This window comes from Nothobranchius furzeri, chromosome 5, assembly GCF_043380555.1.
Source record: "Nothobranchius furzeri strain GRZ-AD chromosome 5, NfurGRZ-RIMD1, whole genome shotgun sequence".
NCBI classification, from domain to species: Eukaryota; Metazoa; Chordata; class Actinopteri; order Cyprinodontiformes; family Nothobranchiidae; genus Nothobranchius; species Nothobranchius furzeri.
Window position 1 is genome coordinate 34,503,370 of NC_091745.1, and position 71,458 is coordinate 34,574,827.

General features: G+C 43.2%; 3 protein-coding genes and 1 long non-coding RNA gene across 8 annotated transcripts; 3 read left to right on the forward strand and 1 right to left on the reverse strand.

The window, feature by feature from the left end:
* Window positions 1-13,626: 13,626 nt before the first annotated feature.
* Window positions 13,627-18,553, forward strand: LOC107378797 (nuclear receptor coactivator 7). Its single transcript, XM_015949203.3, has 7 exons — window positions 13,627-13,782; window positions 14,952-15,135; window positions 16,555-16,707; window positions 16,811-16,963; window positions 17,047-17,142; window positions 17,354-17,427; window positions 17,501-18,553. The coding sequence occupies exons 1-7, from the start codon at window positions 13,757-13,759 to the stop codon at window positions 17,637-17,639; spliced, it is 825 nt and encodes a 274-aa protein (XP_015804689.2). The 5' UTR covers window positions 13,627-13,756; the 3' UTR covers window positions 17,640-18,553.
* Window positions 18,554-22,218: 3,665 nt separating this feature from the next.
* Window positions 22,219-30,190, reverse strand: LOC107378796 (uncharacterized). The gene is made up of 3 exons (XR_011520695.1): window positions 25,534-30,190; window positions 25,258-25,426; window positions 22,219-25,185 (listed from the first exon to the last, which is right to left on the reverse strand). It is a non-coding gene; the product is annotated as an uncharacterized lncRNA (long non-coding RNA).
* On the forward strand, window positions 29,859-32,271 carry LOC139070029 (nuclear receptor coactivator 7-like). Its single transcript, XM_070551593.1, has 5 exons — window positions 29,859-30,005; window positions 30,109-30,261; window positions 30,365-30,517; window positions 30,601-30,696; window positions 30,908-32,271. Exons 1-5 carry the CDS (start codon window positions 29,937-29,939, stop codon window positions 31,052-31,054), a joined length of 618 nt encoding a protein of 205 aa, XP_070407694.1. The 5' UTR covers window positions 29,859-29,936; the 3' UTR covers window positions 31,055-32,271.
* Window positions 32,272-48,227: 15,956 nt separating this feature from the next.
* Window positions 48,228-58,392, forward strand: LOC107378794 (nuclear receptor coactivator 7). Of its 5 annotated transcripts, none has more exons than XM_054740460.2 (8): window positions 48,228-48,404; window positions 49,197-49,368; window positions 51,430-51,591; window positions 56,502-56,654; window positions 56,749-56,901; window positions 56,985-57,080; window positions 57,292-57,365; window positions 57,439-58,392. In XM_054740460.2, exons 1-8 carry the CDS (start codon window positions 48,379-48,381, stop codon window positions 57,575-57,577), a joined length of 975 nt encoding a protein of 324 aa, XP_054596435.1. In that variant the 5' UTR covers window positions 48,228-48,378; the 3' UTR covers window positions 57,578-58,392. The 5 variants fall into 5 exon arrangements, with proteins under 5 accessions (XP_054596435.1, XP_054596437.1, XP_054596436.1 ...); XM_054740462.2 differs by having other exon boundaries at window positions 48,230-48,404; window positions 51,526-51,591; XM_054740461.2 differs by having other exon boundaries at window positions 48,231-48,440.
* The last annotated feature ends 13,066 nt before the right edge of the window (window positions 58,393-71,458 follow it).

Sequence of the window (71,458 nt, forward strand, 5' to 3'; positions counted from 1 at the left end):
TAGTCATTGTTCTCTAGTGTCCCCTCAGTGTCTTAGCCTAGAGTCCCCTCTTAGTCCTCGTCCTCTAGTGTCCCCTCAGGGCCTTAGCCCAGAGTCCCCTCTTAGTCCTCGTCCTCTATTGTCCCCTCAGTATCTTAGTCGTAGTCCAGTGTCCCCTCTTAGTCGTAGTCCAGTGTCCCCTCAGTCTCCAGAGTCCCCTCGTAGTCCAGTGTCCCCTCTTAGTCGTAGTTCAGTGTCCTCTCTCCCCTTGGCCAAGTAGCCAGGGCGCATGATCAAACCGGACACTGTGACAGGACGCTCACACTGTCACATCTTCCCCCCTCTTTCCACAAGCACGTCCTCGTGCTCCCGTGCAGGGTGCCACAAACTTCACATACATGTGTGGCAGTGTGAGTGTCCTGTCACAGTGTCCCGATTGATCATGCGCCCTGGCTACTTGGCCAAGGGAATGTCCCTTTGGCTGACTGGTTAGAGCGTATGACTCTCACCCGGGAGTCTGGGGATCGAATCCCGCCCGGGCCCTCGTTTATCCACCTTGCCACACCAGGATACCTTAGGCCGCAGCTCGATGATCGACTTTGTTGTTATTTCATCTGACCTGCGGCTTCATGTCTTGGACACTCGGGTGAAGAGAGGAGCGGAGCTGTCAACTGACTACTACCTGGTGGTGAGTTGGCTCAGATGGTGGGGGAGAATGCCGGTCAGATCAGGCAGGCCCAAACGTATCGCGAGGGTCTACTGGGAACGTCTGGCAGAGTCTCCTGTCAGAAGGCGCTTCAATTCCCACCTCCGACAGAACTTCCAAAATGTTCCGGGAGAGGCGGGGGACATTGAGTCTGAATGGACCGTGTTCCATGCCTCCATTGTTGAGGCAGCCAACTGGAGCTGTGGTCGCAGGATCGTCGGTGCCTGTCGTGGTGGCAACCCCCGAACCCGCTGGTGGACACCGGAGGTTAGGGATACTGTCAAGCTGAAGAAAGAGTCCTATCAGGTCTTTTTGGCCTGTGGGACTCCAGAGGCAGCTGATGGGTACCGGCAGTCCAAGTGGAACATGGCTTGGGTGGTCACCAAGACAAAAACCCGGGCATGGGAGGAGTTCGGTGAGACCATGGAGCAAGACATCCGTATGGCTTCGAGGAGATTCTGGTCCACCATCCAGCGCCTCAGGGCGGGAAAGCAGTGCACTACCAACACTATCTATAGTGGGGATGGTGGGCTACTGACCTCTACTCGGGACGTTGTGGATCTGTGAGCAGAATACTTTGAAGACCTCCTCAATCCCAACGACACGTCTTCCAGTGAGGAAGCAGAGTCTGGGGACTTTGGGTTGGCCTCTCAAATCTCTGGTGCTGAGGTCACTGAGGTGGTTAAAAAGCTCATCTGTGGCAAGGCTCCAGGGGTGGATGAGATCCACCCAGAGTTCCTCAGGGCTCTGGATGTTGTGGGGCTGTGTTGCTGACACGGCTCTGCAATATCGCGTGGACACCGGGGCAGTCCCACTGGGTGCGTGGGAATTTGCCCAACCAGTCTACATGTGTTTTGTGTATTTTGAGAAGGTGTTTGACTGCATCCCTCGGGGGGCCCTGTGGTGGGTACTCTGGGAGTATGGGGTACCAGGCCCTCTGATACAGGCTGTTAGGTCCCTGCATGACCGGTGTCAGAGCTTGGTCCGCATTGCCGGCAGTAAGTCGGGCTCGTTCCCAGTGAGGGTTGGACTCGGCTAAGGCTGCCCTTTGTCACCGATTCTGTTCATAACCTTAATGGACAGGATTTCTAGGCACAGCCAAGGTGTGGAAGGCATCCGTTTTGGTGGCCTGAGGATCAGGTCTCTGCTTTTTGCAGATGATGTGGTCCTGTTGGCTTCATCAGAATGTGATCTTCAGCTTTCGCTGGAGCTGTTCGCAGCCGAGTGTGAAGCTGCTGGGATGAGAATCAACTCCTCTAAATCTGAAACCGTGGTCTTGATTCGGAAAAGGGTAGAATGCCTTCTCCGGGTCAGAGATTAGGCCCTGGCCCTAGTGGAGGAGTTTAAGTATCTCGGGGTCTTGTTCACGAGTGAGGGGCAACTGGAGCGTGAGATCAATAGGCGGATTGGTGCTGCATCTGAAGTAATGTGGGCGTTGTACCGGTCTGTCGTGGTGAAGAGAGAGCTGAGTCAGAAGATGAAGCTCTCGATTTACCGGTCGATCTACGTTCCTACCCTCACCTATAGTCATGAGCTTTGGGTAGTGATTGAAAGAATGAGATCGTGGATACAAGCGGCCAAAATGAGTTTTCTCCGAAGAGTGGCTTGGCTCTCCCTTAGAGATAGGGTGAAAAGCTCGGTCATCTGGGAGGGGCTCGGAGTAGAACCACTGCTAGTCCACATCGAGAGGAGCCAGTTGTGGTGGCTCGGGCTTCTGGTCAGGATGCCTCCTGGACGCCTCCTTGGTGAGGTTTTCCGGGCACGTCCAACCGGAAGGAGACCTAAAGGTAGACCCCTGGACACGGTGGAGGGACTACAGTATGTCTCTCATCTGGCCAGGGATTTCCCTGGAGGAACTGGCCCAAGTGGCTGGGGAGATGGAAGCCTGGGCCTCTCACCTTCGGCTGCTGCACCCGCAACCCAACTCCGGATAAGTGAATGAAAATGGATGGATGGATGGATGAATAAACCATCAGTAATAAGAGGGCTGAAACATTGATTTATTAAAGTTTGGAAATTGCATGAAATTACTGGGGTGTGAAGTAGCTTCAGACTTCCAAAATGTTCTAATTTTGCAAGTTTCACCAAGAGAAACTAGTTTGTGTGTCTGCAGAGAAGCTGACTACCACAGAGATGATTTAATCTGCTTAACTAAAGTGTTTTGTACAAATATGGCCAAATAATTGTGTTAAAAACCTGTTTTGGAAATTATTTTATCTAAGTGCCGCCATCATAATGTTGACCCTTTTGTCAGCCAATCACATCTAAAATGGACTGAAATGGGCCCTGTGTGTGTGTGTGTGTGTGTGTGTGTGTGTGTGTGTGTGTGTGTGTGTGTGTGTGTGTGTGTGTGTGTGTGTGTGTGTGTGTGTGTGTGTAAAAACCAGATACACACCAATTTCTGATCTCAAAGAGCAAAATAAAGATACATGAGGGGGATTTTGTCTACACTGAAACTCAACAGGAGGCGTTTCTAGCTCATAGTAATTTAGTGACCTGGAAATTAGTTTCCATCAGTTGTTTTTTTTTCCCTTAAAATGCTCCTTGACCACAACGCACCACAGAAATAGTTTTAAAGGTCATCTAAATCTATTATATCACTTATTTTTTAAATGACAACATATCTGGCAGCTTTGGTGTGTTCTTTCTGTGTTTAGTTTCAAATTCCATCTTTCAGTTCTTTCTAAAACACAGAAAAGGTATAATTACCTGCAACGTTTCATTTGCGGCTGCAAACATCATCAGGCTGACGCCGATGGTGGCGTCACTTCCTTCGTTTATCCGCGGGCAGCAGAGGACGTTGTCGCCCTCTGCTGCGATCCAACGAGTAAACTCCATCGTCCCTGTTCATGGTCCCACATCCACGTCTCCTTATCGCTATAGCTTCCTTTATCCATCTTTTGTATTTCTGTTGTTCGGTGTTTTGATCCTTGTGTTGTCCCAGTGCATTATATGGTTTTCTCTTATGCAGTGATCTGTTACGACTGACTTCTTTATTGTACTTTCTGCTTCTTCTTTTGCTGCTCTTGTGTGTCTTCGACTTTTTTCTTTCCTACACTCCTTTCTATGTTCTATTGTTCGTGTGTTGAGTTGGCGTTCAGTTTCTCCTATGTATGCTTTATTGCAGAGTTTGCATGGGATTTCGTAAACGACTCCACATTTAATTCCAGCTGGTATCTTGACTTTTGGGTGTACTAGTCTGTTTCTAACTGTTGTGCATGGTTTTGTTGGTGTGTTTATGTTGTGTTTTTTCATTGTTGCTCTTTTTTTTCCGTTATGCCTTAGATGTATGGTAGGGTTATCACTGGTTGTGGTTCTTGTCTTTCTGGGTTTCTGGTTCTTTGCTTTGGTTGTTCATCGGAGAGGGGAGAGCGGGCAGCAGAGGGCGACAACGTCCTCTGCTGCCCGCGGATAAACTAAGGAAATGACGCCACCATCGGTGTCAGCCTGATGATGTTTGCAGTTGCAAACGAAATGTTGCAGGTAATTAAACCTTTTCTGTGTTTTAAAAAGAACTGAAAGATGGAATATCTGGCAGCTTATTGAAACAAAGTGACCTTTTGCGGTAGTATTAGTTACCTCCTACTCTGTTTCCAAACTGAAAAATGAACCCACCACTCTCACACCCAAATGAAAACCATCCCACTGGGTCGTTCCGTAAAACAACCGTTGCTCCTGTGAGCTCCTGCAGCATCACAGATGAGAGAAGAAGAGGAGCTGTACTCCAGTAACATGTAAAGTCATCTGGGTCATTCACTGGCAGAAAGACACGTGTAGTTAAATGGGAGTGTGTAAAAAAAACTGCATGGTGGCAGGAGGAGCAGAGAGCTGGCCTTGGATTTTTAAATCCAGTTGGGTTTAAAGTGCAAGCAGCTGAAAGCTGATTTTGGCAAGACACCAGATTTTTAATCGGACACTTTTTCAGTAGTTAAACATTTATTAAGCTAAAGCAGACTTATAGCACAAACTGTGAAGAGCAGCAGAGAATAGGATCATTATTTGTATTAAATAAATAAATAAATAAATAAAAACATGAAGTGATGAATCACAGCTCAGGACAGTGGAGTGATTGTGTTGCCTAGCTTTAGGATAATGAACATACTAAAATCTCCTCTGTGACCATTGGAGCTGGATGACAATATTTAACGACTACTGACAAAAAGTTGATGCTGAACATGCTCGTCTTTAGATATTCATGCACAGACTATTTAAACATTTCAATATCAGGCAATGACAACCTGACTAAATGCAAAATGTGGTTTCCAGACCATGATTTCATAAATTAATCGAACCAACCGGGGCTGCATGGCAGCAACTGTTGCTCCCCATCAGAAGGTTGCAGGTTCTAAGCCTTGCATCGCGTAAGCAAGATTGTGACAAGATTGGCCGAACCAACCACCAGCATATGTCATAGTTGCTAATGAGTCTTTCACATTGCTGTGGAGGAATTTTGTCCCACTCTCTTGAACAGAACTGTTGTAATCGGTGTTGTACCTCAACAAGTTCAGAAAACGATCCTTAAAGGGTTAAAGTGAGCGCTCTCATCCTGGTGTTTGTGAACAGGTTTGCGAACGGCGCTCTCTGGCAGCTCCAGTTATCTATGGAGCTATAAAGCCGTGGCTAAAAGCATCCTGTTAGCCATAGATATTCTAAAAAGTAGACCCTGCAAATATGGCCGCCACAGCGGTTGATGCAGCGTCAACTCTTCAGTGTCTGTGCTGTTAACAACAGGCCTATGGTGCGTTCCATTTCCCTCAGAAGAAAATTCAACTAAACTGGATTTTACAGTTTTGTCTTCTAATTAACCTGTTTCCACCACAGCTGTTGTTGTTACAAGAAGCTGCCATGCTGAACCTCAAAGTCGAACTAAAACGGTCTCCATTGACACGGGCAGTGGCGGCTGGTGATTTTTTATTTTAATTTTGGTGGGGCGCATTTTTGCCAGCTGCGCTAACCACATATCACCACTAGGGGACATCAACTCTAGATGGCCACACAGTGCCTAACCCAAGGACACAACAACAGCGACAGACTGAGTGAGGATTAAACCTTCAATCAATGGGGCAGCTGTCCCGTCCCCCTGAATGCAGTAATGTGCAGAGACAACCTGGATAAAAACCACTCTCAGACTGGGACGGTGGTTCTTCTTTTAGCAGGACAACGACCCAAACCCTAACCCGACCAACAGCCAAAATGTCAAAAGAACAGCTTCAGGACAACTCTGTGAATGTCTTTGAGCGGCCGAGCCAGAGCCTGGACCTGAGTCCCATCACCCATTTCTGGAGCCATCTTAAAATGGCTGCTTTGACGCTTTCTATCCAATCTGATGGAGCTTAACAAGTCGTGCAACAAGGAATGGGAGAAACCGCCCAACGACCGGTGTGCAAAGCTTGTGGCAACATATTTGAAAATGCTTGAGGCAGGAATTACTGCCAAAGATGCATCAAGACAAAGGCTCAGTGTAAATGTGATTATTATTTTTTTATGAAGTTGCTAAAATCTAAAAATACAAGCAACGCCCTTTCTGCGTGTACTTCACAGCCCACAGACGAGTTTCACTTAGTTTTCTTTTCATTAAGGTCCTTAAAAAGTGAAAACCTGACCACACGTTTCATTTATTGTACTTATCTCAGAAAATGTGTTCTGTTAGTGACGAATGTTTCCACGGTAAACTGTTCTTTGATCTGGCATGCATCAAATTTTCCCATCGAGCAGAGCGGCACTTGGAGAGGAAGCCGCAGTTTTCTAAAACTTTTCTGTGGTTTGAAATTTGGGTCAGTTCAAACTTTACTCTCTGAGACATCACTGATTAACTCGTGGAGCGTAAGAGCTGTGCCACATTACATTTACTCACTGTCTTATCTGTGTCGCCACGTGCATTTTAAGTTTAACAAGCCAGTAGGTGAGCTGTGCTGGGCGGAAAGTTAATGGACAGCCTCACAAATACAGAATCTACAGGATTATATTGCAACGTTGCTCCCTGCAGCTTTTGTATTATCATGCACCAAACCTCCAGAAGGTTCGTGGGGAAAAAACGACTCTAAAAGAAAGAAAGAGATTTAAATGAAACCACAGAAACTTTAATCTGCACATAGTTTGGATTTCTTTAGCTGCCACTGATTACTGGCCTCAAAATCTGTTTGCTGCTAAGCGGCTTCGTACAAACGTGTGTTTTGTTCATTAAAAATCGTTGCAAATAAAAGTAAAATATGTCTGATTGTGCTTTATTGACAGTAACAGATTTGTGCCAATCTCTTGGAAACCAAATACAAAGACCATCTCAAAGTTTGCTAATGCACACACTTTGTGAGGTTTAGCAATAACCCGTAGGACTTTTGGACTACTGAAAATCGATGTCCCAGCACAATTCAGCCCACGGTTCATTTAAGACACTTTTCCGTGTCATGACATTTTTTTTAAAAGCGTGCCACATTTTATGGAATAGGACGATTTTATGGAGGCAGACGATGTGACGTTTTGAACTACTGACATATAAATGCTATCGACAGCCCTAAAGAGTTTATATTTCCAATATATTGATGCATTGATCATCTTAATTGCTTTGATTCAGATCATTTTTCTAATTCAACCCCAAAATTCTCCATTCAGATGTTTTTGTTCACAAGCCAACATGGAAAACTCAACTCCAGACAAGAATTCATTTTCCCTTCCAGCTCTGAAAAGTCCCAACCATGAAGCCAGGGCAAGTGATTTCTGCAGTGAAACGAGGCTTTCTTTAACAGCACGTTAGTGTAATAATAGGTCATGTTTGCTGTATCAGCAGTTAAAAATTCCCCTCCTTCATGGTTTGGTTGTTTCGACGCTTTCTTACAATGAAACAAGTCCCTTTAACTAACTACCTGATTGTGTAAAAGTGTGCACTAAGACCTCAGAGACTGAACTGTAAAGGTTTCTTGTTACTCGTTTATCTTACGCTTTCCTAACCAGTTGTATAAAGCATTAAAGCATCTCACACCCACAAGGATGTTTGACAATAACAGCAGTGATGAAGCACAAGCTCACGGAAACAAGCGACCAAAATGAGGGGCTCTCCTGTTAAGCCGGGCGTACACTTTATGACTTTTTCACTTTTTTGAGCCACTTTTCTCCTCGTGCGAGAATCTACAAGATCAGCGCCAGTTTCACAATGAGTGTCGTGTAGTATACAGGGGGTAACGAGAGGCTAGCAACACCACGTGACCAGCTACCGATCAGCAATTGTGAGCTCGCACAAATTTCTGGTGTGTTTGATATTTTGCTCATCCCTTGTGAGGGTATCGCACTGTTGAAGCGACGCTGCAACCCAAAAAGTACCAGAACTGCTCAAGGTGCATGTGCAAACTTGCGTCAGTACGGCTTGCCAGCTATTTCCTTATGTATTAACACGTTATTTTTTATTTTTGTCAAGAAAGTGTGTTTATGTCGCTGCATGGTGGCGCAGATGTTAACACTGTTGCCTCGCAGAACGAAGGTTGCAGGTTCGAAACTCGGCTGAGGCCTTTCTGCGTAGAGTTGCATGTTCTCCCTATGTATGCGTGGGTTTCCAGCGGGTACTCCGGTTTTCCACACAGATCACAACATGCCCTATAGGTTATAAATTGTATATATATATATGTATATATATATATTAGGGTTTGCATGACTTAATTTTTTTTAAGTCGACAGTCAAGTAATGAAAATCGAGTCGACTTCGACTAGTCGTTGATGACGTCATACACCTGAAGCGGCACGGGGGGGTTCGCTGGAGTTTTTGACAATTAAAATTGCGCCCACATTTTCTAAGTTAACACATCTCTTTTAACAACAGTAGTTTCTGCATCCTGCTTCAGTCCTCTCCCCCCTCCCCCTGTGCAGCAGCTGCAAACTCACTGATGCGCCTGCAGCCTTTCCTGCTGCTCTAAACATTAAAATAATTATTTCATTTTCTGTTCCTCACTACTGATTACCTTCAGTGGTGTTTGTTTGTTACAACCAGGTACAAAAACTAACTTGTTTTTATTTGACTATTTTTCTGTCCTCTCTATTATCTTCCTGCATCTCCTCTCAATCCTAAAGAAAAACTGCTACCTGGGTTCATTTATATTCACTTTATGAGTTACCTTTGAACTGCAGTTCTAAAAGATCTACCAACCACAAAAACAGCAGAGTGCCGCTGCTCGCCGGCCGACTACAACGGGACCGTTTTTGCTGCGGAGTTCGTGCCGGAGCGGAGCGGAGATAGTGGAATTTTGGGGGTGCGTCACCGGAGGACAAAACAGGTGATGTGCCTCGCTCCGCAGCAGCGAAATGCATCCGGCACAAATAACAGACAGAAAACATTAAAGGAAATGAGCCGACATGAACGATTGCATGTTTAATTTGTCTTTGAGGTGGTGACACCTGATTTGGCGGTGCTCAGAACGCAGATGTCTGGAGCGCGTCAACGATCAGAGCTTTGCATGCGCAAACTGGTTAAGATTAGGATGGGGGTGAGGGGAAGGTAAAATTGCAAGAGGGAAAAGGTCACAGTTTGGTTAAATGTCCGTTTTACCGCCGGTGTCAGTACTGACGCTCTGGCACAGTGCGTCGCCTCCGCCTCCCGACGCGCAGGGGCTCATCACCTGCTGTCTTTTCCGAGGACTGCATCTTGTCAGTCATTATCACGTGACAGCGACTAGTCGATGACAGGCATAAAAAGTCACTACAGAGCCGTGAAGTCGTCTAGTCGACTAGTTCATACAACCCCTAATATATATATATATATATATATATATATATATATATATATATATATATATATATATATATATATAAATATGTTTGCCTTTCCTTCTCCTAGACCACAGGAGTTAAACTCAGGTCCGTGAGGGCCGCTATCCCACGTGTTTTAGTGTTTTCCTGTTCCAACACACCTGATTTAAATCAGCAGGTGATTAACCGGCTTCTGCAGAGCCTGATGAGCTGCTGCACAGGTGAATTAGCTGTGTTGGAACAGGGAAACAACAAAACGATGCAGAATACCTACCCTTGAGGACTGGAGTTTGACACCCCGATCTAGACGTATTGCCTGTTGACATCGTGGTTCTGCGTCTCAGGTACAATAACAAGTCTGACATTTTCATAATAGGCCTTTTGGATATCCTGTCTCCCTCTTTCCATCTGTTTTTTACTGGGTGAATGGTAAAATGGTCTGTATTTATATCCATATAGTGCTTCCGAGGGTTGTACAACCCCCAAGGCGTCATTCATTCATTCACACACACATTCACACGCTGGTGGTGATGATATACGATGTAGCCACAGCTGACCTGGGACGCACCGACCGATGCAGGACTGTTGTGTGCTGGCGCCACCGGTTCCTCCGACCACCACCAGAAGACAAGGAGGATGAAGTGTCTTGCCCAAGGACACAGCGACTGTGAACCTGCAACCCTCCGGTCCCGGAGCGACCACTGAACTCCTCTGCTACCATCGACCCATTGCAACATGTGCTACAGTGTTTTTTTTGTTGTTGTTGTTTTGCTTTTATTTGTGTTTGCATGAGGCTCATGAATCTTCAGAGCTGAACATTTTATATGCAACGTTTTCAGTTTTCCATAAACAGCATTTGCTCACAATTCTAACTATCATTCATCCATTCACACACATACACCCATACATACATACATACATACAAATATTAAGAGATATAAGTACACTTTAATGCATATAATAATTTGTTTTTTTCCATGATTAGTGTAATGGGTGAATGTAATCTCACGACAGTCAGGGCATATGCAGTGTCAGGGTTTGTGCAATATAATTGATGTGTTTCCGTTATTGTTATCTATGCTGTCCTCTGTGTCCACTTTCCTTGACATTTGTTTGTGTTAGTATAATCGGATGGCTGTTTTTGTCTCTGTCACGTGACTTGTAAATACTATCTCTGTATGTTTCCACTACTTTGTGTCTAACATCAACCTGCCGGAGGGTCTGCAGATGGAAATTAGCCCAAGGCTATAATCTGGCATATTTACATTTATTGAAATGTTCATTAATATGTATTGCCCCTCTTCCTAAAAATAAATAAATAAATAAATAAATAAATGATTGAACTGGTAAAAGATAAAAAAAAACTACTTTTATTTGGGTTTTGAATTCTTTACATATGCATCTGAGTAACAAGACGATGCCGTTCTGAGCAGAATTTGTGATACCATCTTGGTAGTCTAAAGAAAAGTTATTGATCCCTGTCAGTGTGTGTGTGTCTCTCTCCCTCGTAGCGCTGACGCAGAAGCATAAACTAGACTTTAGTGATAGCTGCTAATTATTCTCTTCCATCACTCTGGAGGATATTCGTCCAACTCTTCTTTACAAAATAGGTTAAGTCATCCATGTTGGAGGGTTGTCCAACATGAACGGCCTGTTTAAGGTCAAGAGTCGGACAGCCACCTTCAGGATTTTCTGCTACAGTCCAGAATTCATGTTTTCATCAGTTCCATCAAGTCAGCGGAACTCACTCCTGGTCCTAAAGAGCCGGTATCCAGCATGTTTTAGTTTTAACCCTGCTTCAACACACCTGATTTCAATCAGCAGGCGATTAACAGGCTTCTGCAGGGCCTGATGAGCTGCTGCACAGGTGATTCAACCACTGAACCAGGGTGTTGGAGCAGAGAAACAATGAAACATGCTGGCCCTCCAGGACCTGGAGTGAGTACCACTGCATCAAGTGGTCCTGATGCATCAAAGCGGTCCCAGACCACCACACTACCACCACCACATCTGACTGTTGGTATGATGTTATTTTTCATAAATACATTTTTTCTCTAGATGTTACGGGACACGCCTACCTGGAACTTATTTTGTTTGCTCAATCCGCAGAATACATTCCCAAAAATCTTGGGGTTCATAAATGTTCTGGCATTTATTTACAGTTGTCTCCTTCTTATTATCATATCAGGAGTTGTGATCTTCAACAGCTGAGGCCCAAAGGGCTCTAGAGGAAGTTCCGAGTGGTCATGAATTAGTTTATGAACAGCAGGATGTGTGTGATCGTTTAGCCCACTTCATTATACTGCTGAAGCGACACTTCATCTCCACAGGTCTGGCAGTAATCAGGTGTGGGTGTGGCTGGTGTAAATGAGCTCTGAATAATGGGACTCATCAAGGAGAACAATCACTTGTGATGTTGTTGCTTTGATTGGCTTTTTTTTCTCCTAATAAATAAAGTTGAAACTGAATTCTGGCTTTACTCGGGTTTTCTGTCCTTTGCACTTTGATTGTGACAAAGTAATTGTAAGAAGGTGTGACAGAGTGGGTGTCCTGCCACTGTATCCCGATTGATCATGCGTCCTGGCTACTTGGCCAAGGGCATGTCCCTTTGGATGACTGGTTGGTGGGCATGACTCTCACCCGGGAGTCTGGGGATTGAATCCCACCTGGGCCCTCTTACCTCCACCCTGCCACCAAGGCAAATGCATTTTTAAAACAACTTATATTAAATTAGAATGTTCTCTTCGCATTATTACAGGAGAACTGCACTTATCACATTTATGTTGGCAACGCTAAAACATCTCAAAATGTCAGCAAACTCAGAGTGAAAAGACACAGATCTTCTTTCAAAAAAGTTCTGTCTCCGTTGGTGAAGTCTTCACCCACCAACTGTACGTGACATCTACATGTTCAGGACGTTTTTGTGTCTTTGTGTGTGTATGTACGTGCATCTTCAATTTATTGATCTGGTCTGTGTGATGGAATAAACTCAGTCTCAAATTGATCTTCTCTCCTTTTCTCTTGTGTAAGAATATCAAGGCTGACTGTTGACCTCTCAGCGGCCTTATTGTATTCCCCAGGTCAGATACAGGTGTACATACATGTGTTCAAGCCCCGATAACATTATCTCAGGCCTGAATACAATCCCAACTTATCGACTCTGACGTCTTATCAACACAACACAGTATTTTATCGATTCGTTCAAAAGGTCTCTGAATTAGCAGAGATGACTTGAACCTAAAGCTGGTTATGAAAAACAAAAAGGACTAATTAAGTTTATCTTTTGTGTCCTAACAGAATAATCCTGTGGTTGAGGGTAAAATGACAAAAATTCAAACTAAGGCTGATTGTGTCTGAGCAGCTGAAACTGATCATTGATCCGTCAAACAGTAATCAGGACTCGGTGTGTTGATTTAATCTTCAGGTTGGAAATGAAAGCTTTTGTCTAGATTCTACCAAAAGCTTCAACAGAGTATTTCTGAGCACAGCAACATCTCGTAGGTTTTTTGTTTCTGTAAATGAGGGAAATTTGATCGTCTTTGGTTCAATCTAAAGTAAATTGGAGAGGAACAGGTCAGAAAAAAGAAAGTAGGTGTGATGGTGCCATGCTGGGTGTTGCTAGAAGGTATGTTTGGTCCCAAATTAGTCCCCGATGTGAGAAAGTCTAGGAATAAGGAGCTGGTCCAGAACCAATCAGCTCTTTCAGATGGCTGTTTGCACTTTGTTATTTCAACTTTCTTCTTCATTTAAAGGATTTTTCCCTCATTTAAAATGAAACTTCTTTAGAAATTATAAAATAGAAAAGTATTTATCTCTATTCAGTCATTGTGGCTGTGAGGTGGAAGGTGCTGAGTAAAGTAAAAACTCCTGTTCTGTCCACGTTTATTCAGTGAGAGAAAATCTTCCAGACTCATCAAGTCTGATGGGACGATGAGCTCCAGCAGACGACCCGTGAGACTGAACCTCCCAGTAAAAAGGACCTGACACACTTCCAGACCTTCATCTTTCTGCCTAGTCACCTTTTTTCTGTCACTCAGCCTTTAGTTTGACACAATTACTGCAGGATCCAAACTGGAGGACAGAGACCCAGAGCAGGTCAAGTTAATATTTGACCAGTTTTAGCTGTCAAACTGCTCCACATGAGCTGGAGAATACGTGTGGGCCGTGTGGAGCTTTCAGCTGAGAGAGGGAGGGCTAACGCTCAGAGAGGCTTATCTCAGCGATTGATCCGCTCTCATAAATACAGGGATGGTAGTCTCTGAGTGGGAAATCTTTCTTCAGCACTGAGCCTGTAAGGTCACAATTAAGTTTTAGCATCAACGTTTTGATCTCCAGTCAGTCATGGGAGTCGCCTACAGCGTTGGAGAGTAAGTAAAACGATCATCTTGGCAGATTTAAATAATGTGAGTTTGGTTTTTATACAGACATGATTGTAAGTAAATCCGTTCAGATGAGCATTTAATGCTTTTATGTACCAGAAGGTGTGAGTGAAAAAAACACCAGCAGCGTATAAAATGCATTGTGTGTTGATTACGGCAAATAATACTTGCACTTATGTAGAAATAGGGTTACTCCAATCAAGGTTACAGCTGTAAATTACAAAATCAACATTTTAGTCCAAAGAAACATGTTGTTGTGTAGCTTTGAACACAGAAGAATCTGATATTCACAGAAACAAAAGCAGAACCTAAAAGTGATTTTTTAAGTGGAAAACTCCAGAAGGCAGACATTAAAGCCCAGATCTTCATCCCATGACTTAAATCATCAAAACATCTTGAACCTTTGGTGTTTCATGCACTGGCATAATAGGATGTCTTCATCCAGCCTTGTCCAGGTGGACGAAAACTTTTCTGGAACAAGACTATTCATGGATTTTCTTTGTGTCACAGCCACCCTAGCCTTTACAGTAAGTGCTGTGAGTCCGTTCCGCTGATACAGCCCAGAGGAAACAACGCTGTCTCTGCAGTTCTTTTTATTTTAGTTTTATTCTTCCTATGGAGAAAAAAAGGTGCTTTTTCACATTCAGCTGGTTAAGACCCACTAAAATGTCACAGCTGAATTAAAAGACCAATATATAAAATGCGTTTTATATAAAAAATACCATTTATGTGAGCAGCTGTTCCCACTAAAGTCTGAACTGAGAGTTTAGACGATAAATGATCTAAAGATCCAGGATGACAGATCCCCAGAGGCATGACTAGGTCACAGACCTGATGTTGAGTCAACAGAGAAATCCTCCTCTCTGCAGGAGCTGAAGAGAGAAGGACTATGCATTTGGTGTTTGCTGAGATGGTTTGAAACAGAATAAAAACAAACTGTGTGTCTAAAATAGACAAACATTCTATTTTCAAGTTTTTCACTTTTAAATTCCTCTTTTATTTCACTAAAAAGGTAGAAAAAAAGGTTCTTTAAATATTGTGATATGAAATTCTTTAATGATAATCTATAATTTTGGGCCTGTGCTTTGGCTGAATCTCCTTTTGTATTTAAAACAATAATTTATGAGTAATGGAATGTTCAATGTGTTTTCCTGCAGGGTCGATCACCTCTACACCTTCTTTGTGGAATGGTCCCCAGATATGTACGGTAAAGGCAAGAAGAAGCCTTGTAAGTCCTGCTCTCTCAAGAGGAAGAAGAACTGTCTGGTGGACAAAGACGCGGCTGCGGTGAACAAGCTCCACAAGAAGCCCGTCAACCCCCAAAATGCAGCAAAATGGAAGGTGAGTTCAAACGCTAGGGCAAAAACATCAAACGTGTCGTTGATTTGGTAAAACACACAAATTTATGGCAAGTTGTTTTAACATTTATCAAGGAGATGAGAATTCCAGATATCTATGAATCTATAGTTCCTAGTAAAAAAACAACATTGCAGAAATCCAAAGTAACTAACTGTGCAGAGGGAACATTTTGGATGTCTGAAACCGAATTATCCGTCGAACAAATGATGTCACATTTCCTGATCATGTGTATCGGGTTTGCAGCACCTCCTATCCACAAACACATTCCTCCTATCAAGTACACACCTAAATCCTTGCAAGCAAGCATTGTTTTTGTGTTCAAGTAAAGCCTTAGCAACCGATGGCCATTAGGGTCAAAAATCCTTGAGAGCAACCTCCAGCAAAATAACAACAAGCGCATCAGACTCCCTTTCGTCACTGGCGACGAGCAAAGAGGTAAATGTGTAAAACAAAGTTTATTAACGGCGAAAACTTTATAATCGCTTGTTACAAATCAGTAAATGCATTCTGTCCTCACGGCTCCCATAGGAGGAAACATGTTAGCTAATATGGCGTCGCCCAGAGACTTAGACCCACTCCATGTATTATAGACCCAATTTTTATGGTTATATGTTACAAAGCAGCCACTATTTTTCAACAACCAGTTAATTAATCATTTAATTAATTTTCAACAACATTTTGATGTAAATTTCTAGAGATTAACGGAAAAATCTACACATTGCCTTTTTAATAAATGATCTGTCAGCCATTTTGGGGTTTTGGGGACTTCATTCCCACTGTAGCACTTGTTATTATGGATATCCTTAAATATAACTTCTGCTAGTGTCAACATAGCTGTTGATACATGTCTTCATTTTCAATTTTGATTATGAGTGCAGTTAGCACTAGGATAAATTAAGTTATTACAGAGACGTCAGGTTGCTGATTAAATGTTTAAAAGGCTTGCCCTTTTCCGTTTGCCTAACATGGAACATAGCTGTTCTGGCTCAGTCAAGAGTGCAGCTAGGGTTGTGGGAGACCCCTCTATCCTAATATGGGCATCCTGTTTCCTCCTCTTCTGTAGCTTCAACCATATTATTTGAGTTCAAAACGATGGAAGGAAACCGTAATGGGCGGAGACCTAACAACATGCAGCAACGTGCTCGAGTCTCAGACCAATGAACGTCTCTGAAGTATAAAGGTAGCAGACAGGTCTTAAAGAGCAGAACTAAACTCTGACATCAGGAGCCATGAGGAAAGCACAGGAGAGCTTAAGGGTGTTTTATTTTGCCAGCGACTGTGTGGAGCCATATGTAGAGGTGAGAGGACTCCATGAGCTGTAATTATGATTTAAAAACAGGAAGAGGGAAGATCTTAAACAGAGTTTCTCACCAGTTTGTTGCATCTTGTGTCCTGTTCCAGGTCATAACGGTGAAGGACTCCAAGCGCCGCCTGAGTTTGTGTAGCTCAGTGGAATCCGAGGAAGAGGAGAACGAGGAATACCAGGAGGAGAATGAAGACTCCCCCGTCCTCAGTGATCAGAGTCAGCTGCTGGATGAATACCAGCTTCAAAAAGTAAGTTAAGCACATCTGTGTTTCTCTCTTCTAATCATTGATACCAGCAACAACATTCTTCATATCTAATGCAGGATTTAATCACAAAGTTGTTTCCCAACAGCTCGCTGCTCACATGCCGGCACGGACTGAAGGATATCCGTGGAATCTGGTCTACAGCACAGCCATCCATGGGAGCAGCCTGAAGACGCTTTACAGAAACATGGCTGACCTGGACAGCCCTGTGCTGCTGGTCATCAGAGACATGCACAACAAGGTTTGTGTCTCACGTCTGCAAGACCTTTGACCTAAAACCAGATGTCCACCAGAGACACAGACTAACAAGCTGGTGTCTTCCAGGTGTTTGGAGCTTTTTCCTCTGATCCCTTCAAAGTCAGTCAGTATTGTTACGGCACCGGAGAGACCTTCCTGTTCACCTTTCAGCCGGACTTCCAGGTGAGAATCAAATCATCCTTTAGATTTCTGCTTGTCAATCATTTACCTACACGTCCTCACGTTACCTTGTGAATAGACATAAACAATAACATCATCACGCTAAAATGTCACCTAAAAACCCACAAATGTGGTGAGATGTTTATGGAAAATGAATGTTGAAAACGTAGCTCAGCGGTTGACTTGAAATCTTCATGGTTTGTGTTTTCTGTAGCATTACAGGTGGAGCGGAGAGAACTCCTACTTTGTGAGCGGCAACATGGAATCTCTGCAGATCGGTGGAGGAGGGTGAGTTTTAGTCCCACTGAGTTATGGTCATACACGCACAGACCGGAAGTTAACATGGATGTCTGTGTTTTAGGGGCGGCTTTGCCCTGTGGCTGGATGCTGATCTGTACCATGGAGCCAGCTTTTCCTGTCCTACTTTTAATAATCCGCCTCTTTCCACACATCAAGACTTTATCGTACAAGACGTAGAGGTGTGGACGGTTCGAGGCTGAACCACGACACCAGGAACACGAGCTGTCCAATCGTGAAGCAGAACACTGGAAGCAGTTAAGCCTCTGCTTGGTCCCGATGGAGCGTTTGCTCCTGCAGACGACCCCACCTACTGGAGACAGTTTAATGGACTGGTTCTCTGACTGGGATTCCTGCTTGGTTGAACTGTGAGTGTTAAAGATGTGTAGCTGCATCAAGTCCTGAGCTTCAGGTTCCTGCTGATCAGAACTTCTGCTGTCATATTTAAGCTGCTCCTCTGTGATCATGGAGAATATTATGACTCAAAGTTCTTGGTAAAAGTTGGTGAAAGACAAGTTTGTCAACACTGAAAACACATTCCAGGGCAAACATTTGTGTTTATTGAAAAGGCAGACATGTGTGGTGTGTTCATTAATGCATCTATGATGCTAAGCTGTCTGTGTTTGATTCTGTCATGGTTGAATTGTTTTATGGTGATAACACTAGTGTGATAGGACCCCAAGGAAACTACTGAAGCCTGCGGTTGGCTGCAGGTCTGCTTGTACTCACCTTGACCTACATTGTACTTCCTCTTTTGTTTGTACCCAGTTCAACACGTTTGAATTAATAACGATGAGGTTAAGCCGTGGAAATGTTGACTGAATAATGCACAGTTTAACTCATGGAGCTACTGCCTTAATATTACATGCATGGGTGCATGTCGGGTTGCAAGCATGCATGTGGTAAATACATGGATGGTAACAGTTTTACACCTTGTTTGTACAAAATGTTAACCACTGTGTTTGAAAAACCCTTTGTGCACAATTCAGCAGCTGGGTCTGGGTGGAGGTGTGAGCTGACCAGTACCTGGTTGGGTTTTAATTTCTGACTCCATTTTGAGAGAAAAATCTATTTGAATAATTTGAATCTTTTTCATACTTAAAGAAAATTCCCTTAAGATTTGCTTATTGGTATTTTTTTCAAACAAAATTTGTGACAAGAGCACAAAAACCCTATATTATTACTGTTTGGTGTGTGTGTGTGTGTGTGTGTGTGTTTCTTTTAGTAAATCAGAATTCCTTGGCAGTGCAGGCGCTGCCACTAGTAATTTGATCTATTTTATCTATTTTTGTAAAACAGAATAAAAACATATTTTTCTATGAGAACTTGCTGAATCACAGTTTTATCTTTGACTAATCCTCGCCTTCAGCAAAAGAAGAGAGGAGTTTTAACCCTCATTATTCTTTATGATGTTCAAAGCTTAAAGGAGCAGTATGTAATGATTCTACAGTGAAGTCATCACAAAACTGTTTCATGTCTCCATAGTGTTGGAAGGAAGGTCACACTGAAACAGATTTAAATCTCAGCCAGCTGGAGGGTTGTCAGTTGTTTTCCTTTAAAACAAATTCAAGAGGGACGTATAGTTACTGTTTACGATCTGTGAGCCCGTGAGGTTGCCAAATCTGCACTAATCTAATGTTGCAGCACTGGCATTTGTAATGTAACATTTGCAGGCGAAAACTCCAGAGTTGAAAGCTAGCCAACAGGAGCGACCCAGAAGTTAGTCCTTGCAGCCCTAAGCAGCCCTGGCATCCTGTTGTTTTACTTCAATATCAGATGAAGCATGCAAGAGGCTAATGTTGAGCTAACAATGCTAACAATGAATTAGAAGCAAATAGTCAGCTGTTACGTATTCAAATGATCAATTTTGCACCGTCTAATTCACCACAGGAAAACCATTCATTTGCAGACATAAACCCACTATCCAACTGGCCTCCAAATCCAGAAACTTCTGCTAAATTCTTGTTTGCATACAAGAAGACATAAGAAAATTGTCAAGGTCTCCTGCAAAGGTCCTGTTGTCTCTGTTTAAAGCCAGACTGCTCATTCCTCACCCTGAATAAAAATCAAACCTACTTGAAGCTCCTACAGGACTTTACGACTCATAAGCTTAAATAATCATATGTGTTGAATGAACAAGATGTTTAAATCAAATGTTTGAATAATCTGTGCTAAAAGCAATGATGGCTTTAAAAAGAATACTGTTCTTACAATGATTCATTTCAGATCTCATCTACACCAGATCAGTATGTGTTTTATTTAATGAGTTAATCAATATCTACACTCATACACATTACAATAAGATACTTATTAATGGTAATATTTACTTCACATAAGTGTTTTAAAACATTCTCATTCACAAAGAGTTAAACACCTTTGTCTCTGAACAAGGCGTGGCTTCTGAGTGTAGCAGTGTGAGCGTCCTGTCACAGTGTCACAGTGTCCCAATTTATCATGCAACCTGACTACTTGGCCACGGGGATGTCCCTTTGGCTGACTGGTTAGCGCACTACTCTCACCTGGAAGTCTGGGGATCAAATCCCGCCCGGGCCCTCGTTTCTCCACCATGCCACACGAGGAATGTTTGGTAAAGCCCTCAAGACTTGGCACATTCTGATTTACCAGAATGCACCAGACTTTCTAAACAATGAGTTTATTAAAACAAGAATCACTTCCTGATTAGTTCAGTTTCTAGCTGACTCCCGATTCGGCCAAATCGGGAATGAAACAATTTTGAAACCATCTTCTCCTTTGACCTCCAGTCAAAGCCTCTCTGCAACGCTGTGGCTGATATCAGACAACCGGCTCTTCTGAGCCAAGAAAACATCAAGCTTAGACGCAAATAAGCCTTCCAGCTTCCTGCCATCACCTGGAGAGATCTCAGATTAGATGGGTCCTATCGGAGCTAATCTACAGGTTCCTGATATCAGAGGTTGACTCCACCAGCAGTGACCATCAACACCCTGGATCGCACAAGAATCTCCTCAAAAAGGGTGCGTAGACTTGGCACAGATTGCGTCGGATGGTTTTTAACAAACAACCAGTGGCGGCTGGTGAAAAATATTTTTGGTGGGGCTGTGCTATATTTTTTTTAAACAAACTTGTGCTTTCTGAGCTTTGTGCACAACTTCACTATTTCCTGAATTAAGCACAGCTCTTTTATTTCCTGTCTTACATCATTGGACAAACTGATTAATCCAGGTGTGTCTGACTATTGGCACGCTGCCTTGCGGACCAAGGTTGAAAAATACTGCATTAAATTGCACATAAAATAACATGACCATAAATGGTAAATAGGCAATGCAAGAGGCAAGTAACAAAAACATTTTGTTTAATTTCAACATTTGAGTGAACACGAAAAATTATGAGCAGGTCACTGTTACAGTAATGGTAGTAAACACTACTTAGACAAAATGCCAGAAATTTACACTGTTAGGACTTATGGAAAGTGGAAACACTTTCATAGGAAATAATGTCATCAGTATCCTCTTACAAATGTCATATTTCCCACTTTTTGGGACAATAAAACATTGCTGGTTCTCAATGAGATGTTTTTACTTCAAATGTAAAAACATCTAATTGAGAATCAGAAATGTTTTATTGTCCCAAAAGCTGGGAAATTTGTTTGCTGCAGCAGAAGTGTAACAAGTAAAATGGAATCAGATTGATGTATGTACAAATTTACTTGAAATACACATTTACATGATTAAATATGTATAATAAGTATGTGTGTTGAAATTAGTTTTTACAGTTATTGCACATTAAACAATGTACATGTTATTAAACAAATGTCCCAGTTTGTGGGACAACCAAGGATTTCTGATTCTGATTACAGAAATGTAATGTACAGCTTACCTCTGCACCCAGCTGCTGTTCTCCCTGTCCAAACATCCTCTGTTTCTTTGTTGGCTGCTGCACTGATGCGCTGCATTCCTCAGTCAGAGAATGAATGGAGTCCCCAATGAGACACAAGTTCCACATCCACCTTCTGTGGATCCCAGCCGTTTTGAATAACAAACACAGAAAGCAAAATAACGCATTAGCGTGACTGCATCCAGCTAGCCACTGCTTCCTGGTGTACCAATTTTGGGAGAAGCGCCGTGTGTACAGTTTACCCTTCTCCTTGTCCTGCTGGTTTATCTTTACATCGGGCTGATCTGGTCCAAGCTCTTTGACATTAAGTTTTTCCACCATAGTTCTCCTCTAGAACGGATACTGGAGAAGAGACCGAACTGAATTCAGTGGCTGCTGAGATCCGGTATCCATGTTGTAGGCGCACTGGCATCCATGTCTACGTCTGCGTCATGACCGTCACGAGTTACGACCAAAAACGTGCTGGAGTCGAGACTCTCCGAGTTCTACCGAACACCAACGAAAGCCTTGGCGGTAGCTCTATCGCCCATCATGCTTCTGAAACGTTCTGAAACAACGTCGACGCTGATTGGATACATTCCCATTCCTACCCTTTGATTTTCTTGTCAGCAATTGGACAACTGGTCCCGTCTTGTTTGGGCGATTGAAAAACAGCACACAGCCTCCACCGCTCGGCAGAGACCGGCAGAGATCGGCAGAGACCGGCAGAGACCAATATATATATATATATATATATATATATATATATATATATATATATATATATATATATATATATATATATATATATATATATATATATATATATGTATGATTTATTTTTGTTACAAAACACACAATTAACTTAGAATATGTGATTATTGTTAATTTTATTTATTTATTTTTTTAAATAAAAATTAAAAACACAAGGGAAACTGGGAGGGCGGCGCCCTATCGCCCTCTACTGGCCAGCCGCCACTGCAAACAACTCTCTAGTTTATAATCAAACAAGAAATTATTTTACAACCCAGACTTCACAAACTCTCTCAGATACAAAGAACGGTTTTGCTACAACATGTAGCTTCCATTACAACATTCCACACATCACATAAATCCACTTTATAAACGTATAAACTTACTGTGTATGACTTGTCTTCACCTGTCATCCAGAATCTTCTGGCGCTGATCCGTAACTAACAACAGCCATGAATGTCACAGAATGAGTGAGGGAGGGATTGTTTGTTTAGAAAAAAGCACGATAGAAACCACATTTTACCACAGGATGTCATTCTTGCATCCTTATTACATATTGCACATTTAAGAGTTAAACTGCCTACAGACATGTTTTACAAATACACAAGACAAACAATTAAAATGTCCTTAATATGATTAACTATATTAACATTGTAATTTATAAGTGAGTTTAACAGAAGCTCAAAATACGCTTTTTTTATTCTCAGTCATCAAGAGGACTGCGACAGAAGTTTAAACACAATTCAGACCTCGCTAATCTGCAAAATTCTAAAATTGGAATTAGGCTTTGAAACGTTATTTTAAAAGGTGAATTTACTCACTTTGCAACATTTTGGAGTAATCACGAGGTTTTGGTCGTTGAGAATGAAGAGATCTCAGGAGAAACTTCCACCCTCCCTAACCCACAAAGACTCACCGCTGTGTAGATAATCTAGATAAATCTGTCCTTTATGACTTTGGGAATTATTTACTGATGCCTCAGCACAACTTATATTTGATTAAAGAAGCTAACCACTAAAACGTCCTGATGTTTACTTCAAAGCACTGATTAAACAAAAGAGCTTTCAGACTCTGGTTCCAATGTTACCATGGCAGCAGCAGTAACTATGGTTTCAGAGCAGCTGAGAACATCCTTCTGTCCTACTGGACTACCAGACCTGAAAAAGCACACACATCTGGACTGGTTCATGTTCCAGGATTAGATTCTGTTCTAAAGATGAACGGAATCAGAAGAACTAATGAATCGGATGTCATCCGTCCAAACACCACACCGTACCATTTTATTTGTATAGCACAATTTTATACACAACATGAGAGCTGACCAAAGTGCTTCACAGGCAAATACAGCAACTTAAAATCACTAAAATAGCGATTAAAAAAAGTGCACAAATAGGATCCCAATTCAAAACACATTAATAGATTAAAACACTAAAAGCACAGTTTAGACAATAAAACAGAGAAACGACCCCACGAGTCAGAAATTAAAAGCTAATCCATAAAAGTGGGTGTTCATGTGAGACTGCCAAAGAGGGAGCCTGCCTTACAGTGATGGGCAATGCATTCTACAGCTGGGGGGCAGCATGGCCAAATGCTCGCTCACACCTCGATTTATAGCACATCTGTGGAATACAGAGCAGGAGGTGATCAGCTGGCCTCAGCCAGCGCGTGGGAACATAAGCAGTTCTGACAGGTATGCTGGTGCTTCACCATGTAGTGCTTTAAAAACAAAAGTCAGCAGCTTGAACGGTACACAGAATGTGACAGGGAGCCAATGAAGGCGTGCAAGGACCGGCGTGATGTGGTTACGTCTGTTTGTAGTCGTTAGGAACCTTGCAGCTGCATTCTGGACAACCTGTAGCTGGTTTAAGACCGAGTTGGGAAAGCCAGGGAGGAGCGCGTTTGCAATGTCTAATCGGGAGGTGATAAATGCATGAATAACTGATTCCAAATGCATCCGCTTCAGAATTGGTTTCAGATGAGATAGACAACGAAACTGGTAAAAACACGACCTCACTACAGAATTTACCTGAGAAACCATTGAGAGTTCAGCATCTAATTTTACCCCAAGACACACCGCTTGTGTGTAGAGGTCAAAGGATCAGTAGCAGACTGTGAGCAAGGGGGCCCTCTGCAATCAAAAATGATGGACTCAGTTTTTAGTTGATTTAAGCTAGCCGGTCCTGTATATCTTCCTTGCATGCCGACAGACCAGAGTCCGTCGGCATCCATGGAAGGCTGAAGGCTTCCATGCATGCCTTCAGCCTGTCACTCATTCTGTGACATTCAAGGCCAGACCTAATGTCTAGAATTCTGTTTATAAAAATTTCTGTAACTCTGTATAGAAAGCTACAGTACAAATTATGCCATCAGTTCCAGACAATGACAAGAATTGACTGTACTATATAGTTTAGACTGGTCGGTGCTGTGCAATGATGTTAGAAAAATAGTTATTTGGTGCAGATCTAACAGCTTTCTGACAACAGGAAAGGGCATCAACCAGGAGCTGCTGAGAGCATGGGAGTCTGTCTTTCTTCCACCTTCGCTCCAACACTCTGCACCGTTACATGGAGCTCCGGGTCTAATCATTTAGCCAAGGGTCTGAAATAATCCAATTCCTCCTAGGTCTGAGAGGGGCAACGGCATCCAGGGCGGCAGAGCAGGTTGTACTGAACAGATGCAGAAGGCCATCTACATCCATGCAAGAGGCTGAGGGGGGTGGGATGAGAGACTCAATATCCAGAGTCAACAGGAAGTCAGAGGTTATACTAGTATACGCCTAGAGTAACGAGCAACCTGCCTCTGAGCTGGAGGTAGGAGACGTGTGATGTCAAATATATTTGCTGCATGATCAGAAAACCCCACAGAGTCAACAGTCAGGTCACCAAGAGACTCTTTAGTCACAAGAGAGCATGAAGAAACTGATTAAACCTACTCAGAGATAAGACTTTACATAACATGAAGATACATCAATTTTATAAAATGTTCATTTAAAACATGACTGTCATGTTCTGAGAAAGGAGTTTAACCCAAGACATGCAGAATCAACACGACAAAGGTAAGTTGAAAGAAAACATTTATTATGCAAAACGGGAACTAAAGGTGCACCGGGACGTCCGGTGAGAGCGTAGCGGGTCAGGAGGGAGTCTGAGGAGAAGAGAGGCAGGTGAGTGCTGGGAGGTGACACAGCTTGGTGGGTTTGGATAGTTCAGGACTTACAGGAGGCGAGACCTTGTGAGCGTGGGAAAGGCAGCGAGCCGAGGTTCAGAGTCCAACTAGAGGGGTGGGAGAGCGGAGAGAGAGAACGGGTTGGTCAGTAGAAGAGGAAGAGACGGGGTCCAGAGGGATCCAGAGGTTTATGGTAGCTTTGGAGCGTTGTTGAAGGTGCCTGAAGTGACGAGAGGGAACCGTCAAAAATTTGGCGAGATATCGAGACAAATAATCACAGACAAAACAAGTGTAATCCTAGAGACGAGTACTAGTGACTGGAACTACCCAAACAGTAACAATCATCCAGCGAGGTGTGGTGTCCTCATCCTCCTTTTAGACCTGACCCCATCAGTGATGATTAGATCCAGCTGGTGCCTCTTCGTCTCTCCCACCTAAAAGAAGGCTGAAAGATTGTCTATGGACAGGTGGTTCACCTCGGCTCATGACACTAACTGCAGTAAACTGATTTTCTCCAACAGTGACAATCTCGGTTGTTTTTCTCAAAAACATATTATAGAACAGCCATTATATGGGATAAACTTCAACTTAAATTAACATTTGCAAATGTTTATATCTTCAAAGTGGTGGTGCATAATACCATTTTAAAATGCCTGAAAAAACGTAATTTTTTACTAGTAATAAAGCATTATTGTTAGAAGTTTTCCTTCGTGGATCTCCAATAGTCAACCAGTGAGAGCAATCATCCGGGGGTCCATAGTTAAAAGTGCATAAAGTATTACAAAAATGTATGAATTACAAAAGAAGAGAAATAACCGTAAAAATAAATCTATCCATCCTTCCTTCCTCCACTCACCCAGAGTCGGGTCATGGGGGCAGCAGCCTAAGCATGAAGGCCCAGAATTCCCTCTCCCCAGCTAGTTGGACCAGCTCCTCCGGGGGAATCCCAAGGCGTTCCCTGACCAGCCGAGAGACATAGTCTCTCCAGCGTGTCCTGTGTCTCCCTTTAGGTCTCCTCCCAGTTGGACGTGCCAAGAAAACCTCACCAGGGAGAAGTCCAGGAGGCATCCTGACTAGATGCCCGAGCCACTTCCACTGGCTCCTCTAGACGTGGAGGAGCAGCCGGTCTACGCTGAGCCCCTCCCGGATGACCGAGCTTCTCACCCTATCTCTTAGGGAGAGCCCAGCCACCCTGCAGAGGAAACAAATTTTGGCCGCTTGTGTCCGTGATCTTGTTCTTTTGGTCACTACTAGCATAGGCGTCATTTTAACCGGGGACGCCGGGGACATGTCCCCGGCAAAATTTGTAATTGGCAGCTGTGTCCCCCCCCCACTTTCAAAAAAGCCTGCTGATGAGGATTTTTGTTTTACCAGCTCAGATCTTATACCAGGGGTCGGCAACCTGTTCCCATCAAAGAGCCATTATTACCCGTTTCCCACAGTAAAGAAAACACCGCAGCAGCCGCGGCATTGTGGGTGGGGCCTACCCTCAGACAGCAGAGAGCTGCTCACAACAGGTGACAGCAGCCGGTACCATGGGCGTCACACCCGTGGGGGATGCAACACCCACACTTTTCCAGCTGTTTTGCTCACCTCCACTCCAGTCTGGTTTCTTCAGGTCGCACTCACTCTGTTTGCCTCATCTCCTTCTTCACCTCCCCTATTCTGACAGCCGATGTCGGGTTCAAGGAGAGCAGGAGATGGAGGGATGGAAGAGGTTGACTGAATTCATAATTTTACATCTTGACATTAGCTGTACAAAGTCTGAGTTTGATCAAGTGAAGAACACCAATCTGCAGAGGTTTATAACAGGCGTGGCGTCAGGTTTTCATTTTTGGATGGGCCACGGTAATTTTGGATGGACCTTAATAAGCAGTGACAAGTGAAGCAGGCAGGTCGCGCTAGAAAATTTAGTTTAAAAAGACGTCATAAATGTGTTCCCCCGTCATTTTTATTTATAAAATATGAAGTAAAAACTCACAATTTAATTTTCATTCATTTGTCATTAATATGTAGTCTACAACCGTGCGTTAAGTGGACCATCTTCCAGTAAAAGCAAAGCATCCGGTCCACCTCTCCAAATGCGTAAAATGTGCATCACAGCCACTAGGCGCACCGCGCGTCAGCTGATCAGCCCAGACAAGAGCAGAGCAACTAGAGAAAGAATAGAGGATAATTGTCTGGATGTGGATGGAGATTACATTTTACAGCAGTCTGATCATCATTTAAATACGTAAACCATCACCTGTCTTCTAGTCCATGCTATCAGCATTATTTTAATTGGTGTGTGTGTGTGTGTGTGTTTTCCACTTCAAACACTGGTCTAACCAACCAGACCAGCGTGTCCAGTAACACATTAATGTTACAATTAAACAGTTTCACTTCATGTAGGCTAGGAACATTTCACCTGCCGTAGCCCGACCGCTTCTGCTCCACATGAACTTTGTGCGTGACCAAGTGTCTCTACAGGTGCTTTATGAGCTGAAGAGGCGACTGGATGCATCATGCGTCTCCATATTGGAGACGGGAACAAGCGCTATTCAGCCAAACTTTCATAATTTCATAAAAATAACATTTTCCAAGTGACAGATCCCTCAGAGAGACCGGGTTTCCAGACCGCTTCAGTGGGAGGAAATCAACCAACATCCTTGAGTTTATCCGTCAAAATAAACAGTCAAATGGAAATATCTGTAACCTGTCATTTAACTCTTTTGCCTTCTTGTGAAGATTGTTGCAAAGAGAAACAACTAAACTTGATTAACCCCAGAGCCACGCGCACTGCGCTGCACTGACTGTAAATGAGGGGGAAACGATTTAATCGGATCCTTTACTTTTCAACATGGTTTAATGTAAAGTTTCATTCAGTACAAACTTTAGTTACACCAATCTAACGAGACAGAGCCTGGATTTGTATTCTGAACAGTTTAAACATGTTTAAAACGGAGACATGCGTGACACGTCTAAAATTCGCACCTGCTCCGCTATTATGGAAATTAAAATAACAAGATGAACATGAAATTATTTTAGGCACAGACAACATCCCCCACACTTTTGAAAAGCTTGCAACGCGCCTGATCGCTCATGTACGTCAAAGTTATCTTTCATAAAAAGATAATCAATAAAACGATTAAATAAAGTGGATCCAGAAGCTGTAGCCCATCTCTGCCTTCAATATTCACACTGTTGGTGGTTTTACTGAGCAGGTGCCACTTTTGTCCTACGTTTCTTTTTAAAACATGTTTAGACTGTTCAGAATACAAATCCAGGCTCTGTCACGTTTGATTGTTGTAATTAAACTTTGTAGGTGGGGAAGGTCAGAAAGCAGCTCAGAAGCGCCGATATGATTACGCACAAGCGTGACGCGTCAACCCTGTCTCACAGACCGGGTTGGACCTGTTCAGGTTTACGCAGACAATCTTTACATTTAGAATTGGCATACAGATGTAAAATTAATGCAGTAAAATATAAAGCATTTTATTTAAATATCCATTCATTATTTTACAAGCACAGAGAGCGCATCAGATGGATGGAGGAGCCGCATGCGTCTCCAGAGCTGCGGGTTGCCGACCCCTGTGCTAGCCTACTTTATTGTCCCCAGCAATTTTTAAGCCCCACTCAAGTGTATGGTTATTGTCCCCAGCAATTCTGAAAACAAACTGACGCCCTTGGTCACTACCCAAAGCTTGTGACCATAGGTGACAACGTAGATCAACCGGTAAATCAAGAGGTTTGCCTTCTGACTCAGCTCTCTCTTCACCGCTACAACGCTCGCATCACTGCAGATGCAGCACCAATCCACCTGCCAATCTCACTCTCCATCTTTCCCTCACTTATGAACAAGACCCTGAGATACTTAAACTCCTCCACTTGGAGCAGGACATCATCCCTGACCTGGAGAAGGCATTCTACCCCGTTCCTAGTCAAGACCATGCTCTCAGATTTAGAGGAGCTGATGTTTTGTTGTTTGTGTTGTGGCTGAGTGTTATGAGTGCCTGCTTCACAGCTGTAACTGGGTTTAGTGATGACATTGTTTCCAGGTTTATAGTCACAGTAGTTAAACTATCAGGTTATTTGCTTTGAGACATCCACATGTAGTCTGTTTGATCAAGAAGTGTTGAATGAAAGAAAAACAAATAACATTCAAATGAAGGGATTTAGGACAAATAGATGCACTAAACAAGACTTTCTTACTTTCTTTGTAAATTTACGGTATGAAAACCAAATAATGCTGTAAGCTTTGCTGTTTGTGCAATTACGTCAGAAAGTTTTGCAGATTTTAAATAAACTTTTACAAAAATGAGAAACGTCTTCACAATAATCAAGATAAAATACTGTTTCCTCGCTCTTGTTATGGAGCATTCCAGTAACTGGTGTTAAACGTTTTCAGTAAATGAAGTATCCTAAGGTTTTCTATATCTGGGACTTGTGTGAACCCAAAAATGCTTCTGCAGAAAACTGTGCCCTTTACAGTCACAAACATAGCAGAAGTCCTGGCATTCCTTATTGCTGTTGTGGGAAACCCATCCCTTCCCACGAATGGCTTTCCCCCTCCTCCTCTGTGACCAGTAGGAAAAGACGCACTTCCACTTAAGGGCAGAAGGAAACAGTAATGGGCGGAGACCTAACAACATGCAGCAACGTGCTCGAGTCTCAGACCAATGAACGTCTCTGAAGTATAAAGGTAGCAGACAGGTCTTAAAGAGCAGAACTAAACTCTGACATCAGGAGCCATGAGGAAAGCACAGGAGAACATAAGGGTGTTTTATTTTGCCAGCGACTGTGTGGAGCCGTATGTAGAGGTGAGAGGACTCCATGTGCTGTAATTATGATTTAAAAACAGGAAGAGGGAAGATCTTAAACAGAGTTTCTCACCAGTTTGTTGCATCTTGTGTCCTGTTCCAGGTCATAACGGTGAAGGACTCCAAGCGCCGCCTGAGTTTGTGTAGCTCAGTGGAATCTGAAGAAGAGGAGAACGAGGAATACCAGGAGGAGAATGAAGACTCCCCCGTCCTCAGTGATCAGAGTCAGCTGCTGGATGAATACCAGCTTCAAAAAGTAAGTTAAGCACATCGGTGTTTCTCTCTTCTAATCATTGATACCAGCAACAACATTCTTCATATCTAATGCAGGATTTAATCACAAAGTTGTTTCCCAACAGCTCGCTGCTCACATGCCGGCACGGACTCAAGGATATCCGTGGAATCTGGTCTACAGCACAGCCATCCATGGGAGCAGCCTGAAGACGCTTTACAGAAACATGGCTGACCTGGACAGCCCTGTGCTGCTGGTCATCAGAGACATGCACAACAAGGTTTGTGTCTCACGTCTGCAAGACCTTTGACCTAAAACCAGATGTCCACCAGAGACACAGACTAACAAGCTGGTGTCTTCCAGGTGTTTGGAGCTTTTTCCTCTGATCCCTTCAAAGTCAGTCAGTATTGTTACGGCACCGGAGAGACCTTCCTGTTCACCTTTCAGCCGGACTTCCAGGTGAGAATCAAATCATCCTTTAGATTTCTGCTTGTCAATCATTTACCTACACGTCCTCACGTTACCTTGTGAATAGACATAAACAATAACATCATCAAGCTAAAATGTCACCTAAAAACCCACAAATGTGGTGAGATGTTTATGGAAAATGAATGTTGAAAACGTAGCTCAGCGGTTGACTTGAAATCTTCATGGTTTGTGTTTTCTGTAGCATTACAGGTGGAGCGGAGAGAACTCCTACTTTGTGAGCGGCAACATGGAATCTCTGCACATCGGTGCAGGAGGGCGAGTTTTAGTCCCATTGAGTTATGGTCATACACGCACAGACCGGAAGTTAACATGGATGTCTGTGTTTTAGGGGCGGCTTTGCCCTGTGGCTGGATGCTGATCTGTACCATGGAGCCAGCTTTTCCTGTCCTACTTTTAATAATCCGCCTCTTTCCACACATCAAGACTTTATCGTACAAGATGTAGAGGTGTGGACTGTCTGGGGCTGAACCCTAAAAGGCTGAATGGATGGATGGATACATCATTGCATCAGGAACATGAATTGTCTAATCTGGAGTCCGAACACAAGAACAATAAGCATTTAAGCCGCTGCTTCATCGAGGTGTGTGGGTGCATGATGTCCTGTTATTCAGGTTCCTGCTGATCAGAACTGCTGCTGTCATATTCAGTCTGGTCATGCTCCTATTATGGAGAGCAGAGGTCACTGAAAAAAGCTAAATGAAAATGTTGCTGTCTTTGTAAGCCTATTCCACGTTTCAACGGTTTCTTTGACTCTGCTGAACGTTAAAAGATGTTCAAAAGTGGAGAGGTTATGGTACATAGCACCCCAAGGAGATCTGAGCCTTTGGTTTAGTTTCTAACAACATTTGAAAACTGCAGCAGGTTGTAAAACAAAAGCCTATCAAGTGGAATGAAGAACAGGGAAACAGATTGCTGTTCAACACCTGGCTGTGTGGGTAAGAACCAGCAGCCGCTGACTTCCTTCTCGAAGGAAATCTCAACATTTTCATTGTTTTTGTTTTAAAGATGAAAAAAAAATTTAAACTGTGTGTGTGTGTGTGTGTGTGTGTGTGTGTGTGTGTGTGTGTGTTTGCTGTGTGTGTGCACGCTCATGCATTTGTGTGTGCAAGCGTGTGTGTGCCTCCACAGCTGCCCTCCTCACTTTTAGTCTTTAAAAGCTGCCTTGAGCTTTAACGCCATGAATTCAGTCCTGTACAGTCATTTGTTATTTGTCAGAATTTACCTTCTGTATTATTTTTTTTCTGTATTTATTCTGTGGCACATTTGCTTTTCTCTATTTAATAAAAGATTTAAAGTCCTTGCGTGGACATTTTGTTGACCTCATTCACATTTAGGGGAGTTTCACCTACTTGAATCAGGAGATCCAGCCCTGACAATCTCTCCTCATGCCCCATGTTAAATTTTCTTGATCCACCAATGTTGCCAAAATGGGAAAGACCCCAGCTACAGCTATCACAGCCTGTGTACTCAGACCCCACCAGACAGCCACTGGGATCAATCAGGCAGACGCCAACAATCTTAAACCCCCTGACCTGCGAACACTCAGGCAGACCAAGGCACCACACTCCACACCAAGTGTTGGGGGGGGAGGGTAGGTGAAGATGTGTGGCATCACAAGACATCTCAGGAGAGGGGAGGAGTCCAAGACACCACCTGACATATACAGTCATACACAGACACAGTCATCCCCCCCCCCCCCCCCCCCCCCCCCCCCCATGCTCACACATACAACCTAAGACTTACAAAAATGAATGCTAGACACCCACTCATGCTCCCCATACACACCCTACTCACTCTGGTCCCGGTACTGCTGCACAAGGGGTACAACCATCACCGGTTCCCAGGGTTCAACCCTTTCTGCTGGGGTTCTGATGAGCAGGCTCCCCCGCCTTTTTCTTTTTTCTCAAATAAAACACGATTTTAATCATTAAATTTGCATTTAGAGGATTAACTGCAAATTTACTAAAGTGATTAAAGTATTAAAAAATGTAAAAACATTTCTTGATTATACATTTTGATAATCTACCTTTAAAAGGAGGAGCATGCACCATGGAGGCTGGAGGCGGTGGTGAAAGAGCCTTGGAGGAGGAGCTCTGGAGTTGGAGAGCCATGAGGAGACACTGGAGACTGAAACCCACAAAGGAGCTCAGGAGGAAATCCTTCAGGATCCCCTGCTCTTGATGAATATTACATCTGTGATAGTTTCCAGTGAGGTTTTCGTAGAGCTAAAATAAACATAAACAGATGAACATAGAGCTCATTCCACAAAAACAGCTCTTCTAATGACCTTCTGACTCGCAGTGATGCAGGGGACTGTTCTGTTCTGGTCCTGCTGGACCTGACTGCAACCTTTGACACTGCTGACTATCACCTGCTACTGGAGAGGCTGAGAAAATGGGTAGGCCTATGAGGATCTGCTCTGGAGGGACTCTCCTCTTATCTGTCTGAGCACTCCTTCTCTGTGGTCGTCTCCAAGTTTAGGTCCTCCACCACCTCTCTTACCCATGGTGTCCCACAAGGTTCTGTGCTGGGGCCTCTACTCTTCCTTCTCTATCTGCTCCCTCTTCAGCACTTCCTGAGCTCCTTCAAAGGAATCTCCTACCATCTTTATGCAGATGACATCCAACTGTACATCTCCTTTAAGCCCCATGAGATGTCTAAGCTGCAGCTGTTACACACCTGCTTAGACTCTATCAAAACCTGGAAGGTGGGAACTTTCTACAGCTGAATGAAGATAAGACTGAGATCCTCATCCGTGCCCCAGACAAGCTGGTTCCCAAAGTCAGAGACTCTCTTGGTCTGCTTGCTTCTCACACCAAACCTTCTTTCAGGAATCTTGGTGTGACCCTTTGACCCAGCTCTCACCCTGGATTCTCATGTCAGTTGTCTTGATCGCTCTTCCTTCTTCCATCTCAGGAACATTGCAAAGCTGAGTCCCATTCTGTCCCGCTCTGAACTTGAGACAGTTATCCACACCTTCATCTCCTCACGCTTAGACTATTGTAACTCTCTTTTCACGTGTCTGAGCAGAACCTCCCTGAACCGTCTACAGGTGGTTCAGAATGCCTGTGCTCGGCTTCTGACCAAGTCCTCCAAACACACCCACATCACCCCGCTTCTCCTCCAGCTTCACCGGCTGCCAGTCAACTTCAGGGTTCATTTCAAGATCCTGGTTCTGGTCTATAGGGCCTTGCATGGACAAGCACCATCATACTTTGGTGATCTTCTCAGTTCCTACACCCCCAGCAGGCCCTTGAGGTCCAGTGACCAAAGCCTACTGGTTGTGCAACGCACCAGGCTAAAGTCCAAAGGTGACAGATCATTTGCTGCTGTGGCCCCCAGACTCTGGAACTCTCTCTCCCTGAACCTGAGATCAGTGGACTCAGTGGACTAACCTGCTCAGGTTTGGTGTGACCTTTGGCTTTTGACTATGTTATATTGTTATTTCCTCATCAAAAAACTGGTTTCTGGCTTCATGCATGCATCGATCTGTTTCAGCTATTACAAATGGCTGGATGAGGCCAGTTTGCGTTAATGTCCCTCCTCCTCATCGAGGAAGTGCCTAACCTGCACACTCCTCTCCTGTATTAAATGATAAATGACCCGCACTTGTATAGCGCTTCTCAGAGTAAGGACTCCAAAGCGTGTATCATTCATCCATTCACACACACATTCACACACTGATGGTGATGAGCTACGATGTAGCCACAGCTGCCCTGGGGAGCACTGACAGAGGCAAGGCTGCCAAGCACAGGCGTCACCGGTCCCTCAAACCACCACCAGCAGGCAAGATGGGTTACGTGTCTTGCCCGAGGACACAACAGCATCAGAATTCTCTGTCCGGAGCCGGGATTGAACCCACACAACCTGTTGAGCTACTGCTGCCTACTGTAAACACAACCCTCTCTGAGTTGTGAGCAGTGAGTGGATGATTTAATCCCCACAGCCTCCAAAGTAATTATTTTATTATCTAGTCTGCAGTTTTGATAATACCTAGTTCGCTGCAAGAGGTACAGACATTGGTTCAGTCTTCATAAAGGAGTTAATCATCAGAAGTGGTTGGATTTTATCTTAGCCCACAGAAACCGAGCCAGAATGGGACTGCCATTTCACAGATGAACCTTCTCCTGTAGCAGAGTGAATCGTGTTTTTTCAGTTGCTCACTAACACAGAGTAAATAGAGCTTGTTTTCACTTTTTTCTTTCTTATCATCCTCTGCTGCCCGCAGAAAAACAGAGAAGGAAGTGACGCCACCAACATCGGTGGAAGCTCTGACGAAGACCCCAGTGAGTGCAGAAACATGTCAGAAAAACTGTAAAAACAAGCTTTATTTACTCTGTGTGTTAGTGAAGAGCTGAAAAAAACGAAATCAGATAAAGAACGCAGAATGAATGAAACAACGATGACCAGAGTAGATTTTCAGAAACGCAACGTCCAGAATTCAATTCAAATTCAAATTCAAAGATACTTTATTAATCCCAGAGGGAAATTATTGTTTCAGTACACACAATTCAGAGATCAGACATACATGGGCAAGACACATGACAAGAATTGGTGACTGTGGTCATTCGCAACCCTGAGTCGTGCTACCTTAATAGAGATAAGAGGGGTTACATGAGGACTGGTTCAGGTAGAGGGGAAAAAAGTCACTTCAGAGTTACCCTCCACCGGGAGGGCAGCTTTGCTCTGCAAAAAAACACCTCAGACAGATATGCAACAGACTTCAGACAACACAAGTGTCCACTAGGTGGGGTGGTGGGTTGGGACTATCCCCACTTGAGTTCCTGCAGCCACGATGAAGCAGCGCATGTCACCTCAGTGTGGATAGGGGGAGGAGCATTGAGGGTTGGAGGGTTGCAGTGACCCTGGAACATTTCAGCGGCCTTCCCCCAGTCCCGCCCAGGCTGGGAAAGGAGACAGAGTTGAGTTGCCATAGCGACGGCACATTCCACATATCTTCTGAGCGGGGAGTTTTCGCTGGAGCCTTGCTGGCTCAAGGGCGCCAGATTGCGATTAGAAATTGTTTTGGGGCCAGACAGAGATGATTTCCTCTCTGTCTTACAGTTTGTTGGTCCTCAACCTCTCAAAATCCCAATAATGGACATTAAACTATCCCAATCCGTGCTGATTCGTCCACTCTATCATTGATGGCATCCATTTTTTGTGCCAAAGAATGAATCTCCGCCAAAGTCCCAAGCTCACGATTCATCTCAGCAATCATTTGAGTCTGTGAATTCACAGCACGGTGCAAACCATAAGAAATGGTCATTTTTCACCTACATAAGGACCTACATGCCACCGGTCATCTACAGACATAAATTCCATTCTCTAAAGTGGATTTTATATTCTATCTTCCAACAAGCCCAGACGATTCTGCAGCTCTGAACACATGATAACATATTGTCAACAAGCTGTTCCCGTTTCAAGGCCTTAATGCTTCCCTTATCGCTTCTACAGGATTCCTCGTGCCTCTCAATAAAGTGAACATTTTCAGCTCATATGAGTTAATTAATCATGAAATGAAATGAACAATAAGGTTAAATGAAATGTTTTGATTAATCTGTGCCTAAGTTAATAAGGTTGAAATGAATTTTAATATTACAATGGAACATTTTGGTGTTATGATCAGTAATGTTTGGTTTAACAAGTGAATCATTATCTACACTCAGACACAATGTTCATAAGATAAAGTTAAAGTAATGTCACTGCACATAGATGTTTTCTTACCCACAAATAGGAGCATCCTGTATCTGAGAAGGTGTGATGTTCTGAGGTTTGCTGTTAACACCTCTTAACATGGCACGTCCCGATTGGCCAAGTAAATCATAATATGAGAATATTAAAAGAGGATTGCTTGCAGAGCATTCGGGCATTCTGTGAGATTCAGCATTCTGTTAGGTTGAGTAGAACTCCGGACTGGCCACCGGAGGAAACTCTATAACCATAGCATCTCTTGACAAGCTGTCAACAAGCTAAAAGCTGCCTGCAGTGACACAGCATAACACTTCCTTCAGCAATTCAGAAACAGCTGTTCTAGACGCAAACTAGTTCCAACCTGTGAGCCTGGTGACATCTCTGGAATGGTGAAGTCAGTGCTGCGGTTAATCTACTAAACCTCGATGCCCAGAGGTCATCCGACCTCCCTGACCTCCGGATCCGCAAAAAGGGTCTCCAAAGAAAGGGTGAGGTAGACACAGCATGATTGCGTCTGATGCTGTTTTGATAAGAACCAACTTCATAGTTTAATGCAAACCAAATTATTTTCACCCCCAGAACTCAGTTTTTCTAGATACAAGGTTCTGATAATCACACACCATTCAATCACCATACATCACATCCCATCCACTTAGATTCATCCATCACAGAAGTCTTGGTTAACTTGTCAGGTTTTAATTGTTTAGAAAATAAATTCTTGCGTTTTATAAACCTGACTGTCTGAATTGAGACGAAGCGTGTTTGATCCCTGAAAAAGCAAAGAACCCTAGAATCTTCTGAGTAAACATTCGAAGACCAAGCAGGTTAATATTCTATATTTATATAGAATATCACGTCTTATTGGTCATAAGTAAAGGTAATATATTAAGCTTAAAAGCAACTATATTAACCCCCTGCATAAATGTTACTTCTTCAAACCGGTCACTGCTCCTAACCCTAACACCACCCAAGGCCAGAGCGATGAGTAAAATGCTAACTGCTTCCTGAATCTAGCAGTTAGCAGTGATGGGCGAGCATCAGGAAAGGACAGGGACAACACAGATGAAACTCTAAATCCAGCTCAGACTGAGAGACCATCTAAAGGCTCAGGAACCCTCTGCAGGTGTTCTGGAATCATTAGATGATTAAGGTAACACAATGAGTCTAGAATATTGAACCTTTTCACAATATTCTAGTAATCTGAGGTGTTGAATGTGGGGGTTTCATCAACTGTAAGCCATAATCATCACAATTATAACAGATAAAGGCTGAAATATCTGGATTTGCATGGAATGAGTCTATCTCACCGATTAGCAGTCAGGAGGGAGGAGGAGGGCCGTTGGCATGTCTCACCACAGCAGCTTATTATTACTCTTTGTGTGGCAAGGTGGAGAAATGAGGGCCTGGGCAGGATTCGATCCCCAGACTCCCGGGTGGATCAGCGCTTTGGGCTTCCTGACAGGGTTGCGGAAGGTGCTTTATAAATAAAGCTTTGATTGATTGATTGGTTGATTGATTGATTGATTGATTGATTGATTGATGATTGATTGATTGGGTGAGAGTCACACGTGCTTACCAGTCAGCCAAAGGGACATCCCCTTGGCCAAGTAGCCAGGGCACATGATCAATTCGGATAGAGGACAGGACGCACACCCTGTCACATTTGGGACTTCATGGAATTCAAGCGTCTCTTTTCCAAGTTGAAAAATGTTTCAGATCAAATGACATCTCCAGAGACAATGCCAAAGGTAATATTTGCTCTGAAGGGTTCATAATAGCCCTTTTAAATTTTTCAATGTGGAGGTGAAGTGGGTTATAAAAAACCCTTCTTTCTCTTTAGGATCGTGGTCCTCCAGCTAGGATAGGAAACTGCCATAGCTGCAGGCTTGAGGGCTGCCACGAAGACTGAAGCTATTGGCCACCACACAGTGATGAAAATTATCGGAGGGTGTACCCAAAATCGAGAGGCTGAGCTGGACTGGAAACCAAATGCTTGGACCATGGATGGAAACACTGGGGCCAGACTCCCCAGGCATAAAAGGAGGCATCTGTGGGATCTCTTGAGGAAGGCAAAGCTCATCATGGCCTCACCTTGCCCTGCTCCCATCTATTTGAATAAAAATGCATAAATTCTTCAATTGTGACTATTAAAATGTGACACACATGGCCAATCAAGATGACATACTGATTTTATATTATCACTGTTACTGTTGTATGTGTCACAGTGACAGTGGAGGCCTGCATCAGCATCACTGGTGCAAATCGGTGTCCACAGGCACTGCTTCTGGAACATGGTCCAATGTCTCCCCCTCCTGCCGAGCAACATTCACGAAGCATCACACCAAGCCGTGACACACAAAACAACTTTTAACTGAACACGAACCTTTAATCTCACAGCACACCCTTATATTTAATGAAAATCAAAACATAGAGTTTGAGTTGTTGTTCAATTCTGAAAACCAGTCAGATGACTTAAAAAATAAGTAACAAACATCAGTACATAAAAAAGAGATGGCACAGATTAATGGGGTTTCCACACGAACATGGTGGTGCACTGCTCTTTTAGCAGCAAATCAGAGCCCCAGGTGAAGCATGGCGGTAGTATGTTTATGATGTGGGAATTTGATGCAGGACCGACCCTGAGGGATTCATGTCCTCCCAGTGTCTTCATCTGGACATGGTCAGTGTAGGACATGATGAGATCATGGATGTTTGGGGCAGGGTTATAACAGGAACTTTCTTTCATGGTGAAGAGGGATTGTTTTTGACCACAGTAGCATTAATCCATAGTAAAGAGGGCCTGCATTTTATAAAAGCAGACACTGCACATGTTAAAAATCATCTTTACGTCATAGAGAGTCTATCATCTGAAAATAAGTCACCCGAAGCCTGTGCGTTGGAGATAAAAAGGCCGTGGGGTAACTCTAAATACAAGACCCAGATCCAGAACAAACCAGATTTTTAGATTTGGAAAGAACTTGTTTTTGTTTAGAAACACTCACTCAAGCACCACCATCCTGGTGTTCATCGACCCACCGGGACAGCCACACTACCTTACCTGATGTTTGTGTAAACCGCACACAGAGCTGCTGAATCGGCTAAAAGTTTAACTCTTATCATTGAGGCACGTGTGCTGTTTACTTCTGCGTCCACAAGCCACGGCTCTAATTTGTGTTCACACTTTTAAAAAGCTGTGTGTGGGACGTGAACATCCATCATTCACTTTGTATGTTTTAGTGATGCCTCCTCATGGATTTAGGGACAACTGAGAATAAAATCCAGCACAGTTTAACTTACGGCTGATGCAGGAAGCTGTTTTTCTTCTCGTTGTCTTGTTTGACTTATTATCTTTTAACCATGTTTTAATGTTGTTGTCTCTGTCTACGCGGTGTGTGTGTGTGTGTGTGTGTGTGTGTGTCTGTGTGTGTGTGTGTGTGTGTGTGTGTGTGTGTGTGTGTGTGTGTGTGTGTGTGTGTGTGTGTGTGTGTGTGTGTGTGTGTGTGTGTGTGATGGGATCAACAACATCACAAATTGATGTTTAGGAATATCAAGGCTGATTGTTGACCTCTGACTGTCCTCATTCTATCTGCAGGGCTGATGCAGGAAGATAAAAGTGAGCTCATGAGGGTGGAGCTCAGTATATCTGAGCTGGTTTTGAAGTGAGTTGTCTAGTTGCAGTATCCAGCAGCCATTTCATTGAACCTTCAGGGATCAGGAAGAAGCTGCTTTGGCCATACCATGTCTCAGAGCACAGGTCTGAAACATCCCAAACATTAAGACTAAATATGTACATGCCTGACTGTATTGCTTTCACTGCATCAACTATGCAATGGTTGGCTTTAGTCCATGATGAAGCACTTATACTCTATGGTTAGAAGACGGTTGCCTCACATTCTGTGAAGAAGAGCATGCTGCAACATAGATTTTTGTTCACCTTTGTTTACATAATTATCTGGAAGGATTTCATACAGCAGAGTCCACCAGAGCCATGGTTCCCATATAAGGATAACATCTGGCTCAATGTTCAGGGCAAAGATGCTTTCACCAGCAGCACAAGTCTGGTTGATAAGAACATCATCCACAACCTAAAGGACTAGTATGACTGGACATGACTGGCCTGTGGTGAGTGACGAAAACCTCTGTCAGTGTGAAAGCAGTGTTGTAGAGGAATTCACCTCCAATTATTGCATCAAGTCTCATTCTGGAGAACTCTCTTGGACTTTAACCCTGACCCAAGACAACCCTCTCCAGCATGTTTCAGCTGTGTCCCTGCTCCAACACACGTGATTCAATGGCTGAATTACCAGTTCAGCACGTCAGCTCCACACCTGTTCAATAGAGACAACTACATACCTGTACACTTAAGGCTTCTTTATAAGCTCCGTTCAACCAAACATAAGTGTCTGGGTCCAGAATCAGAAGAATAGGTGTGCTGAAGCTCCATCACACCTGGTTTTATTCAGCAAGGAGTTAAAACACCAACTAAATAGCCCTACACTAAAAGTTCCCTCTACTTTAGCAAACCATTGGTGGTGTGATGAAGTTGTAGTTGAGGCACGGGTAGAAATGGGGAATTGTGGCATCAGCAAGTCATCTCCATGTTCTGCTCAGCAACTGAACCAGGTTGACTGAAATCACCCGGTTTAGTTGCTGAGCAGAAGAAAAACATGGCATGGAGATGACTTGTTATTGCCACAATTCCCCATCTCTGGTTACAGAGTACACAGTTAGGTGTGTCAAGTTAATCTGTTAATCAGGGTAAAATCATTCTAGCCAAATTTCATACACTTTAACCGTGTTGGTCTAATTCTTTACGTTTACTGCATGTTTATGCATGCGGGCTATAGTAGGAAGGGCAAGTGAGGTGAGTTGCAGAAGCGAGACATGAAGATAGATTATGTGAGTGTTGTGCATCCTATAAATGAGAAAGGTTCCGTTTTAAAACATACCATACCATTCCAAGTTTATTTGTATAGCACATTTAAGCACGGCTTGAGAGCCGACCAAAGTGCTGATCAAAAATCAAATCAAATCAAATCAACTTTATTTATAAAGCACTTTCACATGCCCAAAACAGACAAACTAAGTGCTGTACACCAATAACAAGCATGATGTACACCAATAACAAGCACAACAATAAAACAGACATATAACCATTTAAAATACAATAAGAAATCCCGAGTACAAGTTCGCAATCCATATCAGTCCTCTTTCCAGAATCAGATCCAGACACATTCAAAGTGATGCTGCCCACACAATTCCAATGTCAATGTCCAAACGCCAACGAGAACAGATGTGTTTTTAGTCGGCTTTTAAATGTCTCCAGTGATTTGGCCTGCTTTACATCGGCTGGTAGCTCATTCCAAAGACTTGGTCCGAGCACTGAAAAGGCACATCTCCCACGAGACTTCAGGCTGTACCTGGGCACAGTTAATAGTCTCTGGTCAGCTGACCCAAGGGAACGCACCGGGACATGTCGGTGGATGATGTCAGAAAGGTATTTAGGTGCCCCTGAGTTTAACGCCTTAAACACAAACAGGATTACCTTAAACCTGATGCGATAGGAGACAGGGAGCCAATAGGACTGGTTTAACATGTTCAGACCTCCTGGTAGATGTTAACAACCGAGAAGCCGAGTTCTGAACCGCCTGGAGGCGTGCTATTGGAGCTTGCCGAAGCCCTGCATATAGCGAGTTGCAATAATCCAGCCTGCAGGTAACAAAGGCATGGATCACAGTTTCCAAATGACTATGTGACAGAAATGGCTTAATTTTCGCTATACGGCGTAGAAGAAAGAAGCAAGATCTCACGATTCCGTTCACTTGAGCCTCAAATCTGAGCTCTGCATCCAACTTTACCCCTAGGTTAGTGGCCAGCGTCTTCTGATGCGGTGCCAGTGTGGAAAAATCAAGCCCTTGGGTACCTTTGGTGGAGTAAACAGAATTACTTCAGTCTTGTTTTTGTTGAAACACAAGTAGTTCTGAGCCAACCATAGCTTGATGTCCTCTAGGCAGTCCAACAAAGGTTGAATGGTGCATAAACCACCACGCCTAATTGGAAAAATTACCTGGCAATTGTCAGCATATAGATGGAATGACACGTCATGCTTGCGGAATAGGTCACCCAGGGGTAGGAGATATAGGGAGAAAAATAGTGGGGCCAAAATCGATCCCTGGCAGCTCAGCCAGGTCAGAGGAACAGTCCCCCAACCTCACACAAAAACTCCTCCCTGTCAAGTATGATCTTTTCCACTTAAGTGCCTGGCCCGTAATGCCCACAAACCGCTCCAGCCGGTTTATTAGGATGCTATGATCAATGGTATCAAAGGCTGATGTCAAGTCCAAGAACACCAGAACCACAGCATCACCGGAATCATTAGCCAATAAAATGTCGTCAAGGACCTTCAGCAATGCAGATTCAGTGCTATGAAAGGGTTTGAACCCAAACTGAAATACTTCTCCAATTCCCCATTCTTGTAGAGAAGACATCAGTTGGATAAACACAGCCCTCTCTATGATTTTTGAGATGAAAGGGAGTGTAGATACAGGTCTGAAATTAGACAAGATTGTTGGGTCCAATCCTGATTTCTTAAGCAGGGGTTGTACCACCACCTGCTTTATAGGGACATCTCCAGATAGCAAGCTGCTATTTACAATTTGCAGTACATGGTCACCCACTACAGGAAAAACTTCTGTCAGTAGCCTTGCCAGGAGAACATCAGGTACCGCCCCTGTTGGTTTAAGTCAAATGACCAGATCCTCAAGCTCTGAAAGAGTTAATGGTTGAAAACCCTCCAGTGCCCTTGGGACACAGAGATCTGCAGAGGGGGCATGCTTAAGTGGTGGAATTCAATTCAATTCAATTCAAAAATACTTTATTAATCCCAGAGGGAAATTGATTGCTGTATTAGCTCAGAATGATAATAATAATGAAGTCATCAAAGAGTTGTTGTATATTACAGTGGCTGTTGGCAGGCAGGATCTCCAGTAGCGGTCAGTATTGCAGCAAAACTGAAGAAGCCTCTGACTGAAGACACTCTTCCGTTGTCGGACAGTCTTGTGAAGAGAATGCTCAGGGTTGTCCATAATTTTCTTGATTCTCTGGAGAATCCTTCTTTGCATTATCTCCTCCAGTGGTTCCACAGTCGTCCCCAGAACAGAACCCTTTTTTATTAGGCTGTTGAGCCTTTTCAGGTCCCTGCTTCTGATGCTACTACCCCAACAGACGATGGCTGAAGAGATTACACTGTCAACAACAGACGTGTAGAAGATCTGCAGCATCTTGCTACAGACATTGAAGGACCTAAGCGTCCTCAAGAAGTGCAGTCTGCTGTGTTCCTTCTTGTAAATGGCTTCGCTGTTCTTTCTCCAGTCCAGTCTGTTGTCCAGGTGAACTCCAAGGTGTTTGTATTCCTCAACCACCTCCACTTCTTCTCCCATGATGGAAACAGTGTTTGACTCCACCCTGTTTCTTCTGAAGTCTAAAATCATCTCCTTTGTTTTGTTCATGTTCAAGGTCAGTGAAGTGGAGGTGGAGATACCATATAGTACTGAATTAGAGTAGTCGAGACGGGAGGTAATGAAGGCATGGACAACTGAATGGAGACAACGCCTTTTTAAAATGGGCTTAACTTTAGAGAGACGCCTATAGTGGTAAAAACAGGCCTTAGCTACCTGGTTGACATGAATGTCCATTTTTAGGTTAGCATCCATCACGACCCCCAAATTTGAGACACAGGTTTTAAACCCACTTGAAATAAAAGGAAGGGTCTGTTGAGGGCTTGGAGAAGTCTTAGGGCTGAAAATGAAAGCCTCTGTCTTGGCATCATTCAGCAAAAGAAAGTTTTCAGACAGCCAGCTCTTCACATCATTGATGCATTCAACGAGGGGCTGTAAGGACTCACTAGGCTTCACAGAGGCACATAATTGGCAATCGTCTGCATATAAATGGTAGTCAACGTAGTGTTTATTTTTTAAAATGTCACCCGGGGCAAAATATATAAATTAAATAAAAGGGGTCCAAGAATAGAGCCCTGACGTACACCACAAGTCAAAGCTGCAGTTTTAAAACATCACAGTAGAATCCAGCAGAAATGTGGTGATGTGCCTTTTTTTGCAGGTGCGCTGGTATTGCACGGTTGGCAGCAGTGCGCTCTCACCTATAAAACTTTAATTTTCCTATGGTTTGATTAACACTGGATGCATTTTGGTGCATGCCATGGAACGTATGAGCGTTGTGTGATATATCTCTTAAAGGGATGAGGGACTCTCTGGTGAAGACATGAACATTTGATCAGATAGATGGCTCCGGTCAAACAAGCCACTCTTCAACACTTATCCAGGTGTTATGATGTAGCTCTGACCTTCACCAAGGAAGTTTCACAATCATTCACACCTTGAGATGAGACTGAAACTCTTCACTAGTTGGTTTATTTGGAAAACAACTCACAAGTGACAATGGTTTGAATTAATCACATGATGGATGGGTGTTACAGCGAATCATGTGACTACAAATGACCCTTTCATCATGAACACATTAACCCTTTTACAGCTGGAGTGCCCAACCCCTTTTTAGACCTAAAGACTATTTGGATTAAGGAGGAAACAACTTCAAGAAGAAAATAAGTTGATTTGTTTTTTTACTTTGCAGGTAAACAGTTAAGGTTACCTGTGCGTCGCAGGTAAGTCACTGGCTGCCCTTAACTACTCCATAAAATTCTGCCTTGAACCGTCTTCTCTTTGACATCACAAGTCTGAGTGCTGAAACCTTAGCTCTAAAACAGTTGACCGGTATAAAATGTTTTCCTATTATTATTTACAGAAAGTTTCTAAAACTATTAATTTGATTTAAAATTCCATTGAGAAAGGAACCATCGAAAGAAGACTTGCTGTATGTTTAGATGATTTGGATGCATTCAGAAGTTTGGTCAGATCACTGATACTGACGCTTGGCTAAACTTTTACCACAGTTTTCTCTTCTGAGTTAAACTGTCAGGGCTTAAGCTGATCGTATTAAAATTAAGTTAAGATGTGGCAAATAATAAAAGTCCTTTCAATGTGTCCTCTGTTAAACACACACAGGTATTTAGATGCGGTTATTGGTTATCGTGTGAAAAATTAGCATTTTATGTATAGAAACAGAAAACATATCAATGAGCTGGATCCACAAAATGGAACAAATCAGTAAAGTTTGGATGCACATAACTAGTTCATGTATGGATTAATAGGATATTCACCGCGTACCTTCTCACATGACAACTGTTTCACTCAACACAATGTAGGTCGCAGGTCACTAGTTACTCATTTAACACAGACCCTTTGACGTGTGATGTCACATGCTCAAGGTCCTGCTAGCAGCTTCTGGCTGGGGGGGGGGGGGGGGGGGCAAGAAGACGATGCAACACCAATGCCCACCTTTGGTGTTATCTGTCAGCTGTCAATAAATTGAGCTAAATTGCAGCAAAATGAAATTAATCATCATAGTAAACACATAGAGCTGTAGGCTGCATGAGTAGACAAAAGAAGGTCAGTAATGTAAAATACGCCAGAGGCAGTGGCTAACAGCCACAGAGAGAGTTTGTCCGAGCCAAGGTCTCATAACAGATTAACAAAGTAAAGTATCTGCCCCACGTGTCCAGACACGAACAGGTTATAGCCATCTAAACCACCAAAAAGTGCCAGAGCCCAGCTGTGTCTGCAGCTCACTGCTCCCCGGGGACGGGACAAATGCAGAGAACAAGTTTCACACACACCAGGGTGTGTCCACTGTGCTCAATGTCTGCTATTGTTTCTTCTGAGAGTGAGACCCCTTCTGTGTGGAGGATCTTCCCTTTCTTTGTCTCCATCTGACCACACTTCTCAAGTCTGAATGGCATTCTGATATCAAAGCTGTAGATGCTGGTGGTGTGGATCAGTGAGTCGATGTCTCACTCATTCTTGGCGTACAGCTTTATGTTATCCATGTAGAGGAGGTGGCTGGTTGTGATTCCCTTCTTGAGTCGGTATCCATAACCAGTCTTGTTGATTATTTGGCCAAGGGGGATCAGACCTATACAGAACAGCAGTGGGGAAAGGGGATGTTGTACATCTCCAAGCATCGAATGATCCATGAATGCAGCATTGAGTCGTTGGCTTTCTTGTAATCAACCCAGGCCGTACACCGTATGTGTATGTATATGTCGATGCCGTACACAGGTTGGTGTGTCGGGCGTTGCAGTTTTGGGTAACTGTTCGGTCTACCAGCAGCGGGTGTGTGAATCCTCTGGTAACTCTGCTGATGCCCTTCTGTGCTGTGCTCATGTATTGATCCATGTGCCCACTTATCATCATCATCATGTTCATCATCTTCATCATTCTTACGATCATCATCATCTTCATCATATTTAACAATCATCATCATCATCATCATCATTATCTTCTTTTTCTTCATTATCATCATATTCGTCATCATCTTCATCATTCTTACCATCAACATCATCATTATCATCATCATCATCATAATTTTCATCTTCATCATTATCATCATAATCATCATCATGTTCTTCATCATCATCATCATCATCATCATGTTCATCATCTTCATCATTCTTACCATCATCATCGTCTTCATGATAATTAACAATCATCATCATCATTTTCATCTTCTTCTTCATTATCATCATATTCGTCATCATCTTCATCATTCTTACCATCATCATCATCACAATCATCATCATCATTTTCATCTTCATCATTATCATCATAATCATCATCATGTTCATCATCATCATCATCATCATCATCATCATTTTCATTATTATCATCATAATCATCATCATGTTCACCATGTTCATCATCATCATCATCATGTTCATCATGTTCATCATCATCATCATGTTTATCATCATGTTCATCATGTTCATCATTCTTACCACCACCACCATCATCATCATCATCATAATTAACAATCATCATCATCATCATCTTCATTTTCATCATGCTTGCCATTATTTTCTTCATCATCATAGTTAACAACCATCATCATCATCATCATCATCATCTTCTTCTTCATTCTTACCATCATCATCATCATCATCATCATCATAATAATCATAATCATAATTAACAATCATCATCATCATCTTCATTTTCATCATGCTTGCCATTATTTTCTTCATCATCATAGTTAACAACCATCATCATCATCATCTTCTTCTTCTTCTTCATTCTTACCATCATCATCATCATCGTCATCTTCATCATATTCGTCTCCATCCTCTTCATCATTCTTACCATCATCAGCATCTTCTTCATCATCATCTTCATCATCATCATCATCATCATCAATTAACATTTTATGCTAATTTTACTGCAGCAGTCAAAAATCGCACATAGGGCCTTCTTTGTTATAGTTTAAAAAACTCCTAAACCAACATGTTTTTCTCCCAATTGTTGACATTACTAACTATTCCATTTGTGTTTCCCAACACTTTACTTTGAAGCAATAGACCAACAAACTCCTGCTCAGGAAAAGTTCAATCAATGAAAGAGAATCAAGTCTGATGGGACGATGAGCTCCAGCAGACGACCCGTGAGACTGAACCTCCCAGTAAAAAGGACCTGACACACTTCCAGACCTTCATCTTTCTGCCTAGTCACCTTTTTTCTGTCGCTCAGCCTTTAGTTTGACACAATTACTGCAGGATCCAAACTGGAGGACAGAGACCCAGAGCAGGTCAAGTTAATAATTGACCAGTTTTAGCTGTCAAACTGCTCCACATGAGCTGAAGAATACGTGCGGGCCGTGTGGAGCTTTCAGCTGAGAGAGGGAGGGCTATTGATCAGAGAGGCTTATCTCAGCGATTGATCCGCTCTCATAAATACAGGGATGGTAGTCTCTGAGTGGGAAATCTTTCATCAGCACTGAGCCTGTAAGGTCATAATTAAGTTTTAGCATCAACATTTTGATCTTCAGTCAGTCATGGGAGTCGCCTACAGCGTTGGAGAGTAAGTAAAGCGATCATCATGGCAGGTTTAAATAATGTGAGTTGGGTTTTTATACAGACATGATTGTAAGTAAATCCGTTCAGATGAGCATTTAATGCTTTTATGTACCAGAAGGTAAACACAGCTTTGTTTGAGTTGAGTCTAATTTATGCATGTGAGGGCATCAACACCAGCCAATGTATGAAGAGGTATTTAGGTAATGAGAACTGCAAATAGGATATGTGCAAATGATGCAAAGGGTGATTTTTATTAAATGGAAAATATGTCTGCTGTTGTGCAACTCTGGAGATCACTGAGATTTAACTTGGATGAAGAGAAAAGATATAAAAAACTTGTCTGCTAGTGATTGTTTATGCAGATCTCTGGAAAGTGAAGCAATGAAACCATGAAAATCTTTAATTAGGAGTTCATAAATGTCCACTCATGCTCATGATTCAGCCTTCATGACTAACGTTTCTAACATCTTGCACTTTCCCGTGCACAGGTAGCTTCCCGACATGTCACAGAGGATTCTTGTTGTCACATTCTTTGTATTCAGAGAAAAGAATTATGATAACTAATTGTCCTGTGTTTGGATTTCGTCCGTTCTGTTAATACTCCTTGGTAATGGCAAGTGTGTTTGGCATCATTATGTGATGAGTTCATTTGCAAAACGGAAAACTCAGTTTTGTAAATTTTCAGAAATATCACCCTATTTTTTTCAGTTTCAATCAAGTTTGGAGATTGAGAAGAAATACAATTATGCTTGTTTTGTGTGATGCTAATTGTTGTTCTTTGCCTGTTTCTCTGCAGGGTTGACCATCTCTTCGCCTTCTTTGTAGAATGGTCACCTAACATGTACGGTAAAAGCAAGAAAAAACACTGCAAGTCTTGTAATCACAAGAAAAAGAAAGATCTCAGCGGTTATCTGGTAGACAAAGACATGGATCCAGCAAACCAACCCAAAGCTGCAAAAAACTGGAAGGTAAGCACTGAACACTAGTACCATGACTACAGCTGATTTGGTTTGGAACGCAAGCTCAAAACAGTCTCCAGTTGTTAAAAACACAGAGTACTATTTTACAACTAAAGCATAGTTTTGCCAGTTACTGTACAGGGTTGCATGTTTCTGCTGTCTAAAACAGAAAAGTGTGAAGAACAAATTTAACCAATTCTAAAAGAAACTGGTGGAAAGTGATGAAAAATATGCGTAAATCATAAAAACCATTGATCAGAACTACTGTTTTAGACAAACAAGTAAACCTATATTTGTTCATTTTCAAATTGACAGTTTTATTATGAAGTACATCAAACTGCAATTTTTTATTTAGTATTGTCAAAGACTTGCCTCTGTCAGCACGCCCCCGTGCAGCTGTGGCTACATCATAGCTCAACCCCACCAGCGTGTGAATGACTGATTGTGTTGTGAAGGGCCTTGGGGGGTTGTAGAGCCCTAACAAGAGGCTGTACATATACAGACCATTTACCATATTAAAAATCTAAATCATAATCAACATTATTGTCATTGAACCAGCATCCCGGTACAACAAAATTTGACTTCACACCACAGCCCGACCAAGAAGACACCCCCGCCCACATGCAGACAAAGCATGTTCAGGCAGACTATAGAGCTCCGGGAGTTGACGTCACTTCTCCCGGCATGCAACAGTTCAAATGGAAACGGCGCCATATTGGCATGCAGAAGCCGGCAGCTGGACTATTTGTTATTGTCAGAAAACTCAATCAAACGGGAAAGATGGTAGATTCCTGTTGTGCCCCAGGATGCAGAACAGACACGGACGACATAAGGAATGAGCCATCTACAGGATTCCCCAAGATCCGGAGCGCCGCAAACGTTGGATCATTGTAATAAAATGCGCAAGTGACCGGGCTGAAATGAAGCTGTGCGATCCCGAGAGTAAAGGTTTTCGCTTATGCAGCGACCGCTTCATATCAGGTACTTAAACAACGTTTCCTCAACTGTGTATGGTATTTATTTTAAATGCTTTTATTACGATTCTTAGTGGGCTTCCTAAACTTATTTTGGCGTGGCTTTTTCTGTCTTATTACTCATAGCAGCAAGTAAACATCACGTAAAACGTTGCCTCGTGAGTTCTGCGTGCTGCCTTTACGTTTTTTATGATCACAGCAGTTAACCGGCTAAGCTGTATTTAATTTTTAAGCAATGGTTGATCAATTGTCAGATCACACATAAAAAGCTCTTTGGATTGCTATTATCTGTCTCACCGAGACTACTTACGTGTAAATCTGTTATTTGTCCGTCCATCCATCCATTTTCATCCGCCTATCCGGAGTCGGGTTGCGGGGGCAGTAGCGTGACTTCCCTCTCCCCAGCCGCCGGAGCCAGCTCCTCCGGGTAAATCCCAAGGGGTTCCCCGGTTAGGTCCGGTGTTGTGCCGGTAAGAAGCCCGCTCCCTGGCGTCGGAGCGGGCAGTAGAGTCGGGAGTCCCAGACCTTCTCCCCAGCTCCTCCGGCTGGGGGGGAATCGGCCGGGGGAATCCCAAGGGGTTCCCCCGGCCAGGTCCGGTGTTGTGCCGGTATGAAGTCTGCTCCGACAGCTTCTGGCGTTTTTAAAAAGTATCCCAGGGGCACGGTAAGGGTCGGAGATGTTTAGTCTATTTAATTTCTGACTATATAAAACGATTTCTTCTGTTTTAAAGTGCGAAGTAAACTCCGACGAAGTAAAATCCAAGCGGATCCCGTTCATGTTCATGGTTACATCCGTGTTTGTTTACCTTTTTTGCATGCCAAAATGGCGTCTACTAACTGAGAGTCACGTGGGGTCCGGAGCTCTATAGAGCAGCCACTCCTGGGAAAGGAGAAAGGGGAGTGACATCGAGGGAGGAGGGGTTGAAGCTACATTCCACACACTCCAGTCTCCACTGTTCCAGGGTGGGGAGGAGTTTCAGGGAACGAGAGAGAGAACTGAATCCAAGGTGGTGTGTGTGCGTGTCTGTCAGACTTGGGAGTGTGTTCATGCATGTAAGTTGCATCAGTAATTAGTGGCTGTGACACTTTTTTGTAGTTGCCTATTTTTCCAACCTGGTGTCCCAGAGCAAAGGGAACCCCAAGGTGCTGTTTAACACCATCAGCAGTATCGTCTCTCCTGCCTCTCCTACAGCCTCCATCCACTCTGTTGCAGACTGAAAACTTTCTGTCTTTCTGGATTGTGGACAAAGTCAGTAAGGTCAGTTCTAGCATCTCTCCCTCAGCCTGATCTCTGCCTCTCTCATCATCCTAGATAGCTTTGCTCCTGTTTCTTTGCCTGAGGTAACCAAACTAGTTAACTCTATGAAGACCTCTGCATGCCCCCTCGACATCTTACCCTCATCTTTGTTTAAAAGTGCTTTTCAGTCCATCAGTACCAGCGTGCTCTCTATAATTAATGCTTCCCTCGTTTCTGGTCAGGTCCCTGCTTACTTTAAGAATGCTGTAATCCACCCGCTTCTTAAAAACCGGGTCTTGACCCCTCTCTCCACAGCAGCTTCAGACCCATCTCTAAACTTCCATTCATCTCCAAGATCTTGGAAAAGGTTGTGGCTAAACAACTCGCTGCTGCTCTTGATGAACATAACATGTATGATAGTTTCCAGTCAGGTTTTCGTAGAGCTCATTCTACTGAAACAGCTCTTCTTAGGGTCTCTAATGACATTCTGACTCACAGTGATGCAGGGGACTGTTCTGTTCTGGTCCTGCTGGACCTGACTGCAGCCTTTGACACTGTTGACCATCACCTGCTACTGGAGAGGCTGAGAGACTGGGTAGGCCTATCAGGATCTGCTCTGGAGTGGTTCTCTTATCTCTCTGAGCGCTCCTTTTCTGTGGCCGTCTCCAAGTTTAGGTCCTCCACCACCTCTCTCACCCATGGTGCCCCACAAGTTCTGTGCTGGGGCCTCTGCTCTTCCTCCTCTATCTGCTTCCTCTTCAGGACATCCTGAGCTCCTTCAAAGGAATCTCCTACCATCTTTATGCAGATGACATCCAACTGTACATCTCCTTTAAGCCCCATGAGATGTCTAAGCTGCAGTTGTTCCACATCTGCTTAGACTCTATTAAAACCTGGATGGTGGGAACTTTCTATAGCTGACTGAAGCTGAGATCCTCATCTGAGCCACAGACAAGCTGGTTCCCAAAGTAAGAGACCCTCTAGGTCAGCTTTCTTCTCTAACCAAACCCTGAAACAACTCATCAGGTACCTTAGGTGGGCTGTCCTCTCGAGGCAAAAACTTTAAAACTCACTGCAGCACTCTCAAACAGACTTGAATTGCACGGAAGGGCCTTAAATGTCTGCTAATGTATGTTTTTCTTTTTAATATTTTTGCTTTTTACTCTCTGCTGTTGTGAAAGAGGAGGGAAACCATCTGTGGGTAACCCTGTTGTCTAGTAGCTGCGTTAGGCCACCTGAAAACAATAAGAGCAATTAGGGGCTGTAAACAAGCAGTTTCTCTCCTCCCTGAAACCACTCATCAGGTACTTAGGTCTCAACCAATGCAGTCAGCTAGTGCATTAACAGCTGTTTGCAATTAGGAGCACATCCTCCCTTTGTCCATATTCTCTAGCATGGGCATCACAGGAAAAGCACACCTCTGGTTTGAATCGTACCTGACAGGACGAACATTCAGTGTATCTTGGCAACATCTTGCCATAGGAGTTCCCCAGGGCTCTGTACTAGGACATCTTCTCTTTGCCATATACACCACCTCACTGGGTGAGATCATTCAATCACATGGCTTCTCCTACCACTGCTATGCCGCTGACACCCAGCCCTATCTGTCATTCCTGCTGGACGACCTCACAGTCTCTGCACGAACCTCAGCCTGTCTCTCTGAAATATCAAGATGGATTATATTCAATTCAAGTTTATTTATGTAGCACCAAATCACGACCAGAGTTGTCTCAAGGCACTTCACAAAGTAAACATTCCAATACAGGTCAGGGGCCTCATTTAACAAGCTTGCTTGCGCACAAAACGGGGTCGGAAAACTGCGTAAGCAACTTTCCACGCAAACTTTGGGATTTATGAAAGAAAACTTAGCGGAAAAATGTGTGCAACTTTAAGTTGACTAAGAACCTGGCTTGCGCACATTTTGGACATGGAGAGCACCTGCAGTGCTGCTGCTGAGAAGGATAAAATCATGAAATCCTGAAGCATTATCACTTGTACTGCTTCGTTTTCACACAGAACAAGACCCCCCACACTCACATGCACGCGCGCGCAGACACACACATGCTCGCACACACACCGTCACAGATCTCTCCGAAGAAATCAGCACTGACGGATTCAGCAATGCTGTTCCACTCCGGATTTTCTCTTGTTTGTTTTTCAAAAGCACTTCCTTTAATTTCTCCACCTCACCCATAAGTACCTGAATTTCTGCTTGTGAAATAGTGCTTCCTTGATCTGCGGTCGTGATCGAAATGCTGCAACAAGCCGGCTTATGTATATGCATGAGATCCACAAGGCACTTTGCATTGACTATTTATGGCAGTAAGTGGGCGTGGTGAGGGCGGGATGTGACTAAAAAGCAGCTGAGAAACATTCTCGTTAGTCTCCGATTCATGAAGCGGAGATTGCGTGCAGCTGTGCGTACTCCATGTTTGATAGATCACAAACCTACTTGGCGAGAGTAAATTTTTTTGCTGAGCTTAAGTACGGTTTTAGTAAGTATTCTACGCAATGTTTGATAAATGAGACCCCAGTTCATTAAGCCAATCAGTAAAAAGTTTCCTATATAAGGAACCCAGCAGGTTGCATCGAGTCACTGACTTGTGTCGGAGTCTTTACAGCAATCCTCATACTAAGCAAGCATGCAGCGACAGTGGAGAGGAAAACTCCCTTTTAACAGGAAGAAACCTCCAGAGGATCCTGGCTCAGTATAAGCAGCCATCCTGCAGTCTTCATCAGAGCTAGCCGCTGATGGTCGCCATCAATTCCTTCTCCGTTTATCTGCGGGCAGCAGAGGACGGTGCCACCCTCTGCTGCCCGCACTCTCCTCACCGAAGACACAGTCCCACGATCTAATTTGTACTACACCTCATGGTCTCTGTTCATGGTTCCATGCCCACATCTCCTTATTTCTACAGATCATTTTATGCATCTTTTATATATCTGCTGTTCGGTGTTTCTGATCCTTGTGTTGTCCCAGTCCATTATATGGTTTCCTCTTGTGCAGTGATCTGTTACGGTTGACTTCTTTATTGTGCTTTCTGCTTCTTGTTTTGCTGCTCTTGTGTGTCTTCGACTTGTTTCTTTCTCCCACTCCTTTCTAATTTCCATTGTTGGTGTGTTGAGTTGGTGTCCGGTTTCTCCTATGTATGTTTTATTGCGGAGTTTGCACGGGATTCCTACACGACTCCACACTCATGTCCTGCTGATATCTTGTCATTTGGGTGTGCTAGTCTGTTTCTAACTGTTGCATGTGGTTTTGTTGTTGCTATTTTTTTTTCTGATATGCATTTGATGCATGGTAGGGTTATCACTGGTTTTGGTTCTTGTCTTTCTGGATTTCTAGTTATTTGTTTTGGGTGTTCTTTTCTTTCTGTTGTTGTGTGTTGTTTTCCTTTGTTTATTGCCAAAGACAACACAAGGATCATAAACACACAAACATAGATATAAAAGATGGATTAAGGAATCCATAGAAATAAGGAGACGTGGGCACAGAACCGGGCATAGAGACGATGGGGTGTACACATTAGATCATGGGACTGTGTCATCGGTGAGGACAGAGTGAGGAGCAGAGAGCGAAACCGTTTTGTTGCCCAATGATAAACAGAGAAGGATGTGATGCCCGCCATTAGTGGCTAGCTCTGATGAAGACAGCAGGGGTGGTCAAAACTCTCAGCAAGGTAAAAAGAAAAAAATATTTCACGTGTCAAAAAAATGCAAGCAAAAGAAATACACATAAGGAATATACAAAAGATGCTGTCACACTTTCTTAAGTACTTAGTCCCTTTGCAGTCATGGATGTAGTTTTTTGGGGGGACAAGACCCCCCATGGTCATTTTTTGTCCCCTGCAGTTTCTACCATCCCAAAACAATATTACACTACATTAAACAGACACTTGTTGAGCTCTAGGACCAAGCAGAAAACAACAGCTTGTGCTGAAGCCTGCTTCCCTTAGAACCATGCATAAGCTTATCTATTGGCTCTGCTGATCTTGCTAACATGTGATTGGCCATTCCTGCCACCTGTGTACTTGACAGTTCTGCATTCCTGGCATTGCATAAAAGAACCTCTAGGCAGTTTTATGCTAAATTTTGTATACTTACTGTAAAGTACTCCTAAAGTTAAAACTATGTCCATGCTTGCAGTGAAGACAGCAAATATCCTGGAGCTCATTCCTACTATTATGAGAAACGCACTGCACCATATATGGGCATCCTTCCTCCTGCTGCTGTGTCCTGGAACTAAGGTTAACTTCAGAGTTGAGCCACATAGGAAACTGTAGAAGAGCCAACTGAGCAGCCATGTGCTCGACTTCCCGATCAACGAAAGTGAAAGCATCTCTGAGTGTATGAGAGGTGGACCATGTCTTTAGAGAGCAGACATGTGGAGCAGCAGAGAGCTGAAGGTAGCCTCCAAACCAGGAGCTATGAGGAAAATCCAGAAGAAAATAAGAGTGCTTTTTGTAGCCAGTGACTGTGTGGAGCCGTATGTGCAGGTGAGGACTTAATGTGCCGGTGTTTGATGGTGAGCTACAATCATTCAAGCCTCCAGAAAGAGTTGGAATTCAACAAAACCGTTTGTGGGATTAAACAAGAATCATGCAACTAATTGACAGTTTATTAGGTCAACTGCTCATATAGGTCCTATATCTTTAAAAAGGTGTACTAAATGTCAGTCGAAAACACTTCTAATAAACACGGGGATGCTTGAAATAAAAAGTTTATTTCATTGCATAATTATTACTATTAACATTTAAAATCATCTTTTATATTATTTCATTTCCTCAGATGAATAAACAATAAACAGAAATAATTTCCTTGCTTTTCTTCTCGTGGAAGTAAGACTTCACAGACAAAGGTTGAGATTCTTCTGGAAAGCAGAATGAAACAGATTTTCTCACCGGTTTGTTGCATCTTGTGTCCTGTTCCAGATCATAACGGTGAAGGACTCCAAGCGCCGCCTGAGTTTTTGCAGCTCAGTGGAATCTGAGAAAGAGAACGAGGAATACCAGGAGGAAGATGAAGGAATGCTCCCTGTTCTGAACCAACCGAGTCAGCTGCTGCAAGACCATCACCTGCAAAAAGTAATTTTCACACCACTCCCTCTGCTTTTAGAGAAAGTACTTTTTACAGTCAATGTTAGGGACAGCGTTTAATCACAAAGTTGTTTTCCAACAGCTCGCTGCTCACATGCCGGCACGGACTCAAGGATATCCGTGGAATCTGGTCTACAGCACAGCCATCCATGGGAGCAGCCTGAAGACGCTTTACAGAAACATGGCTGACCTGGACAGCCCTGTGCTGCTGGTCATCAGAGACATGCACAACAAGGTTTGTGTCTCACGTCTGCGAGACCTTTGACCTAAAACCAGATGTCCACCAGAGACACAGACTAACAAGCTGGTGTCTTCCAGGTGTTTGGAGCTTTTTCCTCTGATCCCTTCAAAGTCAGTCAGTATTGTTACGGCACCGGAGAGACCTTCCTGTTCACCTTTCAGCCGGACTTCCAGGTGAGAATCAAATCATTCTTTAGATTTCTGCTTGTCAGTCATTTACCTACACGTCCTCACGTTACCTTGTGAATAGACATAAACAATAACATCATCACGCTAAAATGTCACCTAAAAACCCACAAATGTGGTGAGATGTTTATGGAAAATGAATGTTGAAAACGTAGCTCAGCGGTTAACTTGAACTCTTCATGGTTTGTGTTTTCTGTAGCATTACAGGTGGAGCGGAGAGAACTCCTACTTTGTGAGCGGCAACATGGAATCTCTGCACATCGGTGCAGGAGGGTGAGTTTTAGTCCCACTGAGTTATGGTCATACACGCACAGACCGGAAGTTAACATGGATGTCTGTGTTTTAGGGGCGGCTTTGCCCTGTGGCTGGATGCTGATCTGTACCATGGAGCCAGCTTTTCCTGTCCTACTTTTAATAATCCGCCTCTTTCCACACATCAAGACTTTATCGTACAAGACGTAGAGGTGTGGACGGTTCGAGGCTGAACCACGACACCAGGAACACGAGCTGTCCAATCGTGAAGCAGAACACTGGAAGCAGTTAAGCCTCTGCTTGGTCCCGATGGAGCGTTTGCTCCTGCAGACGACCCCACCTACTGGAGACAGTTTAATGGACTGGTTCTCTGACTGGGATTCCTGCTTGGTTGAACTGTGAGTGTTAAAGATGTGTAGCTGCATCAAGTCCTGAGCTTCAGGTTCCTGCTGATCAGAACTTCTGACAGCTCATTAATGCCTCCGTGTCATGAAGCCAGAATGTAGCTGGTGGATCTGAGGAGCACGCTGACACAAGGTTCGTCCAAGGACTTTGCTGGTTGAAAACTGCAGATTTAAAATGTTATCTTTTATTTTGGTGGAACAAATATCCGGGATTGTTCCATGGTTTTTAAACTACATGAGACTTTTATGGTTAATGCCTTGTCTGGGTTTTTAGTTAGATCTAAAATCTGCATCAGGTAGTGAAGGCAGGCCTAATGTTACATGTAGTTTTATTATAAACTGTTGACTGTAATGTGAGAGGCAGGCGGTAGAGGTGACCACAAACTGCCTTCTGTGTTTTTCTCTGAGATGGGCGTGTCTGTTATAAATGCTCAGAACAGTTTTAATAGCTATTTTTGATAGTTTATTTTAAATTAATATTTAAAGTTTGTACTTTTTACAGAATCTAACAAGCAAGCTAATGTTGTAGGTCTGTTGTTGGCTGTGCTCACCTTTGGGAGTAATTCTGAGTTGGTCAGACCGTGCTGGAGCGCTGCTATCGTGGTTTTGTAATACTACTGAATAAAAAAAAATTACTGACAATCCTTTCTGACTCAGGAGTTCCCATTTCATTAATCCTCATTTTATTTTCAACGAACTTACATCAGTGTGTCACCACAACATGCCTGCAGTGTCCTCCGCCAGCGCCAGTAACCCAAGGCGGGCGTAATCCATGTTTATGTTTATGTTTACGTATTTAGCAGATGCTTTTGTCCAAAGCGACTTACAAGTGATTATGAAGCCAGCAGGTTGCCCTTGAGGTTAACAGCAAACATTATTCAGTTGATCCTAGGTGGCAGTGAGGCAGCAGAATCAATCATAAAGGGATGTGAACAAGGAGTGGACAGCAGGGTGGGGGACGGGTGCAGGGAGGGTGCAAGTTTAGAAGATGCTCTCTGAAGAGCTGGGTCTTCAGGAGTTTCTTGAAAATTGACAAGGAAGCACCTGTTCTAGTAGTGCTTGGTAGGTCATTCCACATCTGTGGAACGACACATGAATAGAGTCTGGATTGTTCTGAGCATGGTGTAGGCACTGCTAGCCGACGATCCTTGGATGACCAGAGCGGCCGGGCCGAGACGTAAGCCTTTACAAGAGGATTCAGGTAGATGGGAGCCGTACCATCCAGGACTTTGCCTGCTAGTGCCAGCTATTTCAATTTCATGCGTGCAGCTAGCGGCTAGCGGTAGCTAATGGACAGGGCTGCCAACTTTTGAACATTTCAAAGAGTGAGACTGGGTCATGGGGCTGGGAACGGACGTTTAGAGCGCGGGGGGGGGGGGGGGGGGGTTGTTATTTATTTATTTTTGCTATCAAGCACAGCTGTTGAAGACTATTGCTTTTGAGACCTTCCATTTGGACTTCAGTAAGTCAAACAAACATATCTCATGTTCAGAATGCACGCTGTCCACTGAGGTGGACATGTAATAAATTATTTGTAAATTATTAAATGCTACAAAAAATGTTTGTTGAAATTTGTTTCATTCACACCTAAAGATGAATGAAAAAAATTCTTAAAAAATCATGGTTGAAGATTTCATAATTCATGCATTTTGTGCTCTACATTTTATTTATTTATTTCTACTTTGTATGGAAGAGGATTAGAGCCACTGACAGGAAAAAATAAGTAAAGAAAGAGAAATTTTACTTTTTTCTCAGAATTCTGATTTTTAATCTCGAAATTCTGGGAAAAAAGTCAGAATTCTCTTTCTTTTCCTTTTTTTTTTAATTTTCAGTGGCCCTAATCCTCTTCCGTACCTCTGACTTTACAGAGGGAACTGACCTTTGTTTAATACAAATTTTCATTTCGCGAAGAAAATTTAACATCCAACTCTCCTGAACTCCTGAACTTTTTCACATTATCTATCTATCTATCTATCTATCTATCTATCTATCTATCTATCTATCTATCTATCTATCTATCTATCTATCTATCTATCATCTATCTATCTATCTATCTATCTATCTATCTATCTATCTATCTATCAGCAGTAAAGAGTTACAGCTACACGTCACAAATGTCACACAAGAACTTTTAATTATAAATAATGTAAATGATTTAAATTCCATCTAGGGGTGGGCAATATCATGTCATTCATAATATTACCAGTTATTATTTGCTGCCAAGAAAAAAAATCTATCATGTTACAGTAAGCTAACTTCATGATGTAATTGCCTCCACTAAACAGAGGATTATGTTCATGTGGGTCATCAGCATGAAGTTATTGAAGTTGTCAAAGCAAACATGGTTGGAATTGGTTTTACTGCAATCTGTTTCTCTAAGTGTGTGCTGCTGTAATGAGTGGATGTCCCCACTGTGGGACTAATAACATCTACTCTATTCTATTATATTACAGTTTTTCTCAGTTGCTTTGGTGCATTTCTCACAACATAACTGATATCTGCACCACTACTAAGGCTCTTCTCAAAACAATTAGTGCAAACTGCAAAACATGGTGGATAACTTGCAAAAGTGAGTCACTTCATCAAAAAGAAAAGTCAGTTGCTCAAAAGAAGTAGTCAATGCTTCAAAAGCAAGTCCCTTAATCAAAACAGATAATATATTCGTCAAAAGCAAGTACTTATATCAGTCAAAGCGTCAGGGCTGTCACAATTACAAGTCACTACACCAGCACCTTTGGTCACAAAATCAAATGGTTTGAACATGTTCTCATTGTGACGGATTTCTTTGTAGGTGCTTCCCAATGACATGTCAAGTCTGGACAGCATGCATGGCATGTTGAAAACCATATATTGTAAAGGAAAATCAAGACACTTCATATACACTCTTGATAATATTTAATTGAATCTGTTCACGGCATTGTGCAACTGGGGAAATACAGTAAAACAAACATGTTACAGCAAACATAAACTCAGACAGTAAACCTTACTGCAGTAGTTATGAAACAAACAAACAAACTGAACAGACACTGCTGCATATCAATCATTGATATCAAGACGCTCCCGTCTGTCTGCCCACATATTTTCATCAACATCACAAAGAATGTCAGCTCTATCGATGCATTGGGGAAAGTATCTTCTGGAGTGTCGAATCCACCCTCTGCGTGACTCTGCTGTGATGTCTTCACTGGTGAAGCGGTGAATTAAAACATTAGGATTCACCAACTAATGTAGGAGAGGGAACATGTGAGTGAGTCACCATGGCTTGCTCTGTGTCTTGTCTGTAGCGTGTGCTTAATAGTTCCGAAGAAAGGAGACAACGCAGCTCATGGAACCTGTGCTGGAAGCCATTTTATTCTCCGCCAACCTCTTTCCCCCAGAGGGCGCTCTAGGCTAGCATGTTATTACAGCCACTACCATAACATCCCCCTTTCTGAGAATGTAACATTACTGCAAAACTGAACTCCGGAAACTATCGCCCGTTACATTGACATATATAAAGCTGTAATAAACCTTATAACCAGTGTTAGGAGTAACGCGTTATTAAGAAACGCGTTACAGTAACTGCGTTATTATTATAGTAATGTCCACAGTAACTAGTTAGTTTGCTGAAATCAGGAATGTGTTTATCTTTGCTGGGATGTAAATAGGGTCGTTATTTGGTACTTTGCAAGCCAAACTACGGACTGCAGTTTCCGTGTTGGACTTTTTTAAACAAACTTTATTGAAAAGGGTTGTACACCGACCACCGACATGCCAGTAAACAAAGTTACGTTTCTGAGAGTTCCAGCAAGATGGCGATTTGAGCAGTTGTGTTTTCCGGAGTTCATCTAACTTAGTCCCAACGTTGTATTTGAAGTTGTTGAAAGTCCACTGTGAGGAGACGTCATGGATGCACAGAAGATAATTACACCAGCTAAACTCAGTGCAGGCTCAAAAGAGAAGAATATCCCGCTGGAAGTTAAAAGGAAAAACGGCGCCTGTGCTACCGAGCATGGCTATGCTATGGACACAGCTCAGCTTAACAAGAGGGACCGTAATGTCGACTCCGCACCAATTACACCAGTTAAAACTCCCACAGGGAAAAAGCCAAAGCCAGCACATGACGGTGAGTGCTATGAAGTTTCCAACAACGCAGTCTCAAAGGCAATACTTGACCTTGAAAAATGAGTGAATGGGAAGCTTGCTGATCTGAAGGAGCAGACAAAACAGAGCAGTGTTATGATCGCCACTTTAGCAGAAGCTGTCCAATTTAATGTGGAGGAGTTGAAAGATTGCAAGAAGAAAGTTGAAGACCTGAAGAAACAAAACGACCAGCTGAGCAAAGATAACAGTGAACTAAAAGACAGAGTGAGAGAGCAAGAGAGACACAGGATGAGGTGGTGTTTACAGATTAAAGGTTTGGCAGAAAAACGAGATGAGAACATCCATGAGCAAGTCACTGAAATCCTCCAGAAAGTCGCACCAGATCTGCAGTCGAAGATAGAGGATGCAGTGGACATCGTCCATAGAACGGGGAGGAAGATGGATAATAAGTTCAGAAATGTTGTCATCTTTTTTGCAAAGAGATGGGTGAAAGAAGAAATATGGCGCCGGACCAAGAACTCGCAGGTCTGCAAAGATAAAGGCATCCGCTTTCCTGAAATGTTACCATGGGGGGCCTGGGAGGAGAGAAGATGCCTGTGGCCGCAAATTGAGCAGGCGAGGCATGCAGGAATAGTGACTTTCTTCAGAGGCCCACATGGATACATGGATGAACATCAGATTGGAGATGACAGGTGAAAAAAATTCAAGATTGTAATAAAGTGGAAACGTGTGTAATAGGACATTTCAATTCTACTAAGGTTTAGGTTTGAATAACTTAGTAGATGGAGTAAACAAGTTTATATTTACTGTTCAGTTATTTTTGTGTGTGTGGTTTTTTATGGTTCATGGGAAATGCTGATATTTCATTTGGTTCATTAAATGTTAGGGGCCTGAAAAACAGTGTAAAAATAAAAGCACTTTTTTGTTTTGTAAAGGGCAAAGATCTCAATGTTTACTTTTGCAACAAGAGACTCGTTCGGCTGATGTGGATGAAGCTTTTTGGACTAATCAATGGGGAGACGAGATCTTTTTAGCCATTGCTCCAGTCGTTCAGCTGTTGTGGCAATATGTTTGAATAAATGCCCCAGAGAAGTTATAACACATAGAGATGATGGAGATGGTCACTGGCTTACAGTGGTTTTGAAGGTAGAAAGTCTGTTTCTTATTATAACAAATATTTATGGAAATAACAAGGATGGACAAAAGAAGATACTCATGGACAGTATAACAAATGTGATATCAGAACTTAGAGTGCTGTACCCCACTAATTATGTTTTAGTTGGAGGAGACTGGAACATGACCCCTGATGAATGGGTGGATAGGATGCCTCCAAGACTCGGTAGACCACGCTGTAATGATGTTGTTAAAAGCTTTATGACAGAAAACAATTTAACTGATATATGGATATGTCTACATCCATGTTTGGAAAGTTATTCATGGTTTAGGTCCAATGGAAGTAACAAGTCCAGAATTGATTTATGGATGGGGTGTGAGGAGATTTTGAGAACTACTTTGCATACTAGTATCTCTAAAGCTCCCTTAACTGATCATTGTTTCATAGATTTAGTTTTAGGACCCACAATGAAAGAAATTAGGAATAAGGGGTATTGGAAATTTAATACCAGATTACTATAAAATGAGGACTATTGTGATCAAATTAGAGAACTGGTAAAAGAAAATGAAAATAATGATTTGTTCCAAAATAATATGAGTAGATGTGAATTTACTAAATTCAAGATCAGACAATTTTCTATCCAATTTAGCAAAAACCTTAGCAGGAAAAAAAGGGAATATGAAAGCAGCTTACTCCGATAAATACATTTGTGTTGTAGTAAAGCGGAACTAAACTCTCAGGAGAAGACCAAATGAATGGAGTTACAAATTAAATTAGATGAGCTTCATCTTGAGAAAGCTCAATGAGCTTTTATAAGATCAAGGGCAAAATGGATCGAAGCAGGAGAAAAAAATTCTGCATACTTTAGCAATTTGGAAAAAAGCAGACAGTCGAGGAATTCTATTACAAGTCCAATTGTTAATGGAATAGAAAATAAAGAGTTAAGTATAGAAAAAGAGGTTTTCTCATTCTACTCTAAATTATATTCTTCCTCTTATTCTGCAGTAAATTCTGACATCCTTTTGATAAAATTAAGAAGTCTGTCCCTCGTATTGACGACTCCTTTAAAGATCTATAGAGCTCCGAACCCCACATGACTCTCAGTTAGTAGACGCCATATTGGCAGGAAAAAAATGTAAACAAACACGGATTGTAAACATGAACATGAACGGGATCGGCTTGGATTTTACTTCGTCCGAGTTTATTTCATGCGTTAAAACCGAAGAAATTGTTTTATATAGTCAGAAATTAAATAGACCAAACATCTCCGACCCTTAACCGTGCCCCTGGGATACTTTTTTAAAACGCCAGAAGCTGTCGGAGCGGACTTCTTACCGGATCTGGCCGGGGAACCCCTTGGGATTTCCCCGGAGGAGCTGGCTCAGGTGGCTGGGGAGAGGGAAGTCTGGGCCTCTCAACACTACTGCCCCTGCAACCCGACTCCGGATAAGCGGATGAAAATGGATGGATGGATGGATGGACAAATAACAGATTTACATGTAAGTAGTTTAAATAGAGTGTTGTGCTGTTTGAATGTATAAACTGAACTCCAAGAGAAATCACTAGTTTGATTGTTTTCCATGAATAAAATAAATATGTCAGGCAGGAGCGTCTCAGGATCTGTCTGAGATCTGTCTCGGTGAGACAGATAATAGCAATCCAAAATGCTTTTTATGTGGGATCTGACAATTGATCAACCATTGCTTAAAAATTAAATACAGCTTAGCCAGTTAATTGTTGTGATCATAAAACACGTAAACGGCAGCACGCAGAACTCACGAGGCAACGTTTTACGTGATGTTTACTTGCTGCTATGAGTAATAAGACAGAAAAAGCCACGCCAACATAAGTTTAGGAAGCCCACTAAGAATCGTAATAAAAGCATTTAAAATAAACACCATACACAGTTGAGGAAACGTTGGTTTAAGTACCTGATATGAAGCGGTCGCTGCATAAGCGAAAACCTTTACTCTCGGGGTCCCACAGTTTCATTTCAGCCCGGTCACTAGCGCGTTTTATTACAATGATCCAACATTTGCAGCGCTCCGGATCTTGGGGAATCCTGTAGATGGCTCATTCCTTATGTTGTCCGTGTCTGTTCTGCATCCTGGGGCACAACAGGAATCTACCATATTTCCTGTCTGAGTTTTCTGACAGTAACAAATAGTCCAGCTGCCGGCTTCTGCATGCCAATATGGCGCCGTTTCGATTTGAATTGTTGCATGCCGGAAGAAGTGACGTCAACTCCCGGAGCTCTATATGAGCTGGATTTCACTATTGAGGACCTGGACTCAGTTATTTCTAAGATGGTCTTAAACAAATCCCCAGGGACATATGGACTTACTACAAATTTTTATCAATTCCGCTGGAAGGATGTAAGAGGTTTAGTGTTTAGAGCGCTAAAGGAATGTATAGAAAAAGAAAGAAACTACTGCCGACTATGAAACAGGGATTAATTACCTTGCTTCCAAAACTTGGGAAAGACAAAAGGATTTTAGATAACCTTAGACCAATTACTCTACTTAACACAGATTATAAAATTCTTTCAGGAATGATTGCAGCAAGACTGAAAGAAGGCATTACACCATCAGCGAAACTCAATCTGGGTTTTTTGAAAGGACGGACTATTCATAATAATATTAGACTTGTATTGGATTTACTTGATCATAACCAGATAGTTCAAGAAAAGGGTTTTATTTTATTTTTAGATTTTTATAAAGGTTTTGATTCTGTTGAACAATCTTTCATCTTAAAAACTTTATTTCATTTTGGTTTTGGAAAAAATATTATAGCTATGAGTGGAATGTTATATACCGGCATTACTAGCTCTGTAGCATTGGGACATGGCACTTGCTCTAGATTTGAGATTAGAAGGTGAATTCGACAGGGTTGTGGCTGCTCACTACTATTGTTCATAATGGTTGCAGAAATGTTATCTATTCTAATCAAAACCAGTCAAATCAAAGGGTTTAACATAATGGGCACGCAAATTATAGTAAGTCAGCTAGCAGACGACACAACGCTATTCTTAAAGAATGAAGAGCAAATTCCCCTTGCTCTGCACTCTACAGTATAAATACATTTTCAAAAGCATCAGGATTGCAGCTGAATAGGAATAAATGTGAAATTCTGGCATTACATGATTATCATTCGAATACTTTGGCATAAAGACTAAAAATGAGGTTACATATTTAGGTATTATTATCTCTAAAGATAAAACTATAACTGAAAATAGGAATGTTTGCAACAGTGTGGACAAATGCAAGTCAATCCTAAATAGATGGTTGCAAAGAGATGTCTCCATCTTTGGAAGAATGTTATTATCAAAAATGGAAGGTCTATCTAGACTTATTTATCCGTCCTTTTCACTACCCATCTCGACAAGAATGATTACAGAAATCAACGCTGTTAATTTTGAGTTCATATGGAGAAATAAATGTCAATATAAAAGAAAGATTGATAAGATTAAAAGTCATGAAACTAAAGTGGTTAAAGTCTTAACTTACAAATAAGAACTCCTTTTGGTTTACTGTCCCTAATATGATTTTTCTAATAGACTTTCTTCTGCGTTATGACTTTGAGTATAGCTCATTACTAATTAAACTTTCTGCTTTCCATCAGCAAGTTCTTCTCTATTGGAAGTTAACTTATTGCCATAATTTCACACCACACAATACTCCAATCTGGAATAACATGTATATACGGCTCAATAAAAAATCTGTTTATATAGAGGAATGGAGATCCATGGGTGTTGGGGCTGTTGCACATTTTAAGGATGATACTGGAAACATATTACAGCATGACGATTTCTGTGAAAAATACCAACTTCAATGTAAAGTTAAGTATTATGAAAGAATTTTGAAAGCCATACCAAGATCTCTGATATCAATGGTTAGAGAAGATACTCGTTATTCTGGAGTCTCGGGCTTAGACCGCTCTGCATCGATGGGTTGGAGTTTTGTGATCTTAAATGCAATAACAAAGCAATTAGGAGTTTTCTAATTAAAACAATTGTTCTTGACCCAGTAAAAAGATGGTGAATACTTAAAGAGTTTGAAAAGGAAAGAATTAAGAAATTAAGGAAAAATTATATTTCATTTCCTCTCCGTCCTAAAGCAAAAGAGGTTAACTTTTAAATTTTAAATGAAATGTATCCAACAAACACATTTTTGAGGTTGAGATTTAATTTTGACCATAACAATTGTTTCTTTTGTTTGGAGAATATCGAATCATTAGAACACCTGTTCTTTTATTGTGATATTGTGTAAACCTTTTGGAGAAAGAGCTGGCTATTGTTCAGAAGCATTATATTACCTTTGTCTGTCAAGACAATTTTTTTGGTGTTTTTATTGAAAATACAGATGTGGATTTCATCCTTAACTTTCTTTTGCAATTTGGTAAGTTCTTTATTTACAAGTTCTATAAAACCAAAATGATAGAATTATTATTCGTGTTTTCATTTATAATGCCTTATGCTTTTATTATAATTAAAGATTGTTTTCATTTACCATGTTTATGCTTAATGATTTTACCATTTGAATTCTTAAACAGTTGCTGTATTGTAAAGTCCCCTCATGAGACTTTAAGGGTGTTGATATCAGACCTAATGTGTCCCAATGATGACCTGTGGAGATCTGCTGATCTGTCAATTGCTGACTCGTGCAACTGTTTGCCACTCATCGTGTGATTAGACAGTGAAAGTTCTTTGTGTAATAATGAATGCTCTTTGTGTGAAACTTGTAACAATTAAAACTGAGAGCTGTGTTTTCCCCCTCCCTTCAGAATCAGCTCTCAGGCATGTAACTAGGAAGCTCCCAGCTTGTAATAAATAGAGATGCTCGGATTCCAAAGGCCAGAATGGTTTGGAGGAACTGTCAGCCCAGTGGAGACTGAGTTGGTGTGGCCTTATTCCATTCTCCTCGAGTTTAAACGGAATTCTGACTTTTGTGTCTCTTTCCTTGTGTTGTGTTGTTATATGGTGTCTTAGGTGCTTAAACCTGACACAAACCCTCTCTGACTCATTAGGGGATGAGCTAAATCTCCTTAGCAAATCTCTTAAACTGGTTAAAGATAAGAAAGCCCTTAAATTGTATTCCATCCATCCATCCATTTTTATCCACTTATCCGGAGTCGGGTCGCGAGGGCAGTAGCCTAAGGTGAGAGGCCCAGACTTCCCTCTCCCCAGCCACTTGGGCCAGCTCTTCCGAGGGAATTCCAAGGCGTGCCCTGGCCAGGTGAGAGACATAGTCCCTCCACCGTGTCCTGGGTCTACCCTTAGGTTTCCTCCTGGTTGGACGTGCCCGGAAAACCTCACCAAGGAGGCGTCCAGGAAGCATCCTGGCCAGATGCCTGAGCCCCCTCAACTGGCTCCCGTCGATGTGGAGGAGCAGCGGATCTACTCCAAGCCCCTCCCGAATGACCGAGCTTCTCACCCTATCTCTAAGGAAGAGCCCAGCCACTCTTCGGAGAAAACTTTTTTCGGCCGCTTTTATCCGCAATCTCGTTCTTTCGGTCACTACCCAAAGCTCATGACTATAGATGAGGGTAGGAACGTAGATCGATCGGTAAATCGAGAGCTTCGCCTTCTGACTCAGCTCTCTCTTCACCACGACAGACCAATGCAACGCCCGCATCACTGCTGATGCAGCACCAATCCACCTATCGATCTCACGCTCCAGTTTTCCCTCACTCGTGAACAAGACCCCAAGATATTTAAACTCCTCCACTTGGGGCAGGACCTCATCCCTGACCCGGAGAAGGCATTCTACCCTTTTCTGAATCAAGACCATGGACTCAGATTTAGAGGAGCTGATTCTCATCCCAGCTGCTTCACACTTCGCTGTGAACCGCTCCAGCGAAAGCTGAAGATCATGTTCTGATGAAGCCAACAGGACCACATCATCTGCAAAAAGCAGAGACCTGATCCTCAGGCCACCAAAACAGATGCCCTCCACACCTTGGCTGCACCTAGAAATCCTATCCATAAAGGCTATAAACAGAATCAGTGACAAAGGGCAGCCTTGGCGGAGTCCAACTCTCACTGGGAACGAGCCCAACTTACTGCCGGCAATGCGGACCAAGCTCTGACACCGGTCATACAGGGTCCTAACAGCCCATATCAGAGGGCCTGGTACCCCATACTCCCGGAGTACCCCCCACAGGGTCCCCTGAGGGACACGGTCACACGCCTTCTCCAAATCCACAAAACACATGCAGACTGGTTGGGCAAATTTCCACGCACACTCCAGGATCCCCCTAAGGGTATAGAGCTGGTCCAGTGTTCCATGGCCAGGATGGACCCTCCTCTCCAGAACCCTTGAATAGACCTTACCAGGAAGGCTCAAGAGAGTGATCCCCCTGCAGTTGGAGCACACCCTGCGGTCCCCCGTTTTAAATAAGGGGACCACCACCCCGGTCTTCCAGCCCAGTGGGACTGCCCCCGATGCCCACGAGATATTGCAGAGCCACATCAGCCATTACAGCCCCACAACATCCAGAGCCTTAAGGAACTCCGGACGGATCTCTTCCACCCCTGTAGCCTTGCCACAGAGGAGCTTTTAAACCACCTCAGTGAAGTCAGCACCAGAGATTTGAGAGGCCAACCCAAAGTCCCCAGACTCTGCTTCCTTACTGGAAGATGTGTCAGTTGAATTGAGGAGGTCTTCGAAGTATTCTGCCCACCGATCCAAAACGTCCTGAGTAGAGGTCAACAGCACACCGTCCCTACTATAGATAGTGTTGGTAGCGCACTGCTCCCCCCCCCCCCCCCCCCCCTCCCCAGGTGCCGGATGGTGGATGAGAATCTCCTCGAAGCTGTACGGAAGTCTTTCTCCATGGTCTCACAGACATCCTCCCATGCCCGGGTTTTTGTCTTGGTGACCACCCAAAGCCGCGTTCCGCTTGGACTACCGGTACCCGTCAGCTGTCTCTGGAGTCCCACAAGCCAAAAAGACCTGATAGGACTCTTTCTTCAGCTTGACAGCATCCCTAACCGTCGGTGTCCACCAGCGGGTTCGGGGGTTGCTGTCTTGTCCTTCAGTGTTTGTTGGGTCATTGTCGTATGTGTTGCAGTGTTCGTTCCCCTCTCGAGTCTGTCAGAGTCCATGCTCAGTTGTGAGCTTTGTTACTTTTCAGTTGTCAAGTTTTTTGAGAGTTAGTCTTATTTTGTGCTTTGGACCTTTTTTGCACACCCTCCTTAAATAAAGGAATTGGTTTTTTTTTCCTTAAAACCTCTCTTGCCTGTGAGTCGTTCTGGGTACTTCTGCATCCTGGGTCCAACCTCCTCTCCTAAACGTGACAATTTGAACATATCTCACAAACTAGCTATGAAGATAGGATAGACTTCCCATTCCTTCAACTGAGTGAGGGGATTATTCTGCCCCAGGCTGGTCACTCAGATGTTCAAGGCTACCTTCTACCAAACAACAAAGTCTTTAAGGTACCTCGGAGGATTCCTCTCTCATGTGGGATACCTCTTCACTGCCTGCTGGTTAGTAGCAGATAAAGGGAGTTTACCACCGACAAGTGAACCAGGAGTAGGGTTGACTTCAGGCAATACGGTAACCAATTTGTCCTCTGAACCAGTCTTAATCCCTTTTAAAGTAACCAGATGGCTCCTGTTCCATCGTAAGACTCCACTTGGCACCTGGACCAGATAAGAACGTGGAGCATTTGCTGTGGTCGTAACAGTCCCACTTTCTCTCGGGTCTGTAATCCCAACCTGGTCCCCTGGATGAAGACCTGCGCTCGATGTCTGTCGTTAAACCATCTCCCCTGTTTCTCTCTCTTTTTCCATTCCCTCTCCCTCAAAGAGCTCCTCCTTGAACCGTCACCTTATCGTGGTGGAGGAGTTTGAGTGCCCTAATGATCCTAGGAGCTATGTTGTCTGGGGCACTTAGTGCCTCTGGTAGGGTCTCCCATGACAAATTGGTCTTAGGTGAAGGGTGAGACAAAGAACGGTTCGAAGGATCTTTCATGGAGGTTAAAACGAAGAGTCGGAGTACCCGGCCCGGAGGGTTACCGGGGTCCCACCCTGGAGCCAGGCCTGGGGTTGGGGCCCGTGAGCGAGCGCCTGGTGGCCGGGCTTTCGCCCATGGGGCCCGGCCGGGCCCAGCCCGAACCGGATACATGGGCTCGTCCAACTGTGGACCCACCACCCGCAGGAGGAACATGAAGGGTCCGGTGCAATGCGAATCGGGAGGCAGACCAAGGCGGGAGCCTTGGCGGTCCAATCCCCGGACAAGAAAACTAGTTTTTGGGACATGGAATGTCACCTCGCTGGCGGGGAAGGAGCCGGAGCTTGTGGCAGAGGTTGAGCGGTACCGGCTAGATATAGTCGGACTCACCTCGACACATTGCATTGGCTCTGGAACCCGAGACCTGGAGAGGGGTTGGACGCTCTACTTTGCTGGAGTTGCTCCGGGTGAGAGGCGGAGGGCTGGGGTTGGCTTTTTGTTAGCCCCGAGACTCTCTGCCTGTGTGTTGGGGTTTACCCCGGGGGACAAGAGGGTAGC

What these genes read in the sequence shown, in the direction of transcription:
- LOC107378797 (XM_015949203.3), top strand. Translation starts at nt 13,757, where the DNA reads ATGGGAGTCGCCTACAGCGTTGGAGA. An exon ending in GTCGCCTACAGCGTTGGAGA is followed by an intron (nt 13,783 to 14,951) that starts GTAAGTAAAACG and finishes GTTTTCCTGCAG; the next exon opens with GGTCGATCACCTCTACACCT. An exon ending in TCAGAGACATGCACAACAAG is followed by an intron (nt 16,964 to 17,046) that starts GTTTGTGTCTCA and finishes GGTGTCTTCCAG; the next exon opens with GTGTTTGGAGCTTTTTCCTC.
- LOC107378794 (XM_054740460.2), top strand. Translation starts at nt 48,379, where the DNA reads ATGGGAGTCGCCTACAGCGTTGGAGA. An exon ending in AAGCTGCAAAAAACTGGAAG is followed by an intron (nt 49,369 to 51,429) that starts GTAAGCACTGAA and finishes ACTTTTTTGTAG; the next exon opens with TTGCCTATTTTTCCAACCTG. An exon ending in TTGTGGACAAAGTCAGTAAG is followed by an intron (nt 51,592 to 56,501) that starts GTCAGTTCTAGC and finishes GTCCTGTTCCAG; the next exon opens with ATCATAACGGTGAAGGACTC.
- LOC139070029 (XM_070551593.1), top strand. Translation starts at nt 29,937, where the DNA reads ATGAGGAAAGCACAGGAGAACATAAGGGTGTTTTATTTTGCCAGCGAC. An exon ending in ATGAATACCAGCTTCAAAAA is followed by an intron (nt 30,262 to 30,364) that starts GTAAGTTAAGCA and finishes GTTTCCCAACAG; the next exon opens with CTCGCTGCTCACATGCCGGC. An exon ending in TCAGAGACATGCACAACAAG is followed by an intron (nt 30,518 to 30,600) that starts GTTTGTGTCTCA and finishes GGTGTCTTCCAG; the next exon opens with GTGTTTGGAGCTTTTTCCTC.